This window comes from Uloborus diversus, chromosome 4, assembly GCF_026930045.1.
Source record: "Uloborus diversus isolate 005 chromosome 4, Udiv.v.3.1, whole genome shotgun sequence".
NCBI lineage: Eukaryota > Metazoa > Arthropoda > Arachnida > Araneae > Uloboridae > Uloborus > Uloborus diversus.
In genome coordinates this window covers 189,882,594-189,943,541 of record NC_072734.1, presented here as the reverse complement: position 1 = coordinate 189,943,541, position 60,948 = coordinate 189,882,594, and the positions used below count along the sequence as shown (strand labels likewise).

Sequence of the window (60,948 nt, the reverse complement as noted above, 5' to 3'; positions counted from 1 at the left end):
GTTCTGAAGTAAACCATCACATACATTTGATGTCCCATAAGAATATTTTTAAGTACGAGCATTTTATTATTTAAGGGAGGGTGGCCCAAAGCGGGTAGGCCTTCGTATGCCGCCGCATGGTGTGCAAGCTGCGATGTATGCGTATGTCGTGTCTATCCGAACACCCTCGAGTTTCAATCAATCACAGCGAAGCAGCAGTGACGCGGCATAGCGTAACCAGATTTAAAATAAGAAAAATGATACATATCTTAAAAAAACTGAAGAAATAAAGCTTGTGAGCAGTCGAGGACCAGTCTATTTTTTTAAATATCAAAAATATTACGTTATTCTGACACCATCCACCTACAAACTACGATGGTCATTTTGCTTGTTTCTTTTTTAAATTTAAGGTTATAATTATTGAAATTAAAAACGGGCCTTCGGGCAAAGCGGGTATAAGATTTAATCGAATATTTATTTATGATTTTTTGACACATGTGCAGACTTGGATTTTCAATTTAAATTGGATGAGTATAACTTTTTTATACTTTTTGTTATCAATAATGGCAGTTAGCTAGTCAATTACTTTAATCATTTATAACTTCACATTTGATTGGCAAATGTACCATATCACAGTTAAACTTACCCGCTTTAGGCTCCATGGTAGAGCAAAGCTGGTTTTTCAAGTGTTTAAATTTGAAAATAAATAAATATTGGGTTTGAAATAATGTAAAAATCACGTATTATTTTGAAGTTCAAAAACCCTGATAGAAAGTAAAACCAAAATTGTTGCGATAAAAATCCAAATACAACAACTTTTGAACGTTCTTCGTTCAATTACCCGCTTTGGGCTACTCTCCCCCCATATTAGTTAGCAAAAGTTATTACCAATTATATCTTTTATTTAACTATTTTTCATCGAGATTGAAATGGCACAAACAACTAAGCAGAAAGATGAAATACAAAATTAGAAAACATTTTCCTAGGGACGCCCCGAACTTGAACCTTTGAGAGGGCGGAAACTGTTAATTTGCCGAATGGAACTCCAAATTTAGCCGAATGATGAAAATTGTGCCAAACAGAACTCTAAACATTGCCGAAAGATGATAATTTTGCCGGGTGGAACCCCAAATTTTTGCCGAACGATGCTAATTTTGCCGAATGAAACTCCAAACTGTGCCGAATCGTCAGACAAAATTTGCTGAATTAGGAAAAATTTTCAGGTCAGTAACATCCCGTGACCTCCCTTCGGGGCACCCCTGAAATCTCCTTTCGAAAAGAATGTGTTACAATCCAAAATAACCCTTTTTAAGCATATTTTCCCAGTAAAAGCCAGAGCCTTAATGCATCTTAAAAATATCGCGAAAAACAACAACAAAAAAAAGTCAAAAATAAATAAAATAATTAAATAAGTATCGAAAAATTAAAAGTTGAAAAGTAGGGTATTGAAAAATTGAGATGGGGGAAAACTGTCTGTCTGTCTGTCCCCCCCCCTAATAACATTTGATTGAATAGTCCGATTTTAGAAGAAAATAAATTGTTCGAAATAAAAAAGTGTTAAAAAAATATTTAAATGTTTCGACCGTGTAACCAGTAAAATATCGCGTAGTAACTCCAACAATTCGAATTCCCCGTAGTAATTCCAGTAAAAATCGTGGTCAATTGCGGTTTTGTGATATTGACGTGTCCTTTACCCATAAGTTAAATCAATGTTAACAACTGTTTTAACATCAGTGCAGCACGAACTACAATTATATTAAACACTAAACTGAAAATCTCTTATAAATTCAGGATGCTTGACAACAATTATCATAGGTTTTCTAGTTCTTCTTTCTCTTCCGTTTTTATGACCGTAGGGTAAAATTGACAAATTAGTGAAAAATAGTTGATAGATGAATTTGAAAAACGAATGTCTTTTTCAGAAACATTTTATTAGAAGGCTTAATTGTTTCAGCAAAGATAAATATTTATAGATGAGCTGGATGGTACCACATAATGAGATGGTCATCTTCCTGAATTTCAATGTCATCTAGACCTAGTAACAAAGAAAAAAAAACGCATTTAGAAGAACCATAAAAGCACAAACATATAAAGATTCAATATACAGGGTGGACAGTAATGCTAGACCTTATGATGGATGTTTTAAAAACCATTTTTTCGAAATTACCGTAAAACCATTCAACACTGGACCGTTGAAGGAATCTGGTAGTATATGTGCCATGTAGTGATTGTTGGAGCACAGCTAAAGTCATTAAAAAAAAAAATCAGTAGCTTCGCAAGTGTTGTCCAGCGAAGTTCATTTTGTTTACCCCAAGCTTCAATATTATCATTCTCGTGTCAAAATTCATTTGTGTTGGGAGGTTTTTTGAAATTTTCGCTTCAGCTCTCAAAGTCTCCTTCAAAACCTATATTTGCCGATTGAATTCTCCGAAGTTAAGTTTATTGCTTTATTACTTAGATATCTAAGTTGATTATCGGCGAATCCTGATGTTGCTTTGTTTACTTGTCGTTTCCAAGTAAACAAAATACGGGAATTCGAGTTGCAACTTTAGACCACCCATTTTTACTATCGTTTGTTAATATTGTGTGAACAGTTTTTGTATTGTCTTGAGCAGTTTTAGTTTTCGGGTTTTCCTTGGTTTTAGACATGAATCTAGGGAAAAGAAAGAAGGTAGGCGGCCTTCCTTACCTCAACTATTCACCTGAACTGATGGAAAAGGTGATCCAAGAAATCAGGAGCAACCAAATTTCAACAATGGAGGCCAAAAAGGGGTAAATTTTGGTGTTGGTCTCATTCACCAGATGTCATTTAGTACAAAAAAAAAAAGAAAAAAAATATTGCGACAACGGAAAGAAACCTACCCAATTGAGATAAAATTTATATCAAGCCCTTGTAAAAAAAAATTATGAACAAAAATGCCATCGTAAAAAAAATAAAATCCAATAGATAACTACTAATTGCTTTTTACTTGCTTACCTAACGCTCATATTTATATATCTGAAATAAAATATTGTATATTTCACATTTGATTTGATTTAAGCGAACCTGAAACTGACTCAAAAAGTTATAAAAAAATTTACAAATAGGAAATAAGTAAGTACAATTTTTTCTTTTTTAATTTTTGCATTGCACTGTGATGGGACAGAACGATCTACGCATTCTAACTTTAGACCAGAGCGGTTTAGCGGTGCATATCAAGGAAAATATGAGGTGCTCTAAAGTTGTCACCACCATGTGCAATTTTTATACCACTATACAAAAAATTCCACTTCCTTTTGTGTGTAATTTAGAATTTTTTCGAAGCGTCACTCTGCAGCTGAGGTGTATGGTAGTATATGGTTAAATTCTCAACCTTTATTTTGGCAAGGAATAATGAAAATATGAAGAAAAATACACATAAAATGGTCTAAAGTTGTACGGTTTTACGGTACTTCTCGTTGATACATGAATGTAAAGAGAAATACTGGGTGTCTGAGAAAGATCCGTACAACTTCAAAAATTTATTGAAAAAGAAACAATAGGGTTACAGCGAAACTAATTAGTACATTAGATAGAATAACTCAAAAAGTTTTTTTCCTGTAACTTAAGTTATTACTTTAGGAAATTTCTACATGAGACCCTTTCTTATCACGAACAATATCAAGACGATAATCCAATTCCATCCACGACAGTTTCAGCATTATAACAGCAGCAGTTGCTACAGCTGTTTGGATGTTCTGTTCCGTTGTGTTTGCGTATCGGATTTTGTTTCGATAAACCACGCAACACATTGAGTTTTCTTCACGTGATCCGCCATTGAAATAACTAAAATGCTTCAATATTCCTTTGCGTGACATGTAGTGCCATGTATGGTCAGAAACATACTGCAGAAAAAAACGTTTTGAGTTATTCTACCTAATGTACTAATATTTTTCGCTTTAACCCTATTGTTTCTTTTTCAATAAATTTTTGAAGTTGTACGGAGCTTTCTCGGACACCCTGTATATGAAAGTTTTTTCTCTAGAAATGCTCTCTGTGTGAGCCTTTTATTTCAGGACTAAGTCTTGTCCAATTCGTTCCCATGCCATGTGATTTCTTTTAATGGGGTTACGCCACAACCCCAATGACGAAAACGATACAAAAGTGCACTTATACAAATACAAAAGTGACGACCAGCAGCAGGCTCTGGGCCCAGCTAGACTGGTCCTAGTCAATTTACAATCCCCAGTGAAGATCAATGGCCCTCTTAAAACTGTCTACTCCCTTGCTCATTACCACCTCTTCCGGTAAGCTGTTCCAAGGTTCCACTACCCTGCTAAAATAATAATTTTTCCTAATATCCATATTAGCCTGAGATTTAAATAGCTTAAAACAATGACCCCTTGTCCTGTTTTCAGTGCTAAACTTCAGCCCGTAACATTTTTCATTTTAATAAATTTAAACAGCTGAATCATGTCCCCTCGGTCTCTTCTTTGCTCAAGACTGTACATTTTTAGCCCTCTAAGCCTGGAATCATAATCTAAGTGGGAAAGTCCACTTATTAGCCTTGTAACCCGCCTTTGAACCCTTTCCAATACATTAATGTGTTTCTTAAGATAAGGAGACCAAAACTGAACAGCATACTCCAAATGAGGTCTTACCAAACTTACTGGTAAGACCCTTACTTGTGCAGCATTACGAAACACTGATAGTGGAACGCACTGGATCAGCGCTTAAATGTTGTTGGGTAACAAAAGGCGTCAACAATGAGTATTTGAATTCGAAAAATTTAGACAATTTGCTCATACGATGATTTTCATCGGAAAAATACTGTGCAGTAGTTTCGAAAAGGTGACTTTTTGCAATCGGGTACATCGTTCGTGTTTGCTCTGTAATAAACGTACTATATACCAGTAAAATAATCTGTCCAGTTAAACATATTAAAAATGCTTGCTGTTATATATATGTACATATATAATATATTATGTTTTTTACAATACACATAATTTCGTCCGCAATCTGTAGATTATGAGGGTCTTCATTTATACATTATGATTTCTGAACTTCTGTTTGATTTAAGGTTTAAGGTTGACGATTTGAAGGTTATAGATATATTTGGTTGTACTCTATAAAATGCTTGATGTACTTACTTTCTTTGTAATGAATAAGAGTTCCATTGAACCGTGGTCCGGTAAGATACGTCAGCCAAAACAGACCTACCTCAGGATCATTAATGTAGCCATTAATTTCAAAGACGTACTTTTTCCCCGACATAGGCTTCCATTGGAATCTAAATTACAAATTAAGAATCATATTAAAAGTAAAAAGTTTAATTTTGTTACTTACTAAATTTTGGTCGTTAATTAAAATTTTTTAAAGAACAAACAATAAATATCGATTTTTAATGTCAATGTTACTTATCAATGTTCGCCGGTAACATTAAACATCAAAACCAGCATTAGATGCCAACTATAGGAATAAAGCTTATAATTCCATTTGCTACTTGGGCATCCAACGCTGATTTTTTGTTTTTAATGTGTGAAAATTGTTAAATAATTTAAGATATATATGAATCAGTGAGTATTAAAAAACCAGCTGTATAAATCAGCTATATTTTTCTCCATCTACTGAAAACAGTTTTTGGATTGTAAACACGATAAGTAACATGAAGTTTTATTGCCACAAAATAGAGTCAGAATTTAAAAATAAATTTTTATTTTAAAAAACAGACTAGTGCGCCAAGATGTCTGGACTAAAATGGAAATCAAGTACTGTTGTGTGCTTAAATATTTAATAAATCAAACAGAACATATCTTAACCAGACAGAACACATTACCTTTATAAATACGTACTCTCAAACATTACAGCAGTTGAATGATTAAAATGGTTAGGATAGATAAACTTACTTATACTTGGGATCGGCAGCTGCAGCAACTTCCATAACTTCATACGCAGAAATATTTTTCGATACAGTTAAATAAATGGTATGAATTATATCTTTGTTCTGTTTCAGATACAAAGAGTATTGAACTCTCATCTTTGGTCCAAGTTTGTATGAAATTCTGTCGATAGGGTTTCCTAAATGAAAATTCAACATTGTAAAAAATCAAGTTGTCTGTGAAAAATAGGAATTAAGTAATCTTTTTAGTAAAAGGAAATAATTGTTTAGCACAAATGTTTCTGTTTACGGATACATTTTATCAACTCTAGATATATTTAAAAAAATGTTAAAATAGTTTGTTTAAAATTCATTGAGCTATGTTTTTTTTTTTTTTTTGAACTATTCGTAAGTATGCATAATGAACTGCACTCATGTTTTGTAACTTTTATCTATAGCTGGAGGCAGTGGCGGTGATTCGGGGGGGGGGGGCAACAGCCCCGCACTTTTTTCAACATTGAAGATCGCCTGAACGTTTTATAAGATTTTAATTTGAAAAAAATTCTGGAGAGATCACCCAACGATAGCTTAAAACTGCATATTTTAGACTTCGGTTTCGAAAAATTTCCGGAGGAGTACCCGTAGACACGCTTTCTCCTTCTTGTATCTTCAAAGAGGGCCTAAGTTTGTGTTACTATAAGATTCCAACTTCGGAATTTTTTCTTGGAAGCGAACCCACTTCTCCCTAACATTAGTAAAAATATGCAAAAATGCGGTTTTAAACATAAAATTAAGAAACAAATTCGGAAGTAGTCCTCTGCATTTTCCTTTGAAGCTGCCGAAGGAAGTCTAAAATTGATGCTTTAAGGCTTTATTAGTTCCAAAAGATTTACCGGAGAGAAATTCCGAACTCATTCTTTTCACATTAAGTTACTCAAAGAAATCCTGAAATAGCGTTTTTAAAACGATTCTAGAAAATTTTTGGGAGAGAACCTTAGAACGCCTTGCCCTCAATTTGCTAAAGTTGTCCTAAATTTTCTTTTTTAAGACACCAGTTGCCGGGTTATTTTCGGGAAGCTACCTTAACGTCACCAAAGACGTTTATTTTCATACTTAAGCTTCAAACATTTTTTAGGGAAAAGTTTCCTCTCCCCCTTAAATCACCCAAAGATAGCCAAAAGTAAAGTGTTCAGCTTCCAAAAATTTCTTGCCCCCGCAATTATAATCCCCAATTGCCGCCTCTGGCTCGATGTAACAAATGAAAAATGATATGCAAAAAAAAAAAACGTTTTGCTAACAATGATTTCAAATATTATGAATTAACGTTGGGAGTTTAAAGTGAAGCTTTACAGTAATTTTTCACCTTCACTGAGCTGGAGATGTCCTGTGCAGTTGACATCTGCGATGTCTGCTAAACTCTTCCTGTTGAGAATGGGCAAGATCATGTATATTGAAAGAAAATCGTCAGATTTCAGTTCTTTCATCAAATACGTGATCGCGCCTTTCAAATTCCAATCTTTGGATGTTTCCTCTCCTTTAGAAAGAAGGGCCTAAAAAAAGAAAGGAGTTACATTAAAGTACATACAATTCCAAGAAGTGTGACATTACGTATTTGTATAACAGTATGCTTATCAAAAGGAATGTGAAATGTGACAAGTAGGAGCAAAGTAGGGTTCGTGATTTTTTTGATTTTTTTAAAAAAATCAAAAAAGTCGGATTTAAAAAAAAATAATCAAAAAAGTCGGATTTTTTTTTAATCAAAAAAGTCGGATTTTTTAAATTTAAATTGGATTTTTTTAATTTAAATCAGATATTTCTAATTATATTTTTAATCTTCAAAAACGTGTAGATGTTAATTATTTTACATTTATAAACAAAATATGTATCATACAATAGATAAATCCATGATAAAATTAAGATAAGTTCAATAACTATTCAGTGCATTTTTTAAAATTTATAAATGCGTTATAAGATGTGATTTTGTTTGATGCTTTGCTTAAAGATAAGGTTTCCATCATCATGTACGTTTTTAGTGTAAAATAATATGTTGAACAATTACTTTTCTTTACTATATTAGTCATAGTGCATAAGAGAAACTGCAAATTTTTATTTTGTTATGAATTGAAATTTTGGAGTAAAAGCAATATTGCAAGAGTGAAAAATCAGTTTTACACACAGAAAGCGGAATCTGTGTAATTTTGCCTGTTGAAGTTAATGTAGTGTAAGGCAGTGTAGTTAAACTTAGATCAATACATTTTTAAAATGCTAAACTAATTTATAAAAATAAAATCTGATTTTAATTAATGATTTTGTTGAAAAAAATAACTTCATTCAAATTAATTGATTTAAATCAATGATTTTTCTTTTTAAATCATTTTATTTAAATCAATGATTTTTCTTTTTAAATCACTTGATTTAAATCAAGATTTTAATCGTGATTTAAATCAAGCTGATTTAAATCAACGAACCCTGGAGCGAAGTTTGACACTTTGTAAAACGGTGGGGGGGGGGGGGGGGTTCAAGCTTTTGGAAACAAAAATTGTGATATCATTTCTGGACAGCCTCTAATCCAGTTGGGACCTCCTATCTATCCCCACTATTTAGCTTCTTCCAGTTGGAAGACATTTTGTTGAAATATATCCCTCGCTCCTTTAAATAAGGTAATATTTCAAAAGAAGTGATTTTTTAGGAGAGCGAATTTGAAGTTTAAATGTAAGACATCCTGCAGTAAAACTATATTTCGAGCCACCGATTAAACAATTTTTTACGCATGAGGTCTTTTTCAAGAAAATCTGGTGCTTCTTGTTTTTTTCATGAAGAATAAGTGTAAAAAGCGTAAGTTTTAAAAATCTGCGTTTTATTTATGACGTTCTTACACTAAATTGAAAAAATACCTTTTGAGATATCTCAAAATATGTCATTATTGTTAATGATTGTTCTCCTTTCAATGCCGACAATCTTAATATATAAAAATCAATGTCCTGAGATAACATATATATATATATATATCAACGCACAGCCAATACCGCTGAAGCCTCAGACTTGAAATTTGGCAGGCATGTCCACATGATTACGAAAGTATCCACTAAGAAAGGATTTTTCGAAATATCAATTAGTTCAGGAGAAATTAATTAAAACCCCTTAATTTCTGTGAAAACTGTCACTGAAATTTAAATCCCTTATTTTCGGAGGCTTTCCTCCATTTAAATCATTATTCAGTACTTCATCTCAACTTTTGGTCGATAGCGAATTTTTAATTTGATATTGTTTTTGTTTCTCACGTGATTCTTCGAGGCTTTTCTCAAGTCAAATAACAATCTTTCTGTCTTTTGCTTTCATTTTTTCAAAACTAGAAACGAAGTTTTTAAGAACATCATCACAGGCGGACTATCCTTTTGAATTTAGAAGAGTGCAGTTTCCTGTAAAAGTTTGCTTTGCAATAACCGTTAATAAGTCACAAGGACAGACATTAAAAGTAGCAAGGATCGATTTAAGGGAAGACTTTTTTTCACACGGCCAATGTTATGTAGCTTTTCCAAAGTCAGTTCATCAAGCAGCTTAATAATTTTAGCACCAAGAAAACAAAACTAAAAATGTTGTACACAAAGAAGTTCTTGCTTAAACATAGGTATAACAATAAAATGTGGATGGTCTGTGTTTGCAAAGATAATCAATACTTTAAAAGGATCGTTAATAACAGTTAAAGATCGGTGAAGGACAAGGGCATATATATAAGGAGTCCAGGGGCCCCGGGATCCTCCCAAAATTAGAAAAAAAATATAGGTAATAAGTAATTATTATAGGGGATTTTCGAAACTAGGTGCACCAAGCACTGTTAACCCCTGCTAATTCCATTACCCGAGCAATGCCGGGTACGGGAATGCTAGTATCAATATAAATGTAAATAGTACGCTCTTGATTGAAAAATCAAGAATGAAAATGCTCTTTTTTTTGTGTGTGTGCAATACTGTTTTCGGAATAAAAAGTACCATCTTCCACTAAAATACACAGGTGCTGCATACCTAATGGGTCAAGCACATACCAAGATGCGACATTCTTGAAAAGAACATCGGATAATATTTTAAAACGGCAAATACCACTTTTGCTCTCTAACGGCGAAATATTAAGTTATAGAAATGCAGGTCTTGCTGCTCATTCACGGCAGCTCAAAAAAAAAGCCACAACTCAAAATCGCTAATTTTTTTGAGACATGACGTTTTTGAAAGGGTGAGCGGAAGAGAATTTTGTGAAGGATTGACTTCCTTGTTCGAAGCTTGAAAAAGGAAGACAGCAATCATGAAAATGCCTCAGAGCAGCAGTAAGATATCTTAGTGTTATTTCTGGAATTAAATGTCTTAGTGTTGCTATGAGGCTACGGTAAATAGAGATGCAAAAATGACGACGGGTAATAAAATTACGATCGCCAAATTAATTTTGTTTTTAAAAGTAAGATGCCAAAATGACGACGGGATATGTAATCGTAGTCGTCAAGAAAATTGTGTTAGTCAACTAACGACCACTTTTTTCAAACCCTGCCTTTAGGCACTTATTCGTTTTATTATAAACTAGCGGTACCCGCACGGCTTTGCCCGTAATAGAAAAATTAAAAGATCTTTTGGTTCGCCTGTATATTTACAAATAATTTATGGTGAATTTTCTCGCCAATTGGCTTGTACCCACGTTACAGTTCCACGCTATGATAATTTCGTATCTCGCAAATCAGCTTGTGCCCATGTTACGGTTCCACGTTATGATAATTTCGCAATTTACTCGTCCATCTTATGAACATTTTGTTCTTAAAATTGGAATAGAAAGAGAACCACACCGAATTTTCAAAAAATCGCTTCGAGGTGCACACCCCCATGCTACAAACTAACTTTGTGCCAAATTTCATGAAAATCGGCCGAACGGTCTGGGCGCTATGCGCGCCACAGAGATCCAGACAGACAGAGGGACTTTCAGCTTTATTATTAGTAAAGAAAACAATTTTAAACTTTGGTTTTTGTTTAATGTTGAATTGATTTTTTGAAACTCATTTTTAAAAATTAAACCAATTAAGTTTCAGTTATGCGCCTTTCAATAGATTTACAAGATTTTTCCTTTTCTGTCTTAGAAGCAAAATATTTAAAACAAGAATAATAGAATAAGAGTGTTCTTCTCAACAGTGAAAAAATTAGATTTTAACTCTAATAGAAATTGCTGGCTAGTACTAGGCAAAAAAATTCAAAATGGAAAATGCAAAAAAAAAATCTAATGATACAAAGTAACAGATAGGATGAGGAAAGGATGAAAATATAGAAAGATAATTAATTTGAACTCTGAAATTTTGAATTCAAATTATGTTTTTCGCAATCACGAGTTACGACAGGGTCCTACTCATTGGGGGAAATTGTTTCTAGAAACAGCTCCTGTCCCCCCCCCCCCCAAGCCTACCCCTCCTCCTGGGCGGTTACGTGTGTATAGTTGTGTGTGTGTGCGTGCAAGCGTGTGTGTATGTGTAGGCGCGCGTGCGTGCAGGTGTTGGCTTGTGTGTGTGCGTAGACCTGTGTGTATGCACGTAGGCGTGTGTGTAGTGCATGTGTGTAAAGGCTTGTGTGTATGAGCGTGTGTGTGTATGTGTGTATATGAGCGCGCGTATGTGTAGGACATGGACGCCGTCGACCAGGAGAAACGGGTTCCATGAGGCAGTGCTCGGAGCAGCGCCTGCAGAGGCCGGTGGGCGGTGGTGCAGCAGAGGTCCCTGGTTAAAGCTGAAAAAGGAACCAAACACCAAGGACGGTGAAATGAAAGTAATAAGCAATCGCGATTGCTCAAAAAAAGACTGCCGGAAAGGTTAATCAAAAAGCGGTGCAATTATTTACATTGCTCATACAAAACTCGGTACAGCAAACACAACTGTGGGTTTTATTTAGAGAAGGGACTTTTTAACGAAAATACTGGAACATACTTTTAATTTTTATCAATGTAGAATCAATCATTGATTTATTTGAAAAAAGCTTTGATTGTTTTTTTAATGCGAAATACCTTCCTGATACTTTAATGTACGGTATTTACGAAAGCCTATAAGCTAAGAAGGAAGTTAGGAAGAAAAATCAAGAAATTTCTTTAAATAGCCTGAATTTGACTAAATTTTGCTGACATTATTCATAGATTCTCATACGTTTAGTTTTTCAATAAACAACAATACTTTTTTTTTTGCACAAAAATATACCTGTTTTTAAATTTTGAAGAAATTTGTCTGTGATCTCATCATAATAAAGTCGTAAATTGTATATCATCTACGGTCAAATTACCAGTGTTATAAATCAAGTTCCTTGAATTAAAACTCCTTTGTTCTTTTTTGAAAATAAGAGAAAGGCATTTTTAACTGTCTTCATAATAATTGCTTACAATAAGCAACTCAGAATGTAAATTTAATTGCTCTAATTACTACCAAATTTTTCTTTCTTTGACAATCCATACAAATTTGTTTGGACTGAAATCTCATTGGTAAAAGGATAGCAATATAAACTAATGCGAGCACACTTAGTATATGAGATTTACTAACAGGTAGCACTAGATATTTTTAGCTAGATTTTCTTCATAAAGAGTGAAAGTCACTAAGGGGCTGTCCATAAATGATGTCGCACATTTTGAAAACAAATTCGACCCTTATGCGCGCTCGCATTAGTTTATGAATGCCAGACACAAATAATTTAACAAAATTACTTGAGACAGAGGAAAAACTTTAAAATCCGGACGTTTTGTCCAGCCTGCTCAGAAAACTGGACGTAATGTCCTAGCTGACCAAAAATGTGGACTTTCTGTCTGTAGACCTTTTGTCCGTCGGAGCTAATGTCTCGTGGACGTTATGTTCGCTGGACGTTCTGTCCGTCGGACGTTCTGTCCCTCGAATGTTTTGGACCTGGACGTTTTGTCCGTGGACTTTTTGGATCTGGACGTTATGTTCGGCTTCCTTATCCTCTCCCCTCCCCTTATAACATGTCACGTCTTTCTTTCATGAGTATATTCTTATAAAGAATATGTGATGTGACACTTCTTGTGCTACCCCCCCCCCTCCTCTCTCTCTCTTCTTATTACAAACTCACAATTTCACGAGCCCCTCCCCCTTCTCATCTCGAAGCATGACATCATTCGTAGACGTAAACGGGCCATTCCAGTGTCTCGTGCGGGATAATCAGGCTTCATAATTTCCTACATTTTGTTATAGATCTTAACGTTTTAATTAAACAGGAGTAAACACATTTTTTACTCTTACATTTGATCCAAAGATACGCCCGACGCAGTATTATTTTTATTGCATATTTTTGTTACTTAAAATGTAATTAATTCGCATGCGTCATGTGCGGCACAACCAAAGTCAATCTCTTGTTGTTCGCTGCTGTATGCATTCTTAATATTTTTGCTCCGTTTATGATGGAGCAATGAGGAAACAAATGGCAGGTTTTGAAAGCTAAGGTTCCAACTTAAAGGAAACATATATCATTTGTTGAGAAATAATAGTTTAAATCGTTGAACAAAATTATGTATTTGGCCATTCCTTTGAAAACGGTTATTTTGCCTCTCATGCAGCGGTTCTTATATTTCATAAAAAAGAAACCATTTTAAAAGGAAATGACAAATTTTTCGCTGAAGATGTCGCACATATGTTTGTGATTTCTTAAGCAAACAAAATTTTGTTCATTACCCTTTTAAATTATTATTTTTAATGAAATATATGGATAATTCTTCAAAAAGTGTAACTTTTCTGTCACACGCCTTTTTTCTGAAAAAATTTTAAGGAACAATTCATTTAACAATGCTTTTTAATTTCATCAAAAATGTATCTATTTAAACCTGCCAACAACTTTTTAATAATAACTTTTATTTTAGTGTATTTTTGGTTCACAACATGTGAATTCTCACCTCCGTGGCATGTCACACACCTTGTGTGACTGTATATGTTGCTTAATAACTTGTTTAATTAAAAGTATGTACTTATTTATTATTCCTTTCACAAGTGTCTCAAATACTAATCGTTTAAGTATATTCAATTTTTTAATATTGTGTTTTAGTTCGTTTTAGTAGGACAAGGAGTCATGTCACACAATAAATTCTCACCTCCGTTACCTGAACACAAAATGCCATTCCTCATCAACACGTGGCACTAATGACATCAAATATTATTTTCCATGATACAAGAAAGCCCCCTTGTTTATTTTCAGCCATAGTTGAAGTTGTGAGATTTTTCTCGAAAAACAAGAAGATAGATTTTGCTTTAAAAACTTAGTGTGGTTATTCTGATTCCTTACCTCCGCGAACTTGAATTTCATGGATGTATATTAATGTAAAAAAATAAGTTAACATGTTTTCATATGCTTAACATGTGCCGATTGTAGCAACCCCTTCTCCCCCCGCCCAAAAAGAAAGAAAAATCCCTGAAAAATGTGTCTATTAGGCCTATATTAATGGAAAATTCCTCACCTCCGTGAATTCACTTCCGTGACAGACCTTATCAATGTCATTATTTCTGAGGTGAAAATAAATGATGGAGGGGAAATACATCAATTTTCAGCACTTTACCACAATTATAAATTGCCAGTATATCCTCACATTCACTAAATACTATTTTTTTAACATACATTTGAAACTACTAATTAAGCCGTACTTTAATTAAGAGAGCTCAATATTATATTCCCACTAATTATTAAAATAGTTGATCGTTTGCACAACTAACAAAATTACTACTTTGATATTAAATTGGCCTCAATTTTTTAATATTAAAAGTGTTTTTCTTTTTTTCTAATTTCCGTGAACAAGGAACTTTTTAATTGTTTTATTTATGAGTAAAATAATTGGAACTTAGCTGGGCCATTGTTTATGGTTACGTCTGGTAAGTAACACTTTTATGTAAGAATGAAAAGAAAAAAAAAACAAAAGGTTTCGAAATTGAAAAATATTTGCGTTCAAAAGTTACGTTTTCTGGAGAGTGACTCATATGAACTGTAAAGTTCGGAACAAAATGTTCGTTTTCCCGTAAAAGTACATTCCTAAAAAATTATACAGAGTAAATCTCACTTGCCGTAATTGAAGCTAAATACCTGAACAATAAGAGCACTTGTATAAATATTTCCAAAACTCCCATCCTCATTTTGCAACTTCTTCAGTTCTTGAACACTGTCATTGAAGATCTCGAAGTCTGTTGTGTTCAAAAATTCTCTTTGTCCATTTTTTATAACACAAGACAACGCTATTACAGCTACAGCTTGAATTTCTGTAAGAAATATCATTTTGAGAAAGTCATGTAAATAACGCCATGCACAAAACTATGCATTCATTCATCGAAGGTTTAATTTTTTGATATAAGATTGTTGATTATGTTTGCTTGTTAACCTAATTATACTTTTCTTGCAATTAAATATGCTGTGCCAGGGGTTCCCAAAAGCCTGAATATCAACACATGGGATAAGTTCTTTAAACAGCACTACCCAGCGGCCATCCAACAAAGGCATTGTTATAGGGATGGATCTAAACAATTCAAATCAAAAAGGTAATTGGTTAATTTCAAGTTGAAATTCAGAAGTTAACCAATTGTTAACTCTCCACTATTATTCTCTGATACCTTCGATAGATGGGATGTTACGTACCAACATTGACAGGTCCTCGCTCCTTCTTATTAAGTTAATTTTTGATCTACGTTAAAAGCGAGAAAGCGATAGGTATCATGCATTACGGGGGCGTTGATGACAGTTACGCAAGCCTGGCTTTCAACAGGGTGTGGAAAATTATTTGATTTGGAGCGGCAACAGTCATTCAACGCTCCCTAGAATGAACTCGAATCAAGCGTTCAGTCGCCACTGAATTACCAGAATTTCGATATTTTGATGTGACGAAAGTCACCCCTTTTGATGGGACTTATGTTCCCAATCTTCGATATATGTTATTTAAGTGCACTGTATATACGTTTCAACTAACAGCTCTTAATTAAAATGTTTTTCTAACCTTCAAGAAGCGTTTGTCGATTTTTGAATTCGATGTGGCAAGTTTACCCACTGAACCAATTTATAACAAAGGAGTTCAGATAAAACACTAATCAACGATTTGGGTTAAGAAAAGTCTTAGAAAGTCAAAAACCATCCAATGATTAGTTAAGTTAAAGAATAAAAGAGACATTTCCTATCGGGTCAAATTGGGACGCAAAACCACACTCGGATCAACTTAATTATGCACACAAAAATTCATCAAAATCTGTCTTGCCGTTTAGAAGGAGTTCACTGACAATCAAATGTACAGAAGATATTTATATAAAAAGATATACGAGGGCAAATCAAAAAGTCTTTGCGCCTATTTTTTATTCGCCAAAAACAGCTACATACAGGTATTTACAAATATACGCAGTGTACTACGTACCTTACATTATTTCTCCACATACTCACCACACCTGTTCAGACATTTGTCCTATCGCAGCACTAAATTAGAGATCCCCCCCCCCCCCGTGGTAAATTCTTCCAACTGCCTGTGGAACCACCGCGTTCTTGGCGCCTTCGTCACATGTGAATATCTGTCCTTCCAGAAACTTTTTAGAGGAGCGAAAACGTGAAAATTACTAAGGCAAGGTCTGGAATGTCCCTGGCATTTCCCTGTGAATTGCTATGGGCTCCCTTGCTCCATAGAAAACGAATAACACTTCGCTGCTCATAAGCTGTGGACGTCTGAAGAACAACCGTCATCTTAAATGACTGATAACAGTTCCGTTCTTCCGAGCAAAAAGCAAATACGGCTGGTACGGTTCAAGGAATGTGTCACTGCTGGGAATGTATATGTTTGCGTTGTATTGACAGCCGGATTTTGGCTTAAAAAATAGGCGCAAAGACTTTTTGATTTGCCCTCGTACATAAATATTCAAGTACAGTACTGGAATTCAGGCACGCATTTTTGATTTAGAATAGGTACTACAAATGTTTAGTTTCAAGTCAAAATACCAACAATAAAACTAATTTAGGTGTCATTTTGTCAACAGCAGCTCATACTGATGAAGATAGTGCAACATAAAAAATTAAATCGGTATACCATGAGCAAAGGGGTATTCTGTATCAGCCTCCAGGAGTAGTAGTAACTGACTTATTTCTTCTTTCGACAGAGATTTCTTGGCATTGCAAAGAGCCAAATAAGCGATTGGTTGAATGGGCTGTTCTGAATTCTTCATGCTGTCAGTCAAAAGCTGTATCAGATTGAAGCCATAAAAGTATCGTGGATTGTGGCACGTCACCAAGAGAGCATTAATTAGCATGCTCAGTTGATTAGCAGAAACGGGCTCCGTTGAGTTCCTAGATGGAACATAAAAGAGAAAAAGTATTTATCGTCAAATTAAAACTAGATGTTTTTTTAATAAATACCTTTAAGAGGTCACATTACATTTCAGACATTTTTTTTTTTAATTTAAGTAAATTTCATTTTTTTTAAAAACCATAACATGCATACTTATTTTGTAATCAATATTTTTTTTTCAAAATTTTAAAATATTACCTATTTTTTCAAAAATTCAAAAATTTAGGAAATTTTCTATTTGCAACTCCAACAAACTATAGGGGGCACTGCAGCCACCGTCTAATGGCGGATGAAAAAGGTAAAACAAACGCACACCGTAGCGTAGAAAATGCTAATAAGCCTAGTTATTTTTGTTTGTATGCATGACTTTTTTGTTTTATTCTTTTTAAATTAATTTTCAAAATCTTGTGGATATTTTGGCCTATGTAAAAAGAAATGAGAATTCAAGAAGCATTACTAAACATTAGAAATTAAGACAAATTCCGTAGTTCGTAGTTGTAAGCAGCCATTTCCACGATGTTGAATTCGAAATTTATCAATTCCTGATGAAACTACATTTTTATTGTAGCCATATGAACACTATAAATATTTCATGTAAATAAACCTTTGTTTATCAGTGTTATCAAAAGAGGAAGATGAAAGTTCTTTGTTTTGTTTGACTAGCGCTAATTGTTTTACATTCGGTTTCGTACATTTCTAATTTCTGAATTATGATTTAATTCTGTCATGCATCATCAATAAAATTCTCACGGATACATGGCGGTAGTTTTCTTTTTAATTGATCTTCCATTATTTCTTTAAACTTATCGAATTCCGTTATCTTTCTACGACTTTAATCCACACATGATAAAAAATAAAAATGATTTACAACTGACATGCAAAATCTTGCCAAGCAAGTGTTCTTTGCTCGCACAATACTAAAACTATAACCCTAAACTATAATCGCACTATTTTGGCGATGAAAATTCTCAGCGTTAAACATTTTTCATTCCGTTCTACGATAATACTGCATACTGTCCTTCTTTTGAGATTAAGATTAAGGGGGAAAAAAACCATATTCTTACAAATTCACACAAAACAATAAAAAAATTTTACCTAGTATAAAGTTATCCTCTTCCAAAAAAAAAAAAATGCTTTGAATAGACTTGCAGATGCAAAGTTTGTTAATCCAGAGTTCTCATGTGTTTATGATTTCACGCCATTTACGACAGTCAAGTCACTTTTTAGAGGGAAATAATAAAGACTAACATTATTTTGAGGAGCTCGAGAATAACATTAAGAGACAAAACACTTTCTATTTCTGAAAGCAATCCAAGACACATCGAATGCGTTAATAAATACTCATAATAAACTGCCTATGTTTACGTCAACAGACACACATGAAACGCAATGTTTTAGTTTCGGCAGTTATGTAAATCACCGCAAGGTAGCGTATTCAAGCGCTGGAGTTGCGATTTTTTTTAAATTCCTAAGGCATTTTTGTTTTTGCACTAATTCAAAAAAATTTTTTTTGATAAACGATCACTATAATCATGTCTAAAAATCTGTGCATTCATTTGCTTATGCGTTTATTAGAAAAATTTCTGTGATTAATTTTGTAAAAAAACTCAATTTTTTTTAACAAAGAATTTGGTTTTCAAAGGTATAACATGCTCTAAACATTTGAGTAATTTATAAAATGCTTATCCAATGCCCAGTCTTGTTAAATATATTATCCTAATTGCAAAAAGTATTACTTTGAAGCTGTATCTTTAATAGAAAAAAATCCTTAGGGATTCGAATGACATAAAAACACAAAAAAAAAAACTATCATCAAGAAAAAGCAATTTAAAATATTTCTTTTGCCTAAGAACACATAGCGAGCACGACCTAAAACCCTTCATAACTTTTTAAACATTTGAGATAAAGCAACGAAACTTTTTCCTCGTGTTTGGAATAGTTTTTAGTTTTGAAATAAAGTAATAAAAAGTTTTTTCATCGTTTGATCATTCTCGAGGTACTGTAACCATTTAATGATATTTTGCACATTTCTGTTTCGAAAGATTACTTTGTACATATTACTCAGTAGTTGTTAGTCAGACTGGAACAATTCCTGGGAAATTCTTTTTTATGGCTATACTTTAAAGTTATTGTGTTTGAATGTTATATTTCACTGGATTTAAATATTTGTAGTAGTTTGAGCTTCTGCTATAGTGCCGTGCTAAGCACAAAAGTCGTATCTGCACTTTTTATCGAAATTGAGTTACGGTCACCAAGTGACTCTTTGTCACACATTTTACCGATAAGCAATGTTTTGTGGTTTTTGTGTACAGGAGATATATTTTTAAAAAACCTAAAAAAAATGAAACCTGAATCAAATATATGGAGGCGTGATATTTTAAAGAGGTGTTTACCATTTTGAGCTCAGACTCAGACACGACTTTTGTGCTTAACACGGCAGAATAGAGTTAGCGACAAACTACTATCCATCTATTGCTAATTATTCTTAATGTTGCCAGTTCTGACTTCGTGAATTATTGAACACTCAGTCAAAGGAACAGCAATTTATTTTCAGAATGTTTTACGTAAATACATAAATAAACAATTTTATATTAACTTTAAAAGGTTAAAAAACAGTTTAGATTCGATTTGTAGTTAAATATGTTTATTTTTTATCGCCCAGGTGACTCTATTAATTTCAAGAAGTCAACATAAATGCTGGTAAAAAAAATTCAATTTACTTTTACCTCAGCAACGCGAGTGCTGTTTCAAGCTCCAGCTGTTTCACTAATAATTGATGCTTTGGTAAAGTGTTGTTACCATTGAAACTTGTTCTCCCAGATAAATGCAATGCCACAATTGACCTATGTAAATTATTTTTCCATCCAGATCTGAGAGTTACGTGTGCTTCTAACCAATTGTAAGCAACCCGGAGAGATGCATCAACCCCTTCAACAGACGAAATTCCAACCTCTAGAAGGAAAAAAAAAACATAATGAAAACATAGACAATTAGGTGGAAATTTTTCCATTATTTCATAACATGCCTTTTTAGTGAAAAATTTTCCTTACTTATCAAGTATTAATCGGGTTACATGTCTGGTGTACCTTTGTACGAAGTTTATGTACATAAAATGTTTTTCATGACTTCATATTTTGATCGGAATTGCATAGTTTCTTGAATTGTGCTCCCCCAACGCCCCCGTAACACCAAATGCCTATCTTTTCTCGCTTTATACATAGAGCAAAAATGAACTCAAAACGAGGAAACGAGGACCAGTCAATGTTAGATCGGAGGCCATTGCCATCTATCGGAGGTATTAGAAGTTAATAGCGAAGAAAACAAATTTAGCATTTCTAAATTTAAACTTCGAAATTTACCAATAAATAATGTGATTTGATTTGTTTGGATCAATCGCCGTAGCAACGCCTTTGTTGAATTTCTGCTATGTAGCGCTGTCCTCCGTACCGGAAGTCAGCACGGGGTTTACAGCAGTTCAGTTTTTGAGACAAATGCGATAGGCGTTTAGTACTACGGGGGCATTGGCTCCCCAGAACCCATGGCGTCCTCGTAACCATTACGAAATCTCGTCCACAAACCATTTTTAGCCTATTCTCCCAGTAAAAGTCAGAGAAAGACGAAAAAAGCATGAAAGAAGGCTTAATGCATCTTGAAAATATTACAAAAAACAAAAGAAAAAGTCAAAAAAAAAAAAAAAAATTATTAAATAAATATCGAAAAATTAAAAATTGGAAGTAGAGTATTGAGATGGGGAAAAATGTCGGTCGGTCTGTCCGTCTATCTCCCCCCCCCCCCCCCACCGTAATAACTTTTGAGTGAGTAGTCCGATTCGAACAATTTTTTTTTATTATTATTATTTTTTTTTTTTTTTTGTTCAAAGATCTAGGCGAGGACACCTCATTCCTATATTTCATTTTTTTATTTGAACTATTTTTTGTTCAATTTTGAACAGTTTAAAAAAACTTAACATTAGCGCCTACGGGGAAATGCAAGGCAATTCCGAACTGTGAGGCGAATTTGCTTCAAACAAACTTTGTAGGAAAAAGCTTTTGATGAAAAACTTGTATATAAAATATCTTTTTGATTTGAACAATTTTCCGTTCAATTTTGAACAGTTCAAATCCCTTAACATTAGCGCCTACTGGGGAACTGAAAGTCATTGCAGATTCCGTACTTGAAAGCGGATTTACTTCAAATAAATTTTGTTGGAAATAGCACTTGACGACAAACTCCAGACGCCGACTCTGTGAATTTAGGCTTAAGCATGTACTTAAGCAAGTCAAGGAGTCAAGTGCTTACCATGTGCTTAAAGCAATAAGCGTTTTGTCCTTGTTATGACCAATCAAGATCTTGCAAACGGTATCATGCGGTTTCGCGACATTTCGCAAAAGTACTAGGTCTTGCCTGAGCAATTGAAGAAATGTGAGACAGTTTTACGTGTTCACTCATTAAAAACGTTTTATACAGGGTTTGTTCACAAAGTTTCAAGACTGGTCTAAGACACAACATCATTAAATCATTAAACATTTTTCTACAGCAAACTAAAAGTTTTTGCAATATGACCCTTGGGCATCATCACGCCGCACAGTGAGGCATAGTGGGCAAAAATCCACCGAACTCGCAGATTTTGAGCGAGGATCTTCTATTATGGCTCAAAATGCGGCAAAATTCTTCGGCTATTTCGTAGTGGTGCTACAATTTTGAATTTCTTAACCCTCTAAGCGCCGCAGAGCTCAGAATGGACCCAAGTCGCGACTTTGAAAACTAAAAAGTATGACCATATTTTTTTCCTGATATGTGGCTCAATGCTTAGTATAAATCGAGGAATTGGATGATAAAACACAACTTTTGATCGCTGCTAGGTGTTTAGAAATGCTTTTTTCCACCGTATAAGTCATTAAAAACATGATTTTTCAGGTTTTTCTGTTGAAAAAAATGGGTTTTAAACGGTCTTCACACATTTCCTGCGCAAGAACAAATATATATTTTAATTCTAATCTACAAGTGTTCAATCATTTTCCAAAGTTCAAAAGGTAAAAACCTCCCTAAAACACCGAAAAATCGCACTTAGTCCGAATTTCAGATCGAGATCCTACCATTGTCCACTAGAGTACATCTGTGCCATAGCGGCAAACAGCTTATTTTATATGTGTGCATTTATATATATTCGTTTCGAGAATAAATCATCTGCGTTCGAATAAAGACCTTTACATTTAGAATTTCCGAATGCTTTTGATGTTTTTAAGAAAATTTAATGTATTGAAGTAACAGTTGTGAGCAAATGTGTAGACGCAAAATTAGTATGTTTGTCTGTTTCCTCGGAATAATAGTAAAATTAGAATTGTAACAAGTATTTTCACTCTTTTACGTAAGTGTTTTTGTTGGAATTCTAACTGAAAATGTAAAAACACATGTTAAAATTTTAATGTGTTTTAAACTAAACAACTAATGCTCAGATGAACCCTTTTAGCCCCAGTTTTGTTCCTAACAACATCATTTATAGGTTATAATACAGCTGAATTTAAGGTAGGGCTGAAAGGATTGATGAAATTATATGATTTTACTTCACTCTATTTAATTTAAAAAACAAATATTTACAAATATATGTCCATTAGCTTTCACTTTAGAAGTATGAAAAACAGTAAAGACATGTTATTTTAACTTTATTATAAAGTTTTATTGAATTTATATTAAAATTTATGTTGTTTTGTTGGTCTTACATGCAGAAACAAATTTTAAAAAAATGTAATTTACATAATTTTTTCAATTACTTATTTATGTAACAGAGGACAAAAAGAGTGAACATACCTGGTACAATTCGAATATTACGATTAATCCAAGGAAACAGAACAGCATACTAATTTTGCGTCTACACATTTGCTCAACTATTACTTTAATACATTAAATTTTCTTAAAAACATCAAAAGCATTCGGGAATTCTTAATGTAAAGGTCTTTATTCGAACGCAGACGATTTATTCTCGAAACGTATGCATATAAATGTACACATATAAAATAAGTTGTTTGCCGCTATGGCACAGATGTACTCTCGTGGACAATGGCAGGATCTCGAGCTGAAATTCGGACTTAGAGCGATTTTTCGGTGTTTCAGGGAGATTTTTACCTTTTGAACTTTGGAAAATGATAGAAAACTTGTAGATTAGAATTAAAATATATATTTGTTCTTGCGCGGGAGATGTGTGAAGACCGTTAAAACCCATTTTTTCAACGGAAAAACCTGAAAAATCATGTTTTTAATGACTTATACGGTGGAAAAAAGCATTTCTAAACACCCAGCAGCGGTCAAAAGTTGTGTTTTATCATCCAATTCCTCGATTTATACTAAGCATTGAGCCACATATCAGGAAAAAAATATGGTCATACTTTTTAGTTTTCAAAATCGCGACTTGGGTCCATTCTGAGCTCTGCGGCGCTTAGGGGGTTGAGAAATTCAAAATTGTAGCACCACTACGAAATAGTCGAAGAATTTTGCCGCATTTTGAGCCATAATAGAAGATCCTTGCTCAAAACCCGCGAGTTCGGTGGATTTTTGCCCACTATGCCACACCGTGCGCCGCCGCCAACGTTTATTTTTTCGTTCCTTGTATTTAGTTTTCACGGAAGTCATCACGTGCAAAGTGGTTAGGGGACTTCTTCAAACAAAAAAAAGTCACGGGGAACGAAGTCGGGGTTGTAGGGAAGCTTGAGGCAGAATTGTCACATTAAACTTAGCCAAAGCCATGGCTGCTCCAAATGGCAATGCATTTTCCACCCAATTAGTTTTCGACGGAGCTCAATGACATGCACTAGCGATCTTTTCACTCTCGAAGGCAACTGACGTATGTGCGCTCCGTTAGCTGACCCCCCCCCCCCACGCACACTACCTCACTTTTTCAGTGCAATGGGAATACGTACGCACCTGCTCAGGAAGAAATCAGTCTTGAAACTTTGTGAACAAACCCTGTATGTATGTTGCCATAACTTAATTTACAATGTTTGTAAAAAGAGGATATTTATTGACTATACGTTTTTTTATTTATTAAAGGTGCATTTGAATTCGTAACGAATTGGGACATTAATCTCACACATGAGGCAGTGAGAAGCAAATGGATGTAAGTGGCAAAATTAAAAATTTGGAGATGACCAGTACAAAAGGTAGGGGAACCTTCCCTCTGTCTTGAGGCAAGAGATAGTACTAGTAGCCCTTGATAGGTGATTGTGTACGGTATGATTTAGAAACACAATTCAATGAAAGCCTACTTAGGACGTTATCTTTAAACGCGTTTTACTCAAAACTTGATAATGTCTAATTGCTTCTCACGGCCTCATATATTGACAGTTACTATGACTACGCACCAATGGATAAGGTTTTCATTTTCCGTTTTACATCTTGGTGAAATCGAAAATTCATTGTCTTCCAAAACCAAAACCTGTGGCGCGACAGCCCGTGAGGGCCAAGTTCTACTGTGCCAAATTCAGTTTTCCTGACCAGGGGCTCTCGGGTGCAGAGCAGATATTCTGGTCAGCCTCGCGCTGATCCCCCCAGTGTTTGGTTCCCAAACACGCTTGGTACTTACTCATTTTATCGACACACTGATTGGACAGCTGAGTCAGCCATGCCCGACCCAAAAATAGAACCCCGGTCGTGCGACATGGGAGAGTGAAGCGCTATTGTCCGTTTTCTAACCAGAAGGCACTTGACTCCTCCTTCGTCACTTGGTATCCGATGATTCTATTTCGCTGTTTTCGGCAGAAGGTACATTCGGATCATAGCATTTTGTTGTAAAAGCAGCAGTTTTAAAAATGTAAGAATAACTAGAAGGACAACAGACAAGTGAAGCAAGTGCTTTTAATTACATTAAGATTTTTTCGCACATTAAAATGCACGCCCAAGTTAAGGCTATCTGGTTGTCTCATTAGAAACGCATGGATTGCTTACCGATCAACCCCGCGTAAAATGGAACTCTGCGTTCATGGAGGTGTAGCGAAGTGCCTTCTTGTGAAAAACGGACAATACCACTGAGCCACTGGGCTTCTTTAGTGTCTTAGGAATAAATGACAATTAGTAAGTTAAGGATTTGCAACACGACATGCATTAATTAAATTATGAAGAACCAATAGCGATGCGGGAAGGCAGTAATAAAACTTTATCGCAGTAAAAATCGCATCCAAAACATTTTTTTTTTGTCTATTGCGAAACATATATTAGATATGGTGGAATTTTTAATTATTGCAGAAGCAAAGCTAAGAATCGACTGTCGTTTAAAGACATTCTTAATAGACATAAAGACAAAGAAATATATCTTACTACATGATTTTTCATCCAATCCGTTGTCGCAGTCCTTGATCCCATTGCAAACTTTGTAGCCCGGGATGCAGTTTGTATTGGAGCAATAGAAAGCGTTTTCACTATTACAAGCAGAACTTTCTGGAAAAATATGTATATAATATGTTTAAACTTTCTTTTAAAATAACCGCTCAGACGGCCCATAACAGAATAGTTTTGCTTTAACATAGAGAAAACAAAAAGGAAATAATTACGTAGCTAACGCTCATGTAGAACTTTTCATTGTTGTAAACGCGGGATACTTTGGCCCTAAGGTACTTCTTTGACTTAAATTGAGAAAAAGATACAGCATTCTATGTCAACCATCAAGAAGCATTTTGTAAATAAATTTTGACAAAATTCGCTGGAGAGCATCTCCAAGCACTCAGTTATGTATGCAAAGCAGATGGATTGTTCTGCTCAAGAAGTAACACTAGTGGTTCTAGTTCCTTGTGCTAACATGTGTCTTCATAACCTCTCAAACTTTTACATGTAGAAGCAGTTCTACATCAGCAAAGGCTTTGTTAAGAGTTAACTTATTTATGAACATTATTTAATACTTTCTGTAGTAGTATAGTAGTATTTCTAATTTCTGTTAAGGTTTTTATATAAACAATTAGCAATAACAATATATCTCCTAACCTAAAAATTATGACTTACTTTGACCCAGAATTAAAACTTGAAAAAATCCGTCGGAGAGATTTGGAAAAGGAAAAAAAAAAAGCTAAAAGTAAAACTCTAAACAGGAAAAGCGAGAAAAAACCTTGAATTCTCAGCAACGGATAAAGAGAGTGATTTCAGACGCAACTCATCATGGATCAAAACTTGCATGTTTTACTACATCGTTTTAATTTAAGTGAATTTTTTTTTTTTTTAAATAATTCTCATGATAAATTATTTTGTTGATGAAAAGCGAATTCTGCAATTTTTCATATTCTCAATGAAATATTTAATGCAATTTAAACAGCTCTTCTTAACCCATTAAGCGCCGCTATATGAACCACATTGGAAATACTGAAGTTTTCTTGTGTTTGGATGTTCAATACACATCTCTAATCATATGTAGCTGAAATTTCGCAAAAATATTTATTAGGTTACGAGATATGGTATGGTCTCAAAATGGGAGACTTGGCGTTTAATGGGAATGACATACATATCAATGTCACTATGCTGATACTTGAATAATTTCTGGCTAAATCCAATTAGAAAGCCCTAAAATCCTTTTTATGTAATGAATACAGCTAGTTATTGGTACTTTAAGTGCATATTTAACATATTCAAGCTTTAAAATGTAGAACTTTTAAGTTTTAATGAGACCCAAAGCTATAAATTGTGGGCCCCCTTGCAACAAAACCTGTGGAGGCCAGCCCCAGGGGATAGCAGTGTACATTTACAACGTTAATAAATAATAGTATGCTAGTTATTTTCAATTTCTTGAGCCGCTCGGCCCCCCCCCCTTAAGGACGTCTCCTCCCCCCCACCCCCGCTCTGCCCGTAAGTCTGGTTTTCATTCTTGTTTCATTCTTTCTTCTTATACATTTTTGTTCAAAACGGAACTTTTCCCACACATTTTACTACCTTTTAGCAAAAATCCTTAGGATTTTCATATACAAAAAGAAAAGAGGTAGTTTTTATTATTATTATTATTATTATTATTAACCATGTCCGGGATCGAGCGATGGTAAATGGCAATAACCCGAAGCACTATATAAAGTGGCTCTTATAAAATGGAACTAAGATATTTTTGGACTCCATGACGGTGTATTTGTGTCATTATAGGCAAGGTTTTTTTTACAGTTGACATTTCGACTGCTTCATAACATGTTTGATGACATGATTTATGCATCATCATAATGTTTTTAGAAATAAATGTCCAGCATGCTTGACATTGAGCAATTATCAACGGTTATAGTTTTTCCGATTTCATCCAACAAATCACGATAAATTGAAAAAGTGTAAATTGCGGCAGTTATTGCATTATCTGTGATCTAAGCGATTTCCATTAAAACAAATTTTTCTCAACTTTCTGAACAGAATTTGGCAATTCACTAACAAGTGATACTGCACTCATCTTCTTGTTTAAGCTTAAATGTATTATTTTAATATTGTTTGAAGCTCGTAGCAAAGTCGAAACTTCTAACTATATATTTGATTTAAAAAAAAAAAAGTGAAGAAATTTCTCTATTGAAATTCAACCTCCCTTATTGAAGGGGGAGCCCTCAAAGGGGAGGGGAGGGAAATATTTTTATGGGGGGAGGAAGTTTTTATGGGGGTAGGAATAGTTTTTATGGGGGTAGGAATAGTTTTAAAGGGAATTTTGATCTTTTACAGGAATCAATTTCGTGATCTGTAGAAATTCAGAGAGATGCTTCATCTTCCTTAGGGAGGATTGGCACCCCTGTTATTCCAGAACTTTTTTCTAAACGAGTGGAATGTCACTTGTTTTGATAAAAGCACCTACTCTTGACCTTGAACAACAAAAGAGTGTTTACAGTGAGAAAATACAAAGGGGGTTGTGGCTTCGACAGGAAAAAAAGGGGAGAGTTCATTCATGCAGAATGGGTTAGGCATGACTAGCTCTGCTAATCAGAACACGCCAAGTCTCCCATTTTGGGACTTCAGTAAATAAAGTCCAATAAAACTCCTTTAAATTGTTTTTCTTGGCCCCTGTTTGTTGTGATTTGAAAAAAACTCTATTGAGCTTCATATTCCATGTTTCGAATTTCTTACATTCGCAGTAATTATTTTTAGGGAATTATTTCCCGTGTAATGCAAAAACAAGAAATTTTTGCAAAATTTAAAATTTTTTTAAAAAAGAATTTGCATTACAAACCTTTTTGAAAAAATTAGGAATAAAGTTTGGTTCTCTATCATTCATTTTTTAAAATTTCAAAATGATATCTTAATTACTTGATGAAGAAAAAAATATTAATTGAAGGTTCCCAAAATGGGAGACTTGGCGCTTAATGGGTTAAAGAAATGATTACCATTTAATTTAGTAATAACTTCTTGTGAATAATTTAAACCATAATAATTTCTAATATAATTTTCTCTTGTGCCAGTTTATTTCTATCTAATTTCTATTGCATATGAGTTAGCATCCGAGAATAAAACTTCCAATTGAATATTGAGTGAGTCTGGCGAACATATCCTTCTTGTCTCATACTAATTTCATAACTCATAAAATAAAATAATGATCTGCCTTAAAAAAAAAAAAAAAAAAAAAAAAAAAAAACATGTAAAATATATAATTAAACGAATAAATAGTGTTCAAGCTTTAACTTTAAGTTGAACTGTAGGTGGCGCAGTTGGGAAAATGTTATATATATATTGCATGTCTGTTTAAATTGCCTGTCTTGTTATTTTGTTTCTTTTGAGTTCTTGTACTTGGTTCATTTAGACTTGGTCTGAACATCATCTCTTGACTCTTGAAATCAAATGATTAACTTTAATTTCTTTATGTATTATTTACAAAAGTTTTAGTTCCTTTTAATATTTTAAGTAAAATAAAGGACGTTTTTATGAACTTTTTTGAGTTGTGGACTGAATTGCAAATTTTCTGAAAATAGCACATGTAGTTACGATACATGTTTTTGGTGACCCGGACGTGATTTGTATGCAAGAAAAACCTGTACAGCGAAGGTAAGCTGTTGAAATATATTCTTACTGAAAACAATTAAGTCTTTTGTGAATGGAATCGGTTGACAAATTGAAAGCTAAGCGACAATACGTGCGTGCAAGTTGCACTAAATTACTTACAAAATTAGAGACTGCTTTAACTAGTGATATTGAAGAAATTGATGCGGAAGAACTTTTGGAACTTAATGAACATTTTCTTGAAAAAGAAGACTTGTTGAAAACATTAAATTCGGAAATTGAACAGCAATGGACTGTAGCCGAGGGCTTTGAAAAAGAGCTTGAAACTTGCGAAAAATATTCCGAGCAAATTTTATCCGCCAAGTTTAAAATTAAACAGCGGATTAAGAAGTTAAATAAGGACAATAGTTGCAACGAAAGTGCTTTGTTGAACTCGACTGGTTCTGAAACAGGTGCTTCTAACATGAAATTGCCTAACTTACGAATTGATAAATTTTCTGGTGATCCTAGTTCATGGTTAGAATTCTTTAACAGTTTCCAGACATCAATTCATCAAAATAAATCGCTGAGTAAAATTGAAAAATTTTCCTACTTGAAATCACAGTCAACTGGACAAGCTTACAATGTGGTGAAAGGATTTCAACTTTCTGAAGAAAAGTAAGAGTCGTGTCTTGAGCTTTTGAAGCAGCGTTTCGGTGAAACCGACCTTATTATAAACACTCACATGAATAATCTAAACCTTCAACCGGTTAAAAATTCAAACTTAAGCGGTCTACGGGAACTGCACGACCAGTGCGAAGTTAACATTAGAAGTTTGCAAAATCTTGGAGTTACATCTGGTTCATACGGTCATTTATTGAATCCAATTCTTATGAAATTACTACCTCAAGATATGATGTTAAATTTTCATCGCAAGTGTAAACCCGAAAGCGGTAAGGACGTTTCTGAATTGCTTAATTTCTTGAGAAATGAAATAAAGTGTCGTGAAGTAGTGTCGAATGTTTATAACTCTTGTAGTTCCAATAAAGTATGCAGTCACTCTAGGGATAAACCTAATAATGGTCAAAAACAGAACCCACGATATGAGAAGGGAAACATTTCAACAATGACTTTAAATACATCTCAGAATGTACTAATAGACAAATTGTTTTGTATATTTTGTAAATTTCATAATCATTTCTCTAATAATTGTGACGTTGTAGCAGATAATGTTAAAAGACAAATACTTAAGAAAGAAGGTCGTTGTTATAAATGTTTTCGTAAAAATAATCTTTCTGCTGAATGCAGAAGTAAAGTTGATAAATGTAACTTTTGTAATGAATTTAGTCATAACAAATTGTTTTGCAAACTAAGCCAAACTTCTAGTAATAATTCTAATACAAATACTCTAGTGTCTCTAACGCAGTCTGAAACATTTAAGGAATTTAAAGCGACACTTTTGCAGACTTGCATTGTTGCTGTACCAGCAAATAGCGGTAAAGAACTAGTATGTTGTTTTATTGACCCTGGAAGTGAAAGGACATTTTTAACGAGAAAACTTGTAAACTTTTTAAAATTAAAACCAATTAGGAAATAAAAACTAATGATCTATTCTTTTGGTCAGCCTAAACCCCAAGAAATTTATGATGTTGTATGCAGTGGAGTTACGCAGCATATTTAATTCTAGTTCCCTGAAAATTGAAGCTCTAGTTACAGATGTTATCACTTGCGCAAAATTGAAACAAGCTCCTCGCGACCTTCATAGACTTCTTTGCTCACAAGGGTATAAACTGTGTGATCCTAAAAGGAAAGATGAAATAGGAATCCTCTTAGGCTCTGATTATGCTTGGCAAACTATGAGGGGTGAAGTTAAACAGTTACCGAGTGGATTGTTTATTAGTGAAACTATATTCGGACATACTGTTCAGGGCCCATTGGAATCAGGAAACTTTAACTCAACAGCGGGAGTGCATTTTATGAGCGCAGCAGATGCAGAATCAAACAATGAAATAAAGAAATTTTGGAGTTTGGAATCGCTAGGCATAATAGCTAACGAGGCAAATAATTCAGATTTGACTATCGTGAAAGATTTCGAAGATAACCTAAAATTTGTCGATGGTAGGTATGAAACCAAACTTTTGTGGAAACCCCATGAACTTCCGTTAAGCAATAACTTTAAGATTGCAGAGTACCGTTTCGAAAATTTAAAACCTAAATTATATAAAAACGAATGGTTGCTGGAAAATTACAATGCTATTATGCTAGAACAGTTAAGAGACGGTGTAATTGAATCATGTAAAAGTGAAACGCGTGATACGAAAAGTTGTTATATGCCGCATAGACCTGTAGTAAGAAAAGAAAAATCAACGACAAAGGTTAGGATTGTTTATGATGCCTCATCAAAATCAACTAATTGTAACTCTCTTAATGAATGTCTCGATTCAGGACCGAACTTAAATAAAAACATTTTAGATGTCCTATTAAAATTTCGAAAAAACAAAATAGGATTTTGCGCTGATATCGATAATGATGTTTTAAGACTGGAGCTAATGCCTCTGTTAGACAGGTTACAAAAACCCTTAAGATGTAGCAAAAGAATTGTGTTAGACAGCGGCTAAATGCTTTGATCCTGCTGGATTTATTTCTCCTTTCCAAATTCGAATTAAGTGTTTTGTACAAGAACTGTGGGAAATGGGACTTGAATGGGACGAAGCGGTCAATGCAGAAATTAAGAAGAAGTGGTCTGAATGGTGTTCTGAGCTAAATGTATTAAGACATTTTTTAATTCCAAGATATTATTTTACACATTCTTCCGAAGTAGTGGAAGAAACAGTACAGTTGTATATTTTTTCTGATGCTACCCCAAAGGCGTACGGGGCAGTAGCCTATTTTAGATTTATTTCTAAAAATAATGTAATTGAAACAAGTTTTGTTATGTCAAAATCGAGAGTAGCGCCTCTGAAAAAAAACTCTTCCAAGATTTGAACTGATGGGGGCTGTAATTGCAGCACGCCTATGAAAATATCTTAAGAATTTATTTAGTGTTTACACTATTTTCTTTTGGACTGACAGTACTATTACTTTGTGCTGAATTAAAGGATCTGCTTCAAAGTAGAAACCGTTTGTTTCGAATAGAACTGTTGAAATTCAAGATTTAACAATTCCTCAAGCTTGGCGATTTTGTGATAGCAAGAGCAATGCAGCAGATTTTATTTCCAAGTGCTGCAAAGCTGAAGAGTTAATTGGTAACAGAAAATGGTTACACGGTCCTGCTTGGTTATCAGAAAACGAAGAATTATGGCCCAAACTTCAACTTAAAGAAAGTGAAATTGATCTAGAAGCTGAACGAAAGATTGTCAGAAATTGTACAGCAATAAATCTAGTTCATTCTGGACAAGAAAAATTTAACCTCTTGACCAAATTTTCTTCATGGTCGAAGCTTTTGCGAGTGACCGCATGGTGCCTACGGTTTTTTACTAACTTGAAACTGAAATCGGTTTCTGTCATAAAAGGTGATTATTTGACGTGTGAAGAACTGAAAAGGCATTGGAAGTAATTATAAGAATAATTCAGGAAGAAGCATTTTCTGAAGAAATAAAATGCTTGAAACAAGGAAAACCGATTACTTCTAATAATAAAATTAGTTCCCTTAATCCATTCATAGATAAAAATGGAATACAACGAGTCGGGAAAAGATTGAGAAATGCAGAAATAGCTGAATCACAAAAATATCCTATTCTTCTACCGAGAGGAAATTTTATCACCAGTTTGATAATAAAGTATTATCACGACAAACATCTTCATTGCGGAGTCCTACTGCTGTTATTCGTATTAAGACAAGAATTTTGGATCATCAATGCTAGAATTGAAATTAAAAAATGCGTTTGGAAGTGTGTGAAATGTTGTCGATTCAGGGCAAAAACGCAATCGCAACTAATGGGTGATCTACCTACCAACAGAGTTATTCCAAGTAGAATTTTTTCTAAAACTGGAGCTGATTTCACTGGACTATTCCTTGTGAAAATAAAGAAAGGGAGAGGAGTTAGACCAACTAAATGTTATGTTTGCATTTTTATTTGCTTAGCTACTAAAGCTGTACACTTGGAATTAGTGGGAGATCTGTCCAGCGAATCGTTTATTGCAGCTTTGAAAAGATTTACAGCAAGAAGGGGAAAACCGAAGAAATAAGTACGGAATGCGGTACCAATTTTGTTGGCGCTGATAGAATTTTGATGAAAGAAATTTCTATTCTAAATTCAAGTCCTGAATTCCGTAATTGAATTTTGGCGGAAAATATAAAGTGGAATTTCAACCCCCTATCAGCAGCACATCATGGAGGACTTTGGGAAGCGGCCGTTAAGTTCATGAAATATCACTTACACCGGATGATTGGTTGTCAAATCTTCACCTATGAGGAATTCCTCACGCTGATCACTCAAGTTGAAGGGTGTTTAAATTCAAGACCTATTACCCCAATTTTTAATGATCCTAATGAGTTGGGCGCCCTCACACCGGGACATTTTCTTATTGGGGCACCTTTGACAGCAGTACCAGAACAGGACTTGACTTGGAAAAAATAACAACTCTGCAAAGGTGGTTGTTAACGCAGCAAATATTACAGGGATTTTGGAAACGTTGGTCAAGTGAGTATTTATGTCAGTTACAACAACGGGGGAAGTGGAGAAATTCCTGCGAGAATCTTCATATTCATGACTTAGTGTTGATAAAAGAAGATAATCAACCACCATTGACTTGGAAATTAGGTCGCATCATTAAACTTTTTCCTGGAGCAGATGCGAAAGTTCGTGTTGTTTCATTAAAGACATTAAATGGTGAATTGAAACGTCCAATTACAAAATTCTGCAAATTACCTATTGATAATATTGAAACTTGGGGGGGAAAAAAAAACCTTCGTATTATTGTATATGGATTTATTATGATTATTAATTTTATAGGCTAATCTAGTTGATTGCTTTGAAACATTGATTTAATTGTGATTATTTTGATATGAATGTTTAATTTCATTAATTTTAAGTTAGCAGTTAAAGGAATTATTGCTTTAAAATATTGAAATTTTATGTTAGTTTTTTGGAATGATATTCATTCGGGTGGGAGGATGTTCATGCTTTTTAACTTTAAGTTTAACTGTAGGTGGCGCAGTTGGGAAACTGGTATATATATTGCATGTCTGTTTAAATTGTCTGTCTTGTTATTTTGTTTCTTCTGAGTTCTTGTACTTGGTTCATTTAGACTTGGTTTGAACGTTATCTCTTGGCTCTTGAAATCAAATGATTAACTTTAATTTCTTTAAGTATTATTTACAAAAGTTTTAGTTGCTTTTAATATTTTAAGTAAAATAAAGGACGTTTTTATGAACTTTTTTGAGTTGTGAACTGAATTGCAAATTTTCTGAAAATAGCGCATGTAGTTACGATACAAATAGCATTATCTTTAAGCAAAAAATGGCGCTTTTGAAGAAGGTACTATTAGAGTTGAATTAAGCTCACTTGTCAACTAATTCTCAATGTAAGTTTTTAAAATAAAACAGTAAATTCTTTATCTTTTAATATTATTCATAATATTTAAAGTTGTGTAAAAAGGAATAGGTAATTTGAAACCTTGAATGAAATAATTGAAAATAACATAAAAAAGCGATGTTTCTTTATGTAAAAGTATATATATGTTATTTCAAGTCAAATCACTTTCAAGTCAAACTTTCAGAAATCGCACCCTTTGACCCCTTAAATTCATTTATTATTTTGGAAAAAATTTATCACACACAGTTGATGAGGCAATTCAAAGGAATTTCATGCAGTTTCATTTACTATTTAACTGAAATAAATTTAGGGAAAAAAAAGTTTCGCAAAATTCTAAAACTTGAAAATTCAACTATTTTTGAGACAATTTTGAAATCAATATAGTATATGACTTTTAATGTATTGTAATAAATACAACTAAATTTTTTAGACTGGGCAGATGAAGAGACCAGCAGCTGATAAATATTTTCAGCAAAAATTAGCAAAAAAGTTTTCCTTATTTTTTATTTATTTATTTTTTTTTTTTTTTTTTTTTTTTTGCTGTACTACTGATAAGAAATTCGTGGTTTCGTGAATAGTTCTGAAAGAATTTGAATATAATCATTCAAATACATTAAATATCATACATTCATTGAAAAAAATTTTAAAGTATTTTAAAAAATAGAATTTAAAATCTTGTGAAATAATTTCTTTTTTTTTTTTTTTTTTGAAAAGTGTCAAACTTAAGTTGTATTTAAAACAAGCTGTTCAACAACTTTGTGTTTCTCGTAGGACTATAGAAGTTGAAAATTAGGGTGAACACAATTTCATAATTTGCATTTTTTCCCTTGATGTACATATTTTATTGATAAAAGTGTGTGTGTGTAAGTGTTACAAAACTTCTTTGGTTCTGAATCGTTTCGCAACTGTTTTATGAAAATGTAATTTCTCTTCATATTATGCGGAAGAATTATTATTTAAATAATACTATTGCTTTCTAGTCCAGTCACATGTACTTTAAAACCAACAGGAAACTAATCATAAGTGGGGTTCCTCAGGGATCAGTTTTAGGGCCTCTTTTGTTTATTATCATGTATAGCCTGGAGCAAAGGAGAGTCAGAGGGGACATGATTCAGTTATTTAAATTTATCAAAATGAAAGATGTAAATGGAGTAAATTTTTGTGGGGAAAGCAGGACAAGGGGTCATTGTTTTAAGCTATTTAAATCTCAGGCTAACTTGGAAATCAGGAAAAACTACTACTTTAGCAGGGTTGTGGGCACTTGGAATAGCTTACCGGAAGAGGCGGTAATGAGCAAGGGAGTGGATAGCTTTAAGAGGGCCATTGATCTTCATTGGGGACTAATTAATTGACTAGGACCAGCCTAGCTGGGCCCAGAGCCTGTTGCTGGTCGTCACATTTGTATTTGTATTTGTATAATTTATTCATATTGAACTCACATAAAAATAAAGTAAATAGTGTAAAACATATGTACAAAATGTATCAGTCAGATACAATGTGAAAAAATAGATATAGCAACGAGAAAGAAAAGTTATACGATAAACAATTTATTTACTGGCGCAAGAGCAAATTATATTAGAAATTAGCATGTGTAAAATTATTCACAATAAGTATTTATTATTAACTTAAATGGTAATCATTTCTTTACGAACAGCTGTCTAAATTGCATTAAATATCATTAAGAATATGAAAAATTGTGGAATTCGCTTTTTAATTAACAAAATAATTTACCGTTGGAATTATTTAAAAAATAATTTCAATTTAAATTAAAACGTTGTCGTAAAATATGCATTTTTGGATTAAAGATGGCGCCACCTATTTTTATTTCGAAGCATAGTTTCTCAAAAGCAGCTTTCATTTGTTTTGCAAAGGATGAAATTGATTGGAAATAAGAATGTTGTTTTTGTCAGCAACATTCAATTAAAGATCTCATTTGCAAATGCGTATTCGTATTTAGCAGATTACAAACAAGAAACACACTGCGAAAGACGACTAGCAACATTACAGTGACGTCACAGCTTTAAAGCTTTGATACTTGAATAAGCCGATTCGCAACGCCAATAAACTATAGGGGAGCTGCAACCGTTGTCTAATGGCGGACGAATAAGGTAAAACAAACGCATGCCGTAACTTTTAACTTGCTTTGACGCTCAGTGAACGACAGTAATTTATCATCTTGTTTGTGGGAAGCTTTCTATTCTTCTGAAATTACAGTACACCATAAACTGACTGAAGCCTGTACTTTGCCCCCAAAGAAAACACGTGGAATGGAATGTTCTACCTTTTTCTTTAGTATTGTTAATCACCGCAAGGTAGTGTATTCGAGCTCTGGAGTTGCGAATGAGAAGACCTGTAATTTTCCTCTGTCCGAACAGAAGTAAAGGTAGCTTATGCATCCGGTACTGAATCCGTTCGAAAAAATTCATGCATCCCATGTATATTTCCTATCTCAGTACACAATATACACAAGTAACTAAATTTTAAAAAAAGCCCGACTAATCGCGACTAAAATCGCAAATGTAGAATTAAGACGGAAAATTCAAAATCCTTTTAAAATCCCTATACATTTAAAAATCAATTGCAAGTATTGTATTTGTTAACAAATAGAAAATGGCAACATATAAACATTTTAAATCATTGCGTTCAACTTCCGTGTCTGTCAACAATGAATTCGGTTTCCAATCGCGAGAATAAAGGCTCAACCGTATTTAAAATCTCCATTTAAAAAGGTTATTATTCGAATTTCATATAACATGGAAGTTTCAAACACATTCTATCATACGCAGAAAAAATTACTCTGTATTTTGGTACTAAATTTTTATATTTTCAAATATGTTTTCACTTCAAAAATCGGGAAAAAACATTTAGAGGTTAATATCTTCGTTAATTAATGTCATCGGAAAACGCAACCAAGCTAAGAACACCCTCGATCAACTCTCCTTTCGAACAAAAAATTTTTTTTTTCAAAATCGGTCCATCCGTTTAGGTGCTAGAGTGCCACATACAGATACACAGACACACAGATACAAAGATACACAGACACGTAAAACTTATAACCCCCTTCCTTTGTGTATCGGGGGTCAAATAGACGTTTTCCCCCCGCTTCAAATGTTTCAAAATCATTTGTATTTTTTAGATTAGTATCCTCACATAGTTACGTTTCACTTGACGTTAGCGGTCCAATATATTTTGGCCGATTACGTATAAACTCTGCATAAATATCCTTTGGTATGACTTAATGAAGTAAATTTATTTTAATCCATTCCTATCACTATATTTCTCAAAATTCAGAAAAATAAAATAGATGACACTTACTTATGTAATATTTCAGAGTGAAAGAAAGGTCGTTTGGTCTTCTCCTATGAGCAATAATTTTGACAGTTTGAAATGAGACAAATGGTTCTTCTGGGGTAGAGCCAGCTCCACAAAACTTGGTTTCTTTCTCTGATCCAGTCACTCCTTGTTCAACAATTTTAATATAAGAATCAAAGCAATCCTGCAAAAGTGTTTATTAGTAATTACCAAAACATAAGCTATAAAGAATGGTAGATTTTTTTTTTTTAGTTTCCTTGCAATAATATTATCAAATTTTCAAAGCTTAGTTTACAAATAAGTGAAATCGAGTTAGGAAAAAAAATCAAAACATAGTTATAAGGGGGAATCAACCATTCGTATGATCGAAAAACTGGAAATTCACTAAAATAAAAGAATAGTCCTTAGAGGAAGTGGTCTAAAAACGAGCCACCACTTTTATTTTCTACCTATTCACTTACCTGTTCACACTAGTGCGATAATTTTTGTGCCAATAACTCGTAAAAACATTCATGAAGGTGATCTTAGGGTTCAAAAACCATTACACCAGTTTTAAGTGTTTTAAAACTTAATGATTACAAAAAAAAGGCCAAAATCACGATTTTCAAGAGGTGGTCCAAAAACGGGCCACTTGAGGAAAAACTATTTTATCGCTTAAAAAATAAATAAAAAGCAAGAAATTTTAATTCAAAAAATTTATTGTTATTATGCTTTCTTTGAAGAAAGATATTGTGAACTTTTAGTATGTTTAAAGTTTTGAATTTTGAATGCTTCCTTAAACTTACAAAACTACTCCGACATTGCATTCTGGCTACTCCAGAGGGTGTTGCAATCTGAATTACAATTGTTTTTATTTTTTAAAGCGTAATTTTTGGAATTTTAAATTTTTGTCATGGTTTTAAAAATGTTTATAAATATTAAGCCTTTTTTCAGTTGTTAAACATGAAAACTGAGATCTCTGAGAATACCAATTCAATCTCAAAAAAATACACTCGCTTTTCAATCTGTTCTAAATGGTAAATCCACCGTTCATCATGTGTAACACTAAGATATACGCGGTGGTTCAAATTTCAGATAATGCTCCGCTCGTGAAAATTGTCGTTTTATGAGCGGCAAAAGTTGGAAAAACTTTACATCAAAAAGAAAAAAATTGCGGGATTAGAAATCACGCGAGATTTGACTCTCGGTCCCGCGCGATTAATCCCTGTAAATACCATGCGGTATCCCGCGGGATTAATCCAGCTAAATAGCATGCGGGATCCCTCAGGATCGGGATTGGAAACCCTATAGGTTTCAAAGATGATTGCAATTTTGACATTAGTTGTATTTTTAGTAATATCATTTTGTTTTTAAATTATCACCACCCCACCCCCTCAATTTTCCCTCACGAATTGATCGCCCCCTGGTAGGAGTGAAGTCACCCCTTTGGGAGCGATGAACCCCAGGTTGCCTACCACTGCTTTAAAGATTCTGAAGGAAAGGAATGAGAATTTCGAAGAGACGGGAAATCAGGGAAGAAATCATTTGTTTGAATTCAGAAGAACCCCTGGCCACAGCATGAACGGAAGGGTGTTTTTCTTTTGCCCAATCGTTTCCCTTTTTTTCAATTAGATTAAGTTCAAATTTGAAATTATTTTGACTATAGCTTCTTTCATTTCAGAATTTTGAAAAAAAGTGGGACTTCCTTAATAATCACTCCAATGAATACACGTACTGTTTGACCACGGATTGTATGTAATTTGGCAATTGGCCAAGTTAAGACGATTCCATCTGAATGAATCTAGCAGGGAGAAGGGAAAATAGAGTTGGGATTTTGATTCAAGTGTTTTATAATGTCACTAGTGCCTAATTAATTTATTGCATTCTCTAAGTTCAAAAAGAGTGGAAACAAACAGTTTCTATAGAAACAGCAAAAAGAAAATACAATGTCTTCATATCGTCAGAAAAAGTAGAATCAAAATGGCAAGCGCAAAATTATGTTGTTAAAAATATACCAATTAATTTTTGTAGTAAGAATATAGGTGCATCTAAATAGGCAAAAGCGCACATCTGTGACGAACAAACTACCATCCCTGCAAACTAATAGATACGTCCATTTCCGCCTACAAACCAGATATTAACCTTTCCATGTAATCGATGGTCAGACTATAGAGTAAAGAAATATACATAGAGAGGCCCCGTCCATCACCACACTAGAGTCAATGCCTGTGAACTGAAAAATGACGTCATAATGAATCGGCCGATCGTCAGCCATATTACTGTTTTACGGAAATCCCGTTACATGTTAAATTTTTCATATCACCGCTTCTTTTAATCTCCAAGTATTTGATGTTTCAAAACAGAAAATCAAAGTTGGATTCAAAATCCGTAGTAAGCGATATTTTCCCAAAATTACAAAAAATAAAAATGTAAATTATTGAAAATTTTAGAGTGATTTTCTTTGACGCAATTTTTAACTTGGCGAGAATTTTTGATGTTATTCTTTGTTAGCCTAAATTACATAGAAACTACTTTGGCAAATCAATGTACGTTTTTTTTCTTTTCTTTTTTGAGCAATCACGATTGCTTATTGTTCTCATTTGACAGTCCTTGACGTTGGGATTATTTTTCAGCTTGGACCAGCAGCACCACCGCCCACCGGCGCGGTGGCGGCACGGCTGCTCTGTTCCTAAACACTGTCCCCCGGAATCTACTTCTGCTGGGTGGTGGCGTCCATGTCCTTCACACGCATGCTCATACACACTCGCCAACGCGTGAGCGCCTTTACACACATACACAGGCCTACGTGCACACACTTAAGCCTGCACACACACAACTATACACACATAACCACCCAGGAGGAGGAACATGCTTGGGGGGGGGGAGCCATTTCTAGAAACAATAACTCTAATCAGTAGGGTCTTGTCGCAACTCGTGATTGCGAAAAACATAATTTGAATTCAAAGTTTCAGAATTCAAATTAGATTTTTATTTTATTTTTTTTTTTTTAATTTTTAACAAAACAATCAATAAAATGAGACTAAATTCACCATTACAATGAAAAAACATCCACCAAACTATTAAATTAAGCTTTTAAAATCCGCCAAGTATAAACCAATTCATTAAATAACATAAAAAAATGATTTAAATAATCCTGAAAACAAACAAACAAACCAACATTAAAAAATCCATCAATATTAATCCGGTCAAAAAGACTTTTTTACTATAGGTGCGTCACTTTACTTGGCAACTTGTTTATTTTCTACCTTGGCGTAACAAGAAAATATCGTTTATGATTGCTCCTCTTTTTCGAGTTTTAACTATGCGACTTTTAATAATAATTAATGATGCAACTTATATGGCGGTATGTTTTTGTCATAGTGCGTCATATGACACAGTATTGCTTTTCACGTCTTCACTTTCAACATAGAATAAAATATTTGGCCCTGAAAATGACATTTCTTTTGAAGGAAGGTATTATGAACGCTTAACTTTTTAAGAAAGGTTAAAAGATTTACTTCTTTAAAATAAAAAGTTTGAATGTACAAGCAATTAAATCAAAAGCTAACATTTCTTACTTTTATTAAGAGTAAATCGAAAAATCTTCAAATTTCAAAATTATAAGTATACTACATATATATTTATACAGAAAATATATATCGTAAAGGTATGGCAGGTATTAGTGTAGCAGAAGTACAGTTTCAAAAGGCATATTTTTCATCTTGCCGATTATTTTTCATTTTATTTACTGCTGTCTTACTTGATTAAACTTACAATGAAATTACTTTTTTTTGGCGATACCATGCATTATTTTGTTTATTAATGGACTTATGATAAAACGAACCATTAAATAAGACTAAATGTTGCGTTGAAGTAAAAAGTAGTTCGCCTAATGATTGAATAAAGCTAACAAAAAGAAAATTGTAAGCCAAACAAAAAACAAGCTAAATGAAAACAGTGAATGGTTCTTCTGAAATAAATCGCCAACTAAATTAAACAAATCTTAAAGCTGTTTCTTCAGTGTCAGAAACTTTCGTTTCTAAGACTTATTAGACGTAGCAACAGGAACAACTTTTCAAAATACAACAACAGGTTTCGTTAGCTAAAACTTTCTTTTATTTACTGTACTATAGAACTAAATTAGTGCAAAGACTAATTAGGCTAGGGGGGAAATGAAAATTATACTCATTGAGTGATAACACTGTCGATTGGCAAGTTTTTACTTCTATATAAACACTTCAAAAATACTTACCTAAGTGGATAAGGTAGCAACTTTTGAATACCTAATGCTGTAACTATACAAAACTACTACGTTTCTTACATGCGGGATAAAGGTAAATTAGCACTCTCTGTCAGGATTTTTTTTATCTAATGATGCGAGGAATTCAAAGATAATTTTCTATCGACGGTCAGTTTTTCTTGAGCCGACATCACACTTGAAACTTTAATTTAGAAAATGCAATGTCCAATTAATTATAATATAACAGGTAACACAGAATCACATTTTTTTTGTCATCATTATGTACTTGTACTTGAAGTAAAACATCAATAAGAGGAGACAGATATTACTTATGTGGGTAGAATTACGGTGACCGGGTCGCGGCGATAAATATTTCATTCTGGCACCCCGCTACCTTATCTTGGCGACGGAGCAATTTCGGCAACCCTACACCAAAGCTTATTCGCTATTCGTTTGGCCAATCAACCATTTCAGAGTTCACAACACAAAATTATAATTTATTTGTCTACTAAATATTTTTAACTTAATTCCATAGAACAATAATTTTTATTTCCTCAAGGGTGATTTTTTTTTTCTGAAAACTGGCAACATACTATATTGTGTTTCTTCAATTTTTAGATCTTAGAAACATTTTATATAACTTTACATCGCGGAATGTTTGTCACTTTTAACTATTTTAAGTTATAGAATTAAAAACTAGCTATTCATATCTTTGGATACGTTTTTGAAATTTGTTTGCAGTAAGTAATTTCCTTCGTGTTTTATTGTTCCATCTTCAATTTAAAATTCATTACTTATCGTGATTTTCTTCAGTAAATTTGAATTCAAATTTTAGTTTAACGTTCTCTGGATGGATCTTTTGATGTGATTTAACTTATTTAGCTGATCGTTTTAAGTTTTAATTGAACATTAAATTTACTAAAGGGCTTTTTCTATTTATTGACGAACTATTTCAGACTAATGTCGTTTTCTATCCAACTTTTAATGTTGTTAAATTTGCTAGAAATGTATGTTTCATCTTTATGTTCCTAAGGAAATCAAACATAAAAAGTGTAACATCATTTATGTCATGAACCTTTTCGTTTTATGCACTTTATCTTCCCACGCAGATTATGTTAACATCTTGAAAAAAGTTACTTCTCACTTGTCTATTCTGCAAACTTAATTTTAAAATAAGAAAATTAATAAATTTCTATAAAAATTAGGCTTCATGATGTTTCTGCATATTTTCATCATTTAAAAAGGAAAAAAGAATTTTATTACTTTTTTTTGAGCAATCACGATTGCTTATTGCTTTCATTTGACTGTTTTAATGTCCTATCATTTTATTTTCCCACCGCCACCCGCCGCACCATCACCGTGGACCGGCCGCCTCACACAAATGCATACATACACCTACACGCATACATAAACACATTCATACACACATACACAAACACATACATACACCTACCCACATACACACACACGCATACATACAGACACCTACACATACACACACACCTACGCACAACTACCCACACACTCATGTCTACACACACATACACATTCCCCCCCCCCCCCCACCACAAACACTCATACACACAACTGCCCACACACTCATACCTGCACACAGGCACAAACACACACGCCTACACACACACACACACACACACACACACTCGTGATTGCGAAAAACATAATTTGAATTTCAGATGTCAAAATTCAAATTATTTTTTAATTTTTTTTTTTTTTTTTTTGTTTTTTTACGTTTATGATCAAAGAAAGAAAAAGATTAATAAACAGTTCTAGTTACTAAGCCGATAGTTTGAGCCATCCGAAGCTCCGCCCCTTTTCTTTGGGTGTCTCTCATTGGAAGATTTCTTTTGCTTGCAATGCAGTACTTTGTTTACATTGAGTCGTAGGTGCCAAATTTGGCTGTTTTGGAAAGAATACGCCAACGCGACCCGGTTACCGTAATTCTACCCTTATGTGCATCTCACTCAGAAATTCATCATAAAAATAATCATTCACAATGCTACAAAACTCATATGGAGCCATAAGACTCATTTACAGTCTGCTGCAACCACATTTATGAATCGGATTCAAAGGTGTCTTAGGTTATTATGATCCAGTTAATTAGCAATATTTCCCAAATCAAGTATCCAATGGATCACTTCGTATAGATCCAGGGCAAAAATGACGTTTTTTGCTCTCCTTTGGAAACGAAAAAGTAATTTCCTTTGCGAAGTTACACAACACATTTATGGACCAAAAAGATTTTCGTTGAACTAAATAGAAATTTTAAAGGTAAACTGGCCGATCTGCGCTGACGTCATCAAATGTATCGTTGCCAGTTAACAGGCATTGACTCTAGTACGGTGATGCCCCGTCTAAGGTAAAAAGGAGATGAAATTGAAGCCGGAATTATGGGATACAGCAGTGCAATGATAAGCGGAGTTATGATAACATGATCGCTTCGCGAGAATAATTTTTAACAATCTCGCAAAGGGACCGTATGAAGTAGCTGGCGGATTGGTTTGCAATTTAATTCATGTTTTAATGCAATTTCAAAAACCTGCTTCATAAACTTGCAACGATATCTAAGATTAAATTAACAACCAATTGAGATTCAGTAAAGGAGTGTTTTGAAACAAGAAGTATCTCACTTGACGTTAAATCCCGGTTATCACAAATTTGCCATTTCAACTGCGCTTGCGCGCGGACTTAGCTTTTTGGGCTTTCTGTTTTAAGATTTCGTGTTGCTTGTTTATATTTAAGCTGAGCGAGAGTCCCACCAAATTAATGAATGCGATTAGAATATTTTCACAGCGACTTCGTGACATATTATATGAAACTACGGATATGAATAATTGATAATCTTAAGAGAAAAATGACACTTCAATATTTATTAGTTTGGAAATATTTATTTAACATAAGTGTAAAACACGTTGTGTACTTCAAAAATGATTGGAATATTAGTACAGAAATCCGTTTTTTGCGGATATTTTACGTTAGGCGTAAACAGCTTAGTATTATACATTTTTATTTAGGTTAAGGGTTCGGCTTTGTATCAGAAGTGATGCTGAAATTCTAGTACGTTTTCTGAGGTTAAAAATTTGGTCCTGAAAAAGGACAGACGATTCAAACACGGAATCCATTAATAATTAAGACGCAAAATTCAATCTTTACCGAGGCCTAAAAACTAAATCAGAAAAAACTTTGTTATTTCTAATTTTTATCTCTTGCCATCTCATATTTATTACTAAATTTAAAATGTTTAATTAATTTAGCAAGAGTTTTGAAATCAGCTAAGTCCGCGCGCAAGCGCAGTTGAAATGGCAAATTTGTGATAACCGGGATTTGACGTCGAGTATGTATCTCAAGAAGCTAAGGATCTTGGGATACAGCGGTGCCACTTCCGGCTTCAATTTCTTAGTATAGCGGGGCCTCTCTATGTAATTTCTTTGCTCTTATGGGTCAGAAAGTACTTTGTCCCTTTTCTTCGCACTTCTTCTTTCTTGAATCATAAAGCAGTTTCAGATCATACTTCGAAACCTCAAAATGAATGAATAATGCACTAACTTACCCGATTCCGCAGAATTAGTGAGTCAAACTTTAAAATAACATAAGACCCAGGAAGAACAGTGATTTTCCAACAATCTTCCTCTATTAGACCAAATGGTCTATAGGCGATCCCATCAGACGATTGGATGGTACCAAATTCCATATCAAGTTCTAAACATGATGAACAGAGATCTAAAAGGAATACATTATAATTCATTATGCATTTTACAAAGAAATAAGTATGGGTAACTAGTTTGAAAAAGCAATCTATGCTCTATCTATACTAATAATATAAAGCCGAAGAGTTTGTTTGTTTGAACGCACTAATCTCAGGAACTACTGGTTCGAATTGAAACATTCATTTTGTGTTGAATAGTACATTCATTGAGGAAGAATATAGTCTATTTTTAAGCGCTTTTATTATACTTGGACTGATTGTCACGGAGAAATCTGAGGCCTGGTTTAACTTATATCTCTGCAACTAGACTACTTGTTAGAGAATTATTAGAGAATTCGGCATTTCACTAAATGATTTGCTTAATATTAAGGTACAACTTAACGCTGAAAAATTAAAATCTGAAATAAAATTATTATTTCAGTTAGGATGTAAAACAGCAAATTTCATGTAATTTCTCCATTAAATCTATACATATAATAAAATAAGATGTTTGTGTGTGTGTGTGTGGCGCGCATCCCGGGAAAACGGTAAGGCCTAGAAAGATGAAATTTGGTATACAGGTGCAGTTTTTAATGAAGATGTGCACCTCGGGCTTCGATTTTTGATATTTTAGTTAGAAAAAAAGTTATTCAATGTTTTATGTGATTTTTAGCACTTTTTAGCACTTTTAACCTCACGGACCCCGAACCAACCACGCCAGACGAATATTTTTTGTACTACAGTGTAGGATATTTATTTTAATTCTTCTATCTATCTATACATATAATAAAATAAGATGTTTGTGTGTGTGTGTGTGTGTGTGGCGCGCATCCCGGGAAAACGGTAAGGCCTAGAAAGATGAAATTTGGTATACAGGTGTACTTTTTGCTGAAGTTGTGCACCTCGGGCTTCGATTTTTGATATTTTAATTAGAAAAAAAGTTATTTAATGTTTTGTGTGTTTTTTTTGCACTTTTTAGTACTTTTTACCTCACAGTCCACGAACCAATCGCACCACACAAATATTTTTTGCACTATAGTGTAGGAAATTTAATTTTAATTATGATGAATCAAAAAAATTTGAAAATAGAGCAATTTTTGTGTTTTTCACGAATTTTTGAAAAAACCTTTAATTTGCATTTTTTCCCGGGTTTTACTTTTTTCTAATATCATCCTGCGAGAAGTATCAAAGCCCCATTTCTAAAATTTAAGTTGGTAATAGTAAAAACATTTCGCCCTCTTCAAAAGAAAAAAGTTCTTAAAAATACGCAATAGTTTTTTTTTAACAATTTTTTTAATGCTGAACACATTATGTCTCTCCACGCATCGGTCGAAAAAAAGCATTCTTCAATCTTTTATGGCTCTGACGTCACTACTTGGATTTCGATTCGATATGAGGCATCGAATCTTAATCGCTAAATTGTAATTGGAGGAACGAATTTTCTTTGCATTATGTCAAGCTGTGCGTTTAAATTCTTGTGTTTTTTTATTAGCGATGTTCTGAAGTTGGCCATGCTGTGACTTCGTCATTGCTAAAGCTAAGATTTTGATCATAAATATCTTTGATTATTAATATTAAAAACTGAATGCATTTTTTGTTTCATTAATTATTTTTATTTGGTTTCAGTTGATACATTGTTGTGAAATATAATTCAGCTCTTTTTCTTTTAGCGGTTTGGTACATTAATTTGTTCTATAATGTGAATAAAAGTTTTAGTTCTGTTCTTTTTTCTATTCTTGCTGTTTAAGTTTATTTGAACTAAAAGTATTTACTTCTGTTCTTTTTCCTATTATTACTGGTTGCGTAAAGCATTATTATCATTTGTTATTTGCATAACTGTGTTCTTCTTAATGACTTTAGCTATTTGGTTCTTCAATTCGTTGTAAAATATAGTTAAAATTGATTAGTTCTGATCTTTTAAATATTGTTTCTGCCTAACTATATGCTAATTTCTGGTTTTAGTTATTAATTGTTTGCTTAATTCTGGAACTTCTTCAGTGGTTTGTAGTTTAATTTAAAGATTTTAGTTTGTTCATTTTGCAATTATTATTGGTAAGTAAAGAATTAATCTTCTTTATTGCTGTATATTTAATTTGGTAGGATTTTGTGTTTGAATACGTATTGTTATGTCTTCTAATTTAAAGTTATAGTTTAAAAGATTTGCTGATAAGTATTCTAAATCAACAGAAAAGAAGTTTTCTCCATTGATTTCTTAACATTGTAGTGGCGCTTTTAATTGTACGTTAAGTACTTCAAAGCGTATTTATCCCAAAATGGCTCCTCCTCGAAAGAAACAATGCCTCAGGAACCGTAACCGGTCAAAACGGCAGCAAAGGCAACAAGCTCGGCAAACAGAAACTGATGAAGATACACAGCGAAGACGGGAACAGAATCGACTTTCGATGGCTGCAGTAAGAGAAACAGAAACTGATGAAGATGCATTGCATAGACGGGAGCAGAACAGGCTTTCAATGGCTGCAGCAAGAGAAACAGAAACTGGTGAAGATGCATTGCATAGACGGGAAACCTCGAGAGAACAATATTTTCACGTTTCGTAAAATTTCTATTGACTTCCAGCTGAGCGTATCCTTTTTTTTGGTAAATTTTCTTTAACATTACAAAGTCAACAAAAGTTAATGATAAATCATAAATCCTGACAACAAGCGATGACAGGGTTTTATACTTCATTTTACAAAAAAGGAAGTATTGTATTCGCGAAAACTTTTTCACTCAAAAATCGGCCTTAATTTCTATTTTGCTCACCCCCGAATGAATGTTGAGGGTTTTTTTCCACTCGATCACACGTGGACGCCCGAAATATCCATTTTGACGATTCCCGAGTTAACTACAACGAGTTTTCTCGTGACGTCTGTATGTACGTATGTAAATGTATGTACGTATGTGCAGATGTGCGTATGTATGTCGTATAACTCAAGAACGGTATGTCCTAGAAAGTTGAAATTTGGTACGTAGACTCCTAGTGGCGTCTGGTTGTGCACCTCCCCTTTTGGTTGCATTCGTGTGTCTCTAACGGGGTCTTTTGTCCCTTTTTGGGGGGAAATCATTGTTAATTTCGAAGTAAACTCAAGTGATGTTATAATTTGGCGGACACTTGGCGATGTTTCGAAAATCTTTTGGTCGCCAAGTTTTATCACCAACTTGGCGACAAATCTAGCGATTTTTTTTTAATCTGGTTTCAATTTGGCTACTGTTGGTGATATTTAGAGAGTAAACTATTGAATCACATTAAAATTGCCAGTAATGGCGGAAATGACATTAAATTGGAGTAAAAGGAAGTCATGTGATGCACACATCAGAAATTATGTATGTGTATTCGCTGTAGTCCTCAAAAGAATGAAAAAATTCGACATTCAGACAGTTCAAAGCATTGTAACCAACTTATTTGGTACTGTGCAGTGATGAAAAAGAAAAAAAAAGTGACGAGTTTTTATGATTTTTTTTTTGTTAAGAACCTGCTTTTTACGAGCACTCGGTTAGCGAGAAAATATCGCAGCCCGAGTTCGACTGTATATTGAAGCTCTGGTTAGTTGAGCGAGTTCCATGAAAAAGAAACGCGTACTTGGCATGGATTTGAGTTGGAATACTTTTGCAAAACTGCTGTAAAATTAATCCAACTTAATTCGACATCAATTACTCTTCCCTATTATCAGAAGCAGACATAAACATCATCAGAGTCGGAAGTCAGCTTATCAGAGCTTCACTGTAATTCGCCACGAAAAACTTGCAAAAGTCGATGCATCTACCACAGCAGGAACCATACAAACAGTGTATACGTGATGAAAAAAAGCTTAAATAGGTAACAATCGATAGAGAGCATCTTGAAGCATATTTTTGACGAACAAATTATCTGCCCTCGTGTCCCCATTATCAAAATATAAGGTCTTAAAGTCTGCCGAAGTTTTAAGAAAAGCGCCAAATTTAAAGACTTTGAAGGACGAGAAATTGTTCACGCAATATCGCGGTCTAGATCCATCTACAAGAACTGTGGAAACTGCCCTCCGTTACTCACAGAAACTCGCTAAATTTGGCCACTTTTCGTAAAATTTCGGCTGAGTTTAAGACCTCATAATTCGATAGCGGGAACACAAGGGCAAATAATTTATGCGTACAAAGCATGTTTTACAATAGCGTTTCGAGTGCTACATATTTTTTTAAAAAAATCATTAGAAACGCTGTCTTAGGGAAACCGTTTAGTTTTAAATGCTTAGAAGCTCTTTGAAAAGTTTAACTTCCCACTGTTAAATGTAATCGCTTTCTCCATTGGTTTAAAAGAAAGAACTGTTCTTATATCTTATTGGAAGAGACATTTGCAGCTTTCCACGGAGTTCGCAAAATCTCTTCTTTAATCCACCATCGGACTTTGGAGAAAGCTTATTGCTATTTCAGAAAAATCATTGGATACTAAAAATCTGCCCTTTATTCTATTTAAAGAGCCGCAGTCTTGTTTATCGGGCTTCACTACATTTCTCTATGTCTTGTTGTATGTGTGTCCCCATGTTTCGTATTAAACGTATTTGTTTATGTTCAGCTGTCTGAATCTCTGCTTTACACAACCTTTCAACAGCAGAGCGAGGTTAGTTCTAAGTTTTACCCAGCTACTAAATCACTGCAGTAGCGGAGTAACATGGGGGACGAGATAAAATATTCCGTTGAGCCTTTTGACGGAAGGAATTTCTCTCTGTGGTGCAGGAGAATGGAAGCGGTTTTCGCAGCAAAGAATTTAGAGGTGTATTTGGAACGTGAAGCGGATTCTTCGAAAGCTAATGAACTTTTAGCGAGTAAGAAGGCTTATGCCTTGATGTTATCATTTCTTAGTGATAAAGTTTTACTTTCGCTTTCGGAAGAAAAGACTTGTGCTGAAGTAATTGCAAAATTGAAATCGATCTATGTTCGAGAAGGAGCGGTCAGTCAGATATTGGTTAGAAAGACTTTCAACTTTGAAAATGAAGAAGGACTCATCCATGCAGGAGCATATTGATGAAGTGAACAAGCTCGTTACCCAACTAAAATCGTGTGGCGTGAAAGTGAGTGACATGGACAGTATTGTCTATCTTTTGATGTCTCTTCCAGCAGAGTATGACGCATTGAAATCTGCAATAGAAAATCAGCCTTCGGAGAACTTGACTTTAGAATTTGTTTGCAGTCGTCTTCTGGATGCTGAAGCGCTGATGAGAGATCGTCGAGTCTCGGAGCCCAAATCGTGGAAAACAGAGTCATCAAATCGTGCAGCCTTTTCTACAAATCATCGGGTAGTGTGTAACAAATGTCGCAAAACAGGGCACATTGCGAAATTTTCTAGAAGTAACATAATTTGCTACCAGTGTGGAAGAAAAGGACATTTTAAGAGGAATTGCACAGTCCAGACGGGAAAAAATACTTCATCAAAGGATGGAGCAGTTGCAGTGACTTTCGTTGTTGGCGAAGTAGAACATCGGTCATTTATAGTAGATAGCGGATCTACAGCTCATATGTGTGCACATTGGGAATGGTTTGAGGAGTTAAAACCATCCTCAGGAACTGTGTCATGCGCTGCAAAAACCAGTAAACTGGAAGTAAAAGGAATAGGAACTATTCGCGGTGTATTAGGTGACGGTGTGCAGGAGATCCTGCTGAAAGATGTGTTATATGTTCCAGAACTAAATGGAAACCTCATTTCAGTGAAACAGATACAAAAAGCTGGATATACTTTGAGCTTCAAAAATGACGAAGCAGTTATTGAAAAGGGAAGTACAAACTTCGTTTTGTGCAAGCTGAATTCAAAAGGTCAATATGCAAGTAATTTTGTTCCCTTCATTTCAAACTCCTTTGTTGCAGAAAAAGATGGAGGTGAACTGTGGCATCGCAGGTTAGGACACTCCGGAAACCATGTTCTGAGCAAACTAGGATTACCAACAAGCGACAAATTTTGTGAAAACTGTGTGTTAGCGAAGCAGTCCGCGAACCCTATAGGAATAGGAAACCGAAGAAGAGAAAAATCTCCCATGATGACAATCCATTCTGACCTATGCGGTCCGGTCAACCCACCAACTCTAGCGGGTGAAAGGTATGTGTTAACATTAGTTGATGATTATTCTCGTTTTTGTGAAGTTCGTCTTCTTAAAAAGAAAAGTGATGTTCCCGCGAAAATCAAAAAGTTTCTCAAATTGAATGAAAGCGTTCGAAAAATTCGTTGTGATAATGCCCAGGAATATGTTTCAGGTGAACTTAAAGTGATAGCAAATAAACGTGGAGTTACGATAGATCCCTGCCCCCTTTATACTCACGAATTGAACGGAATTTCAGAGCGGATGAACAGATCACTTTTTGATAAAGCCCGTGCACTTTTATATGATGCAAATTTACCTAAGAACTGTTGGGGATATGCAATTCAAGTTGCACCATATATTCATAACAGAATCCCTAGCTCAAGCATAAATGAAATGTCTCCCTTTGAACTAAAATATTCCCAGAAACCGGATTTAAACCAAATTAAATTATTTGGTTGTGATGCTTATGCCAAAATTCCTGATACTCGCAGACAAAAATTAGATCCGAAATCTAAACGAATGATCTTCATTGGATATTCTAGCATGGGATATCGATTAATGGATCCTGATACGCACAGAATTATTGTGTCACGTAATGTTCGCTTCAATGAAATTAAAGTATATGTGCAAGATAGAAGTAATTCACCAGACGAGCTCCCGAAAAGAGAAGAAAAAGACAAGGAAAAACACGACAGAAATGTAAATAAAGAGTTAGGAGAAAACGAAACCAAAACGCCCGCAGCTGCACCCTGACGATCAGAAAGAAAAAGTAAAAAGCCAGAACGATTTGAAGCAATGTACACGTCAGAAGAGACCTTGACCTTTTATGACATCTCAAAACTACCGGAAGAACAACAAGCCCAGTGCAAAGTCGCGATGGGGGAAGAATTGCGCTCCATCCAGATAAACAAAACTTGGGAACTGGTAGATCTCCCTGATAACGCGACCCCCATAAAGTGTAAGTGGGTGTTTAGGAAGAAAAGAGACGGAACTCTCAAAGCCGCAAGGGGAGACCAGCAGAAGGAATACGTACAAACTTATTCGCCAGTCATTTGGATGCCTTGTTTACGATTAGTTCTTGTTTTGATTCTTCAAGAGGATTTAAAGGCTTATGTGATGGATGTGAAAACAGCTTTTCTGAATGGTGAGTTGCAAGAAATTGTTTTTATGGAACAACCGCAAGGATTCAACGATTCATCTGGCAGAGTATGCAAATTAAATAAAAGTTTATACGGTTTAAAACAAGCTCCTAGACAATGGTTCTTCAGATTTTCGCAATTTATGTTAAAAATTAACTTTAAGCAGTTAAACTCGGAACCGTGTATTTTCATCAGACTTGTGAATGGAAGAAAAATAATAATTTGTTTATACGTTGATGATATTCTTATCGCTGGATCAGATGATTCGGAAATAATGATTGTGATTAAACTTCTTCAAAATGAATTTCAGATGTCCAAACTCGAACCAGCTTCTGTGTTTTTAGGAATTCGTTTGGAATTTACGTCTACTAAATTAGTGCTAGATCAAAAGGAGTATATTCTTAAACTATTGAAGAGATTTAACATGAGTGAGTGCAAGCCGAGTGCAACACCTTTAGAAGCAAAGTCAACTCCAGTTGACTTTGAGGAAGGAACTATCTTCAAAGGACCTTACCGTGAACTAGTTGGATCTTTATTGTATCTTGCGATGACAACACGACCCAATATACTGTTCGCTGTGAACTGTCTCAGTCAATTGCAGGAGAATCCAACAGAATCGGCTTGGAATGGACTTAAAAGAATTTTACGCTATTTGAAAGGTACATCGGATTATAAAATTGTGTATAGTAAGTGTTGTGACTCTAATGTTGATTTATCTATGTATATTGATTCAGATTGGGCATCAGATCCGCGTGATCGCAAATCAGTTTCAGGTTACGTTATTTTTTATAAAACGTGTCCAATTTAATGGAGCGTGAAGAAACAAAGTTCAATAGCTGTTTCTTCTACTGAAGCTGAGGTACTTGCAGTTGGTAAGTCTTTATTAGATCTAGTGTATTATAAAAATATTGCATGTGAATTTCTTACTGTAAATAACATTGTCATATATGAAGATAATCAGTCTGCAATCAAATGTATAACTAATGAAAATAGTTCTGGTAGATTGAAACATATTGATGTTAAGTTAAAGTTTATTAGAAATATTTTAAATGTTGAAAATATATATATTGAATATGTTTCTACTGATAAACAAATTGCTGATATGTTTACTAAGGCTCTTCCTAAATTTAAATTGCATGAACTTATGTCATTGTGTTGTTTAGTAATAAGCGATTAAGGGCGGGTGTTGAATGTAATCGCTTTCTCCATTGGTTTAAAAGAAAGAACTGTGCTTACATCTTATTGGAAGAGACATTTGCAGCTTTCCACGGAGTTCGCAAAATCTCTTCTTTAATCCACCATCGGACTTTGGAGAAAGCTTATTGCTATTTGAGAAACATCATTGGATACTGAAAATCTGCCCTCTATTCTATTTAAAGAGCCGCAGTCTTGTTTATCGGGCTTCACTGCATTTCTCTATGTCTTGTTGTATGTGTGTCCCCATGTTTCGTATTAAACGTATTTGTTTATGTTCAGCTGTCTGAATCTCTGCTTTACACAACCTTTCAACACCCACACACTTGAGTATTAAGCGAGAGAAATCACCGAAAACTCCTGTAAGAAATTGGGTGAAAGTTAAACGTTGATCCAGTACCATAAAGATAAAAGAGCAAGAATTTAATGCTCAGATCATGAGGCAAAAGCACCAGTAGGTGGCCTTTTGAGAGCTAGATTTCTGATTTTTTGTGAACTGTAATTTCAGCAACTAATGCAATTACAAAAACATTGTAAAACTTTCGATTGCACGTTCTGGTACTATTTCACTTAAATGTTTCAGAAAGAGCAACATTTTTGCTTTGAAGATCTAGCTATTTTTAATGTTAGCAAATGCTCCAAGAATTGGCTTTCGGAATCCAGTGCTCGGCCATATGCGAGTCCAGTCGACGGCCGTTTCATTTTCAATAAACTTCTAGGATAAAAGTGATTCAGTTTTAATACAATTGAATACGAACTTAAAATACGTCATTATACTTGCAAAATTTATTATTTCAGCATTTACAAAATAAATTTAAATTTTTCGTGCTAATCTTAGTACTTTTATCTTCGAATTCAGGAAGGACAAAAAATTCCATCCAGAATTAAGAGAGCCTACTTTTTTAAGCAGATTTCAAGAAAGAAAACATGCATCGCTTATACATGAAAATAAATGAATGAACGAAAGAAGTAATAGCATCTCTTAAACAATGCAACTAACTAATATATTTATTAACGTAAAAAAAATTCTTTAACCATTTTCAAAAAAAAATTTTAATTAAAATCTCATTAAAATAAGTATACATTTAATCAAAAAGAAAAAAGCAATCGCCTGCATTGATCTTTCTTCCGGGTAAAAATAAAGCAATAAAGCTCCTCGGATTTTCGTCATCAAAAAAAAAAAAAAAAAAAAAAAACCGGTTGCGCAGCTCTTGGTGTTAAAACAAAAAGGACTCTGAATTTCTCTTTATATGCCGTTGCAAAAAATAGAATACATAAATTAAAACTTTGAGTGAAAATAAAACAAATCATATCAACAAGAATTATTTCACAGTAAAAACCAAGGTCGTGGTCGATCTGATTTAGGGATAAAGGAATCCGAGTTGGAGTCAAGTTGAAGACTTTAAAATTCCAAGAGTTGGAGTCAATCCTTTTAACTCCGAATCTAAATTTCGGCCAAAGCTGCGGAGCCAGAGTCGAAGTCGAAGGGTAGGAGTGCAACTAATTTTGGGGTGCAGGAGTAGGAATGGGAGTCGACGACCTTAAAACTCTCGGAGTCGGAGTCAGAAGTTGGTCTTTATTTTCCCACCGACTCCACAGTACTGGTAAAAACATTTGCGCTTTGAATTTATTTTAGTTTGATCGAGTCATATTTATCTCTTACTCGCGTCAATGTTAAGTCTTCGGAATATTAGATTTTGATTTTCATCAGTAGTTTTTTTTTTTTTTTTACTATTTCTTGAAACCAAAAATTTTAACCTCATTTAGAATCTGCACAACATTTTCAACTTTTTGGGGCCAAAAAAAAAATTTTCATTGTTGTAATTGTTAAGACTTTTTCAAAAAATACCTTTAAAATGGCTACATCAAAAAAATCTGCTCTATACATGTTCCTCATCAAGAGCTATTTCCAACAAAGTTTGCTTGAAGCAAATCCGGGAACTATATTGGCTTTTAGTTTTTCCGCAAGCGCTAATGTTCAGCGCTAATGTTAAGGGTTTTTGAACTGTTCAAAACTGAATGAAAAAATGTTTTAATCAAAAATGAATTTTCTATACGTTCTTCAATTTACAGTTCTTCATCAAGATTTTTTCCAACATAGTTTGTTTGAAGCAAATTCGCCTTTAAAGCTGTATATCGACTGAATGTACATTTGGGTTAAAGATTATAACTTCAATTCAAGTTACACTAAATGGTAGCAGTGTATAGGAAAGAGAAACAATTGTGGCTTGTGTCGAATCAGCCATTTTTGTTGCAAAAGCTTCTTCTCTGGCTTAAGGGAAGCATGCACATCAATCCATTAAAATCTGACTTAAAATTTATTTTAAATTTTGGTCGCCAAAAGTTTTGTTTAGTTGAAAGATGTTACTTTGAGTGGGCAGAAGTAATTTTTTGTTTCCTCTTGATTTTTTGAAGAAATGATGGATGCCATTTAGTGGTGCTTCACTTTTACTAGTCCCCAGTAATTGGCACATGTGATTATAGTCCCTAATGTGTTGTGCAATGTGTCACTAGTCTGATTTCTGATACTTTTGCAGCAAAAATATTATATGGATTTTACTATTGATTTGAGTTCCCCAGAATCTACTGTTAAATTTTTAAAAAAAAAGAACAATAAAAAAAATATGTCTGACCATCACAGTCAGATATTGCGACTGTAGAGAACTGTTCCATTTTTTGTGGTCCATTTGAATCATTGGATTAATGTTCCTTTTTATGTGAAAACAGCTATAATTCTTAAATTCAAAACTGCGTGCCGACTGATGAAACAGCAATAATCTCGATATTTTTTTTCATGTAACATTCCAAATTTTTTCTTCTCTAAAATACGTTTTTAACGTCAAGATGTGTCATTTAACATTAATTTATGTAAAATTACCTACTTCAAATTAACATTAATTATGTTTCTTGTGATGATGAAATTTGTACGTAATCTAAAAGTGAAAAATAAAGTGAGTTTCCAGTTTTATTAACATGTGCCAATCATTGGATCACAAGATGTCATACACTGGGGTATCAGGTGCCAATTACTGGTGATTTTGGTACCTTTTTATACACATATTTTTATAAAAATATATATTCAAAAATTTTTGCTTTTAGTGAGCTGAATAGGTGCGCAGGTGTGTATTCTTTGATACAAAAATATTTACAAGTAAATATTTCTTTTTTACGAAATGAAAACAGAGGTAAGTTTAACGGCGAACTTTTAAAGTGCCAATTACTGGGGTTGTTAAACGATATGTTGACGCTTTTTTTTCCCTGGAAATTTATTTATTAATTGTTCTGTATATTTTGCAGAGCTCTTGTCTGGTATTTCTAAAAATGAACTTTTGAAGTTAGTGAACAAAACAGTGTTAACCTAGTTTAAGTGCGTTAATATTTCATATGAGAGTTGTATTTTTATGGCGTATTAGGCTTTTAACTATAAACTATGGTCCGGGCAAACCTACCCTGGTACCTTCGTAATGCCGTGATTAGGATCTGCGTAGCCTTCCCAATGCTGGCTGCTTAAGTTTGCTTTAATTATAGGGAGCCACCGCCCTCTAATCGCTATAGCTCACCAGCCCCCGGAAATTGCCAGCAGTTTTATACATCGCAATCAATGCATCATTAATGCTTTTAGTGCAAATATATTGCTAAAAAAATATGCTTACCGTTAATACAGAAAAAAAAACATCAACTAATTCCACTTGCACCAGTACTAGTGCTACAACCTTGATCACCACTCTTGTTCGTCAGTTCACAACATACTCACTACATCAACACAGTCCAGCAGGTGCGGGTTTAATGTAGTATGAAGTATGCTAATAATAGTAATATATTCTGAGCACTAAATATCTTAGGCCTTGACGATTTGGCCAGAATGAAAGGATGATTGCCCAAGGTGACTGTATGAAAATCTCAAGCGTCAAACGTTTACTTTCACTTCAAATGATTTTATTGAATAAATGCAAGCAAACTATGCAACAAATTATAAAACAGTAGTACTCCGTAATCATTAAAATCAACTGCAAACTATAAAATTTGATCTATTTCAGACTTTGCTTGCAATTTTGAATGTTGACTGATAAATTTAGTCTCGAAAATTGGGGGGGGGGGGGGAATTTAATTTGAAGTATAATATCCCAGCTGTAAAAATGTGCCTCAATGTTTGCATTTTACTTAATATAGTTTTGTAACTATATGAACTTCGTCATGTACGCAAAATTAATTGATGTGTGATGCATTTACTTCTGAAAGTTCAGAGGGGATGGGGGGGCTGCTGCGTCCTGCATGTTCTTAAGAACAAACTTTTTTATTCCTCATAAATGTGCATTCTTTTTGAATTAAAACATCGTTACTCGTCCTTCAATCTCAATTATATTTAACTCTTTAGCTGGATCTGGATAGCACCGCCGGACCCCCTGGCACGAAATCGTGGACTCCCGGGGGTCCGCGATCACAGTTTGGGATACTCTGGTTTAAAATCTACGATTGACATAATTATCAACCTAAGATAATTGAGAAAATATTGATCTGACGCTAGAAATTCAATGCTGGTATACGGAAATACAGGTTCGTTTAGTTAGACACAGTATTTGTAGGCCATAAATGTTTAATGCGAAATACTTTAAACTCATTCATAACATTCAGCTCTGCAAAGAGGATTGTTTCTTTATTTTTAATCTTGTGATTGTTTACTCTCATTTCAAGCAACAACTATCCAGTAAAATTTATTACAACTTCTAAATAGTCGAATATTGTTCGGCGACATTTTTCACTTCATTATGTCTCTTACATACAATATTTACTTTCCTTTCTACTTTCTTGTAATACTAAGTCAATATTCACTGTCATTGTGAATATTTGTCCAAACACTAAGTACAAATGTGTTTATATTTAAGTAGGAAATTTTCTTTATTGTTTACCAGACATAGAACAAATCAAGCCGTGTTCAATTTATGTGTCATAGAAAGTATAAAAAATTAAAAATTTATTTTGAAAGTTCAGAAAAAATGAGCAAGAGAAGCGTTAAAAGCACAGGAAGTAGCACACTACGAAAATCCTAAATTTTATTAAAAAAAATTCGCGCAATATAGTTTTTAACCGACTTCAAAAAGGAGGCGGTTATCAGTTCATTGTATGTTTTTTTTTTTTTTTTTTTTTTTTTTTTTTTGTTTTTTGTCCAGTCACAGCGTCTCACCTAGTGAACCGATTTTGAGGATTCTTTTTTTAATGGATAGGGGATGGCTCAACTTAGGTCCCATTACTTTGTTTGACCATATTTGTTCCATAGAAAAATGAATTATGGGCGAAAAAACAGTAAATTTCATGCAATTTTCCTATTAAAGGATTAAATATAAAACCCATTGTTATAAAAGTTTGGTGCCATACAATAGTAACATTAATAGTAATTGTAATGATAATTTTGAATGAAGGCTTCTCTGAAGCAAGCATCAGGTTTCTTCAGTGTCACTGCTTTTTAGTGGGGGTAACCCTAACCTGGAAGTGAGATAATGCTGTGATTAAGATCTGCTTAGGGCCTTCACAATGCTACCAAGTTAAGTTTGCCTCAACTATAGTTAGTATTTTTATCGTTATCAACTATGCCAATAACAGATGATCTGGGCTAAGTAAGGAGACACAGGGTTGCATCACAAGCAACTTGTATGCTGTGAAATGTAAATTAGTTAGGGAAAACGTAATATTTAAATGGTTACAGTTAAATTAACACACGAATGAATTCCAGAGAGGAACAAGGGTAAATTTTTAGTGGCAATCGCTTAAAATTTAAAGGAGTGTTTATAATTTTTTTTTAGTATGGAGAATTTTTATGAAAAAAATAAGGTGAAGTTTCGAGATGGTTACTCTTACTATTTCTGAAATATTTACACTAAAAAGAATGAAATAAAAAACATTTGAAAAAAAAAAAATAGCAGCGACTTCAAAATTGCTCTGAAAAGTGAAAAATAATTTTATTCCTTAAACACCATCGATAATACTTTTAAATATAATTTTTGAAGTTGGCGCAAAAACAAAAAGTAAAATCCAGTATAACCATTCTTCGTTCATATTTTTTTCAGAAAACATCCAAAGATAGTAACGAAACATTTATATCGTTACTACGTTACTAAAATATGCTGCCATCAATGCATAATGTATAAGGTAGAGAAGAAACTGGGCTTGTTTAAATTTATAGTTGAGCTGAGTTATGGTTGTGAATAATTTTGTCTATCGTTTTTGCGCCAACTTCAAAAATTATATTTAAAAGTATTATCGATGGTGTTTTAAGAATAAAATTATTTTTCACTTTTTAGAACAATTTTGAAGTCGGTTCTATTTTTTTTTTTTTTTTTTCAAAATTTTGTTATCAATTTAAAAGAATAATTAAAAATTTAAACTTACATATCTGGATGAATAATGTAACAATTATAACAATAATACGCGGAGACTGAAGCATTTTTTTTTCAGTGTAGAGAAAAAGGGATTCAATTTGGACAATTTTGAAATTTCTTCTTAACATCCAGAAGATGACATTGAACTTTTGAGCTTTACACCCATTGATAAGATTAGAAAACTGCTTTGGGGGGCAAGAAATTTCACTGAGTCAGATGATAGTGTGAACTTTGATTGTTTTTTAACCAAACAATCTATAATGGTCAAAATGTAAGGAAGATTGTCCTAACTTTATGCATGTGATTTTTTTTTTTTTAATTTCTTTAAACATGGAAGCCATCGTTAGATGTTCTGTCAAAGTACTATTTTTCTACGAGACAAGAAATAAATAGTCCAAT

At 33.9% G+C, this 60,948-nt stretch overlaps 1 protein-coding gene across 1 annotated transcript; it reads right to left on the bottom strand.

Annotated features, from left to right (window-relative positions):
• Window positions 1-1,897: 1,897 nt before the first annotated feature.
• On the bottom strand, window positions 1,898-48,306 carry LOC129221064 (uncharacterized). Its single transcript, XM_054855501.1, has 11 exons — window positions 48,111-48,306; window positions 45,661-45,830; window positions 37,877-38,057; window positions 25,431-25,550; window positions 19,850-20,075; window positions 16,866-17,122; window positions 14,897-15,069; window positions 7,180-7,366; window positions 5,845-6,016; window positions 5,089-5,228; window positions 1,898-2,014 (listed from the first exon to the last, which is right to left on the bottom strand). Exons 1-11 carry the CDS (start codon window positions 48,304-48,306, stop codon window positions 1,947-1,949), a joined length of 1,890 nt encoding a protein of 629 aa, XP_054711476.1. The 3' UTR covers window positions 1,898-1,946.
• Between the last annotated feature and the right edge of the window lie 12,642 nt (window positions 48,307-60,948).

Excerpts from the sequence above, each read along its gene's own strand:
- LOC129221064 (XM_054855501.1), bottom strand. The coding sequence starts at position 48,306 with ATGCATCTTCACCAGTTTCTGTTTCTCTTGCTGCAGCCATTGAAAGCC. Across the intron at positions 45,831-48,110 it reads CTTTGCTGCCGTTTTGACCG|ATCTCTGTTCATCATGTTTA; the intron begins GTTACGGTTCCT and ends TATTCCTTTTAG. Across the intron at positions 38,058-45,660 it reads CACTAATTCTGCGGAATCGG|GATTGCTTTGATTCTTATAT; the intron begins GTAAGTTAGTGC and ends ACACTTTTGCAG.